Source organism: Alnus glutinosa, chromosome 7 (assembly GCF_958979055.1).
Source record: "Alnus glutinosa chromosome 7, dhAlnGlut1.1, whole genome shotgun sequence".
NCBI lineage: Eukaryota > Viridiplantae > Streptophyta > Magnoliopsida > Fagales > Betulaceae > Alnus > Alnus glutinosa.
Genome location: NC_084892.1, coordinates 20,778,296 through 20,850,384, shown reverse-complemented (window position 1 = coordinate 20,850,384; position 72,089 = coordinate 20,778,296). Strand labels below are relative to the sequence as shown.

The 72,089-nt window shown below is 37.1% G+C and overlaps 2 protein-coding genes and 1 pseudogene across 2 annotated transcripts in view; 1 reads left to right on the top strand and 2 right to left on the bottom strand.

Annotated features, from left to right (window-relative positions):
• The window catches only part of LOC133872407 (ABC transporter B family member 1), a 7,011-nt gene extending 2,334 nt beyond the window's left edge, over positions 1-4,677 (bottom strand). Inside the window, exons 1-9 of the mRNA XM_062309914.1 lie at positions 3,766-4,677; positions 3,632-3,686; positions 3,357-3,532; positions 3,073-3,273; positions 2,671-2,930; positions 2,264-2,580; positions 1,894-2,117; positions 428-801; positions 1-277 (exon numbers count right to left, since the gene is read on the bottom strand). The exon at positions 1-277 is cut by the window's left edge and continues 438 nt beyond it. Of these exons, the coding sequence (XP_062165898.1) occupies positions 1-277; positions 428-801; positions 1,894-2,117; positions 2,264-2,580; positions 2,671-2,930; positions 3,073-3,273; positions 3,357-3,532; positions 3,632-3,686; positions 3,766-4,233 (2,352 nt within the window). The 5' untranslated portion in view covers positions 4,234-4,677. The remainder of the gene's footprint in view (positions 278-427; positions 802-1,893; positions 2,118-2,263; positions 2,581-2,670; positions 2,931-3,072; positions 3,274-3,356; positions 3,533-3,631; positions 3,687-3,765) is intronic.
• Positions 4,678-47,111: 42,434 nt separating this feature from the next.
• Positions 47,112-70,697, bottom strand: LOC133873312 (probable CoA ligase CCL7; annotated as a pseudogene).
• LOC133874048 (uncharacterized) lies at positions 48,318-49,864 on the top strand. The gene is made up of 2 exons (XM_062311881.1): positions 48,318-49,251; positions 49,348-49,864. Exons 1-2 carry the CDS (start codon positions 48,330-48,332, stop codon positions 49,611-49,613), a joined length of 1,188 nt encoding a protein of 395 aa, XP_062167865.1. The 5' UTR covers positions 48,318-48,329; the 3' UTR covers positions 49,614-49,864.
• Positions 70,698-72,089: the final 1,392 nt, after the last annotated feature.

Sequence of the window (72,089 nt, the reverse complement as noted above, 5' to 3'; positions counted from 1 at the left end):
GAAGAAGGCACTAAGTGAACCACAAACAACAGAACCAATAGAGCCAACTAAAGCATACACCCATTCTGGAGAATTCATTTTGGCAAGGCGCCAGAAGGAACTGGCTTGTTCCTTGAAGGCAAGCTTTTCCATTCGGTAGCTGGGGTGTGAGGCATCTAGGGAGAGACTAAAGTCAGATGTAGAGAAGTCAGATAGTCGACGTGAGTATGGTGACCGGCCATAGGAAGAATTTCGGGCAATTATTGGTGAGCTTACGGAGTTCCTGGCGCTAGAAGGTCTGCAAAGGGAAAACCATGTCAAGGAGAAAATTCTTTGCTCAGAAATATCTTCATACCAGCATTTAAGGAACAATAAAAATACCCATTAAAACAAAACTTTTCATGTAGAAATATGGATTTTGAATACGATCAAACTTGATGGAAGGTACCTTGCACTACTCTTTCTGGCATTGTTGAGAGCAGTTTCATGGGCCATCTCCTGCATTCGAATGAGCTTGGCATAGACACCATTTTCTCCTTTGGCAATAAGCTCATCATGAGTTCCAATTTCAGAGACACTACCCTGCTGGAGCACAGCTACAAGGTCAGCCTTGCGAATGGTGGAGAGGCGATGGGCAATGACAAGGGTTGTTCGCCCAATCATGAACCGGTCAAGGGCTTCTTGCACCAGCTTTTCCGACTCAGAGTCCAATGCACTTGTTGCCTCATCTAAGAGCAGGATAGCTGGGTTTTTCAGCATTGCCCTAGCTATAGCTATTCTCTGTTTCTGGCCTCCTGAGAGCTGCAATCCTCTCTCCCCTACCTGTCATTTTTTCAGATTCTTAATTCTTGTTTGATTATTATACTGCTATTATGTTTACTTGTCCTTCCCCGGATGTCAAGATTCTCCTCTGTTTCCAAGCAAAATAGCACAAAGAATAAAACCTTGGATTGAGATTTTAAGTTTCCTTATCTTTGTACAACGTCATATTAACTGAATGAAGCATAATGTAAACCGTTTTTAGAGTGGAAGTTGTTACCGTAGTAATTTATTACAATTGTGAACTCTTCAGGAGAACTAGTTGTCCAGCCATGTTGCGAACTTCATGTAGCAAGTTAATTGTCCAATTAAACAATTGATCTTTATTATCTTTTGCATGATTTGAGCTCTCTCCCTTACACACACGGATTTGGATTAGGGACTGTAAAAAAAGAACTACAGGAGATCTCTTGTTGTTTTTTCAACGGTCTAGATTTAATTTCATTCTTTCTCACTTTTTCATGAAAAACTTGGAATTAAATCTGAACCGTTGAAAAAACTACAAAAGATCTCCTGTAGTTCTTTTTACAACACCTAAGCCAAATCTCCCTCATACACACACATACACAATTAGGATCCTGTGGTCTAGTCAATCCTCTCTTATATCTACTTTATTTTTGCACATGCATTGTTGACCAAAGCATGTTACCCCATCAGATGCATGCATGACCAGACACTTCCTACATTGACTTTCAAGAAATGAAATGAAATAAAATATATCGGTTTTGTTTGTTGACCAAATGGACCACAGCAGCTTTCATATAATAAAACCAGCTTCACCCCACGCCTCACCTCTCTCAACTGTCATCAAGAGACTACGGCAATTTGTACATGATGGTACTCACCAACTATAGTTAATACGCTTAAATAATAAAGAAGCATACCATTTTTTTCTTTTATTTCATATTCAGAGACTTAAAGTCTCAGACTATCAGAACAAGTTAATCATTTATTTCAGATCTACCCAACAAACAATGTTAATTATCTGATATAACTACGATACAGCAGATGGTTGCGAAATGGCCACCATGTAATCTGCAGTCTGGTGTAAATTTTCAAACAATAAATATACATTTATAACCTAAATTAACTAACCTGAGTCTCGAAGCTATCGGGAAGCTTGATTATGAATGAATGCGCATTGGCAACTCTTGCAGCCTCTTCTATCTCAACTTGGTCTGCATCAGGCCTACCCAACAGTATGTTTTCCTTAATGGTGGTAGCAAACAGAGCAGGCTCTTGGCTCACAAGGCCTATTTGCTGCCTCAGCCATCTCAGTTTTAGAGTCTTTATGTCATGCCCATCCAGCAGAACTTGACCTGCGCAGGTTTATTGAATGATAGATACCTCTTATCTACTTGCACGATTCTCCACAAACATACATATTCACATGAACTAAATGAACTCAGCTGCGAAAATAACCTATATTTGTCACAACACATGAAATTAACGAAGTTAGATGTACCTGAGGTGGGATCATAGAATCTCTCAATGAGGGACACCACAGTGCTCTTACCAGAGCCACTGCTGCCAACCAAAGCTATGGTCTTGCCTGCTGGGACGTTCAGGGAGAAATTGTTAAGGATCCGAACCTCAGGCCGAGATGGGTAGGAGAAATCTACATTTTTCAGCTCCACCAGTCCGGTAACTGACTCTAGCTCCAAACCGGATTCGTTGTTTCTGTCTATACCCGGTTTGTGATCAATTATACGAAAGATTTTGGCAGCAGCAACTTTGGCCTTCGCAAATGCACCCATGCTTGGCGCAGACTGCCCCAAAGCCCTGCCAATAAAAGCAAAATTTAGCGAACAAGATTGAATTGAAAAAAAAAAAAATTGTTAAAAAGTATGACATATGTAATATAGTACTTACAATCCACCAATCATAACTGCGAACATGGTGGCAATGGCAAGTCCTCCATTGGTGTAGTTGTGCCTAACGAGATAACCGCCATACCAGAGAAGAAGGGCATAACAGCAGAAAACAACAAAATAAGTTGCGCCCAGTCCCAATCCCTTCGCAAATCCACTCTTGTAACCGTTCTTCTGCGCGACCTTTAGTGCGGACGAGTAGCGTTGTAATGCTGCGGATTCCCCAACGAATGCAAAAACAACCCGAATTTGAACTATTGTCTGTAATTTTACTCGAAATCAGCATCGCCCAGATGCAAAAAAACAGTTAAGATTCCCATCAAAGCAAGTTTTTATCAGTCACTAACAAGATGAAACCCAGAGAAGACCCACAAACAATGAACAAATGCCTTGGTGTGTTTACCTGTTCTACAATGTTCCCTGCTTGTGAGAGAGCTTCCTGGCTCTTGCCAGAGAGCTTGGCTAATGTGGTGGTGTGGATAGCACCAATTACAGCTATGAGAGGAACCACAGCAAGAGTGACAAGACCCAGTTGCCACACAGCAGTGAAACCGACCACAAATCCAGACACAAATGTTGCCATATAGTGGATGAAATTACCCAACTGCACAAACAGAGAAACCAAAAGCAGGTGTTATCCAAAAGCCTAATCCGAGAAATTAAATTTTAAGTAGCTTCTTGCTTCACCTTCTCGCTAATGGCGTCTTGGACCATCACTGCATCGGAGTTAATGGCGAAAACGACGTCGGAGGTCCGAACCTCAGTGTCAAAGAACTGAATGTCCTGGTTCAAAGCCGCCTCTAAGTACTTGATCCTCATCTTCGTCGATTGCCGCTCCCCGGTCCACATCCAACACGATATCTCTGCAACCAAATTCAAGCTCTCTCAATTACATAAACAAAAAAAGAAAAAGAAAAATCAAAATACAGAAAACTCAAGGGACTGCAGCAGAGAATTCTCACCTGCCCAAGAAGATGCCCATATTGCAGCACCCACCACAAGAAAGTAAAATGCATACTGCAAAATTCGAGCTTTCAATCATATACTCATAGCGTGTGATTATGACCGAGTTTAATTACGTGAATCATGGCTTTACCTTAAGAACTTCCTGCATCATCTTGTCCATATTGTTGGCATTGGACCCAAAAGAATTGACGAGATCGGCGAAGAACCGTAGAAAGATTGGCAGCGAGCAGCCATGGACAATTGCTCCGACAGACCCAATTGCCATCAGAACATAATCCAACCCATCGGCGAACCTGAAAAGGTCTCCAAACCCAACAGCGGGAATGGCCTCAGGCTTCTCTCCACTACTACTAGCCCCACCACCAGAATCCTTCTTTGGCTCAGAGCTCTCCATTCCTTTTGTCTCTTGAGCCGCTGCTGCTGCTGCTGCTTGTTCTGGTACTCGCTGCTCTGTTTCTGATGATGTTGGTGTTGGTGTTGGTGTTGTTGGGTTGGTTTTAAAAGGGTCAGAAGGAGCAGGGGGCACGAGCTCAAGGCCTTGCATTTCGGACCATCTCCACTGCTCAATCGTCTTTATCTCCTGAGAATCTTGTGACATTTGCAAAATTCCCTTGATAGCTTTATGAAACAAACCCACTCCCTCCCAAAACTCTCTCTCTCTCTCTCTTTCTCTCTCTCTCTTTCCCTCTCACTCTAACTGGCTTTTCATGTTCCTCCTGCTAGCTTTTCCTTCTTTTTTCTATTTTTACCTCTTTGCTAAATAGTTCCTTTCTTTTTTCCCCTTTTTTGTTTTTTTGTTTCCTCTATTTTTCCGTTCTTGTTGGTGGTGTTGGTGCAGTGATTCTTGAACATTATCTGCAAGAAAAGAACACAACCGCTTGTCCGGGTTTTTAAGGTTTGGTGGGTGGCTTTTCTTCAGTTTGCTTCTTCTGTAAAAAAACATGGAAAGTGACAAATGGTTAGATGAGCAGTAGTAGACCCTAGAGAGAGAGAGAGAGAGAGAAACACAGCGAAATTTCCCCCCCCGACAAGGACACTGTGTGAAAACTTGAAGATGGGTTTTTGACTGAAACAGTTTCAAAGTGGAAAACCCAATTGGCCAATTGCATTTCTTTTTCATTTCTTATTTCTAATTACCACCGTCCCTTTCCTTTGGCTTCTCACACAAGTTAAATCGTAAAAGCTTGTACAGGAAAATTTCTCCATCTCCACAAAAGGTTCAAACTTCAGTCTCTGCACCCTTCTGTCTGTCTCCTTTAAATCCGGCGTTTCTGATTCACTACTGTAAATGTAAAACCACCAAGTTTGAAAACATTTATTGATCCAAATTCAATAACTGTAGTACTGTACAGGTAGTTTGAATGTTTGACTTTATATAGTTAAGTATAAAAACTGGGATAGTTTTGTCAGCAGAGTAGCGTGGCTTGTCCCTTTGATGTAAAATAATATATAATAAAGCTAGCTTTGATTTCCCACCGTTATAGAGAACAACAGCTAAGGCGTAGTATCAAACTTCCACTAATTTTTGTCCCAGCCCGTTTAGCACAATATGTAGGTATTATATTATATATATAAACTAATAGTATTATATGATATTAAATAGCATCACTACCAGTATAATATGCCACCGAAACTATTCAAAAATCCAAAGTCGGATTCCACGAAATTATCAGGAAATCGTGGACAGATCTGGGATTCCCCCAAAATTTGATTCTTTAAAGAAAATGACAGTCAGTTTTGGATTTGTTTAAGTGCAACCATCTTCAGTGGTATTCATATTGGGAGTCAGAGTACTATTCTGTTAAAAATTCAAGCTAAATTATAAGATTAGTTTCTGTTTCAAACTTTCAGAGAAAAGAAAAAAAAAAGGCTGCTTTGCTTGCTTTAATCACGCTTTTTAGAGTTTAATAAACTGGGTGAGTCAGCTTCCCTTTTTAAACCTAAAATACAGGAGAGTGAATGGGATCAAAATTCCTTGAAGTTTGAGTATTATATTATTTTGAGGGGGATTGTGTTAATAAATGATAAATGTTGCACCTCATGGAAATGAGTAATTCTATACTTTGCACCCATTTTATCACACTCACTTTACACCGTTAACATGTCATAAGCTGAACAGAGGTAGAAAATTTTGATTTTTAAGTGTTCGTTCAACTCATGCTATGTCAGCGGTATGGAGTGTGATAAAATATGAGTGAAGAATATATTTATTCTATGCAAATTAATTTTTTTTTTTTTTTATCCGTGAGAAAAATCATGAAAACTTTTTAAGGAAATAAAAAAAGGAATAGAAAAAGGAAAGGAAAATTGTCCCAAAAGTCCATGAATTTTTCCTTTGACATAAGGGCCCGAGTTTCTAATTTTGACAATTGAAGTTTTGAGTTTTGCTAGTGACAAATAGGTTCCTCCACTAAATTTTCCATCAAGTCTTTAAGAAAAACTTACCACTTATTGTATTATACACACCATATAAATGAAAATGTGACAATTGTATCCAGATACATGTGAGCCTGTCACATAAGTAATAACATAAAAAATAAGGGGGAGGGGGTTCAGATCTACCCCATCGCCACCCTCCACCCGATAAAGGGAAGCAGTGGAGGGTTGCTCTTTTTTAGCATAGGGATAGTGGGGGTGGCTCCATCCTCTCCCACCTCACAAAGGGGGCCATAGGGGTGGAGATCCACCCCACAAAATCGATAGGTTAACTCCACCCTTACCCACCTTTGTAGGGGCAAAGATCCACCCCACTTCTGAGAGGGCGATGGGAGTGGCTTCTCATTTGCCCACCCCACAAAGCTGTGCAGATGTAGAAAGCCACCCTCGCAAAGGTGTGCAGGGGTGAAGCCACCCTCATTGCCACCTCTATATGGGTGGCTCTCCATTCCCGTACTCGCAAAGGTGGGTGGAGATGAAGCCACCCTATAACACCTTACATTAAGATTAATACTAAGGACGCCTTAATTATTGCCTAAGTATGTTGAATTGGTCCTAACTCTCAAAAAGGGGAAAAAAATGGAAATTTTTGGACATTTGAAGTATTTCCTGCGTGTAACGATTGAATGTTCTTATAGAATGATCGAACGGTGCACTGAGACACAAAACGTTCTAACGTTCTCATGGAACGATCGAAAGGTGCAGCTTAGTATAGAACGATCGATCGTTGCTTTTCGAATGGTGGTAGTCTCCATGCAAATAAAATTTGGTCATTTCAGCATAAGCTCGAGGATGAGTGATTATTTTAGGGTTAGGTCGAACCCTAGACCCCCCCTTCCCCCATTTCGCCCTTTAGCAGTTTACCAAACCCTAGAGAGAGAGAGAGAGATAGAGAGAGGAAGGATCTTTATAGGGTTTTAGGTTCCTATCTTCAAGGGAGGTAAACCCCACACCCTAAGCTTGGTTTAATTCATGATTTGTACTTGTTTAACCTCTTTTTAGTTTCTGAGTACTGTGTACTTTCATGTGGGTGTGTGTGGGCGCTTGTTGCTATAGAGTCTTAGTATGATTTGCCATGGCTTGACTAAGATTCTATGGTTAGAAAATCGAGTTTTTGGATAGCATGAACTACTTCATTTTCCTTACTTTTTAAGAGTAGATCTCCTACTATTTTAAGATATTGATACGTAGATTCTTGTGTTTTTGAAGAAAATTTTTTATTTTTATTAAAAAGATTTAGACTTTGGTGTTTGAGTTATGTTTTGAAGACTAACTTGTACTAAGGATAGTGTACTGAAGTTTGCTTAGGCCTTAGGATGTGCTAGATAGGCTAAAGGTGTGATCTTTTTGGAGTTTTAGGGGTTTTGTCTACATAACGATTGAACGGTTTTGAGCACTGATCGAATGGTGTGATGAACGACCAAACGGTTAGGCTGGCAAAATATCTTGAAGTCAAGATTTTAGATTTTCAGTTGAGTTTTGGTCTAGATGTGAGACTAATGGTAGGACCTTTTGCAAGAGATAGTGTTGGAGAATTTGAGGATGTGTACCAAGGAGACCCATACGAACAAAGTGAGTAAAACTCACATGGAAACCTTTTTAACATGTATACTTTACATATCAAACTTCCATGCTTTATACTCACATGAATGCTTTGTATAAATGATGCAAACTCTACTTTTGTGTAAGTAGAATATTTGAAAAAAGGAATGATTCATGGCGTGAGTTTGTAAATGCATGCATTAAAAGAAAATGATTACTTGCGCATAACATGGCTACCATGAAAAATATGGGTGAAGAATATGATGCATGTGCATACTTGTTAATGAGCTTGACCCTATAGTCCATGTTTGGTTTAATGTTAATTGCCTTGGATTCAATGGCTGGAAGTGACGGATGCAACCATGCACAAATGGTGGTCACACCATGCGGCATTGCTAATTGTGTGGATCACCCAAGGTTGGACTCGGTCGGATGACTAGTAGTGTTTTGCTGAATGGATCACCCAATCCTTTTACAGTGAGGTTTTGTTGTTATCATAAGTACACATGTGGATTTAGGATCTTTTGTATTCGAAGGTGATATGACTATTAGATTTCGGTTGTAATATTTTGAGATCAAGATTTGGTGACCGGTCTTTGACTGAGATACTTGATACTATCTTTATTTCGCTAAATTATGCTATGATGCTTTAGTATTTTGCTCTGACTGTTATTGTGATGTGAATTAGTTGTTTCACTATCTTGTGGGGTAAATATATATTTTCTTTCCTCTGGTTTGCCCTCTAATAAGGGGGTCCTAGCAACTCTTCGACTTATTTCTTTAATAAATAAGCTCAATGTAGTAATAATGAAATTCTGAATCAATTACCAATTAGTTAATTTCGGAGGTGTTACATTGCCTTCTCTGTGAGGGTGGAAAGCAAAGATGTGTAGGGGTGGAGCTCTTCACCCCATGGTCCCTCTGCGGGGGGTGAAGCCACCCTAAGGTGGAGTGGATCTCAACTTTTTTTATTTATTTATTTTTTTTTCTAGTGTAACTGTTTACATTGCAGGTTGTCATGTATTTGGATACACGTATCATGTTTTCATTAATTTGACGTGAACAATACGATTGGTGGTAAGTTTTTCGCTAAAAATAATCTAACAGATAAACATGTTTATCACTCGAACAAAACTCAAAATTTTAATTATTAAAATTAAAAACTTCATTCCTTCTATGCCATAGGGTCAAAACTAGAAAACTTTAGAGACAATTTAAAAAAAATAAAGGTTATACAAAAGATGAGTACATTAAGGAGCACCACAGAAAACCATCACCTAAAATGGTGGGGTAGGGTGACATGAAAATCCCTGCTGAGTCCATGCCCATGACAGGTTAATCACAAAACAGGATATCCCCATAAATTATTGCCCATCCAAGGACCCTAACAAGAGGTATGTACTATTTGCCCCAATATATATAGGATGAAGATTTGTTGCAGTTTTAGAGCCGACTACAAAACAGGATGAAGGAAAGTGGAAGATACTATTGGGTACTCTTTCACACTTTGTCACTTCCACAAATAATATTTGAAAATTTCCTATGTCGAGAGTTCATTGACCAAAAAAAAAAAAGGGCTTAACTACATAGGCATGGTCGTGATCATCTCCATCAATCAAAGTTTTAAAAGAAATGTTAAGGGTACTAAATCTTTCAAGAGATGGATACCAAGATGATGTAAAGCTTATTCATTGGATATGATCAAAACAATTATAAAAAGAAATGTTACGGGTACTAATGAATAAACTTCACATTATCTTGGTACTTATCTCTTGGTAAAATATTTGTCACCTCTAGCATTTCTCAAGTTTTAAACCATCCAATAGGATCTTTAGCTAGATAAATAGGTGGTCCCATTTATTAGAGGCCCCTTTGGGCCCCGCAAGGCCCACTCAAGTCCAATATCACCCCTTGAGCTCAAGAAGGTCTATCCATCCTCACGCTTGGCTATGCCTAGCGGCTCATTCCTCTATTGGGGGATGCCAACCGATAGTCCTCAAACCGACACATGCCCAATAGAAATGTAGTGAGGGACCGTAGAAGGAAGGATATCTCCCCTTTTATGGTATTGTCTATTTGAACTCGACTCAGTAAGGAAATGAGCTATCGACGCATCTTTTGAATGAAAGCAATTAATATTTAAATGCCAAATTTCATATTAGTCCCTTGATCTTCGACTCTTCCCATACGAAATTTCACTTACCATAGCATTGATAGTCCCACAAATGAAGAAGATGATCCCTATTATGAGGTATCCACACTTCTTGCCCCAACTTTGTTTTCCATTGGATCCTCTTTAAATATTCTATTGACTTAAGCATCAAAATATTTATCCACAGATAGCTCTTATGAATTACCTTTATCTATTTTTTGTCTACAAGATTTTATACTAATAACACATTTTTCCCCCCCTAATTGATAACAGGAAACGTTTAAAAGGGGTACTAATAACACTTCTTGATAACTCCATTTACGTTATTATTATTATTATTTTTTTTAGGGGGGGTCTAGGGAGGTGCACTTATCAATTAGGAATTAGGACACAATTGAACACCGAAAAATATTTGGATTGAGATCTCAAATTGGGCAGAGGATAAATGAGACTCACTTGTTTCGATAGGTGGCTGAGCAGTTCAAAATTTATTTAGATTGTGAATCCCAATCCAAAACATTCAGCATATTATATAATTTTTACTACAATTCTCTTATAAATTCGCGTGTTGGTTCACATCTATGAAAATGAGTGTCATTTGATCGCTACGCAATAGTCCACATTTAGATTCGGCTTAAATGCTGTAAAAAAAAAAAAAAAAAAATTGTGTCATATGTAATAATTTTTTTACAGCACCAAAGTCAAATATTTTACATTTTAGTGGTTGACGTAATAGGTGTCATAGGACCGTTACGTTAGTTTGTAAATGTAGTTAGTGTCCTATAAGCTATAATATTAGAAAGGGGATGTCCATTTCCATTGATCTATTCCTGTCCAATGTGGGGGGTTAAGTTTGTCTAAAAAATACCAAATGAAATGAAAAATATACTCAAGTGTGCACTCAAATACTTGTCTCAAAACTAGACCATGTGACACTCATTTATTATGGCATCCCCTTGTCTTTTTTGTGGTTATGTGTGCATTATTTTAGTAAGATTATGTGCTGATCTTAATTTATACGTTATTATGATTGTGGGTCGTAGCCAAACCTTTTCTTTTTCTTCTTTTTTGAGCCAGTTCTGCAACTCCAAGGTGGGCTGCCTTGGCATCCTAAGAGTTTGACAATTGTCAAAACAGATGGGGCCTTTTCCCTTTTGCATTTACATTTTATATTCTCAATATTATGATTACTTTAGTTTCTTTCTTAGGTTTTATTACCTTACCTTAATGCAATTTCTGTGGAAAACGACAATTACTTTTTTCTATGAGAGAGAGGGGTGACTCAACGCCTCCCCCCACTGGATAATTCATTTTTTTTTTAAAAGAAAAAAAAGAAAAAGAAAAATTGTAATGTGTTAATAACCTTTTGTACCCATGAAGATTTTTTTTTTTTTTTTTTTTTTTTTTTTTTTTTTTTTAATTTCTACTTGGAGTGTTTATTTAAATTTCCATTTGATAATGGTATTTATACTTAATTATCTACTTGTAGTGTTTTTTAAAATTTCTAATAATGATCCATAGTCGTATAAGATAAAAATTATGTGAATATATCAAAATTTTTAAAGCATATAATGTGAGCTAGTTATTCGATCGATATGTTTTATTTAAATGCCATTGTAGGCTTTTAACATAGGAATACATATTAGGTGTGTTTAGATTTAATTTTAAAACTTTTATAAGAAAATAGAGAGTTTGAAATTAAATTTGGCTGGTTAAAAAAATTACTGTATATATACATAGATTGTAGCTTTTTACAACACCTAAACCAAATCTCTACCTATTGATTGGCTGGCCTGCAACAAAAAATAATAAAAAAAACCTCTCCATCTGACTAGTAACTTGCGCTAAGAAATTAGCTAGTTGCTACCGTGTTTAGCAAATTTTCTTAGCATTGTAGCTCAATAATACTTAAAAAAAGTCAAATGTAAATTCTTTTAGAAAATGAATAGTTAAAATAGAAGAAATTACGGAATGAACGGTTTGAACTCTATATTGAACCCACATGGCATATTTTATGAAGAACTAATGATATCTAACTATTATCTATAAAAAAAAAAAAAAAAAAAAAAAAAAAAAAAAAAAAAGAGAAAAAAAGATTACTAAATAAATTTGTTAATACACGACTATAATCAATTGGTTAGGCAGAGAACAATCCTCATGGTTTTGGCAAAAGAAAGGGAGAAATGGTTGGTTAACTATGAATCAAGTGTTGAAGTGAAGAGAATGAGGTCCTTTATCTTTTTCGCTTTATTCCTTCGAAATTAGAGAAAGACGTTAAAGGTAATGATTTAATAGAGTAATGATGCAGCCGATATGGTTTTCTCGTCTCCTTCCCTTGTTCAACCTCACTCGCTCGTTAAAAAAATACATAATAAGAGAATAGAAAACAAATCAAACCAACGGTGGGAAAAGGGAAAAAGTCATTTTCCCTTATAATTTTAACTGTTTTATATTTTCATGTAGGCCCATTAGTCCAAAAAGTAGGCCCGACCCCAACTTAGGACCCGAGCTCACCAAGAAAGCATGCACATAGGAACACTTTCCTTAATCATGCCACTGCTTATGAGTTGTCGGCTCATTCTTCAACAAGCAAGTAGTCAGAGTCCCACGCTCCTCTCATTGTTTGGGAGCTTACAGTTTCATGTTCTATTTCGCTCCCTGATGGGGGTTCTTTTCACCATTCCCTCACGGTACTACTTCACTATCAGTCACCCATGAGTACACTTAGCCTTGCAAGGTGGTCATTGTTGATTCACATGGCGTTAAAAGTCAACATGCATCGTGATGCTAATGCAACTCACAATGTTCAACCATAACCAAACTCGAAAGCTGATGAAAGCATCACGGGAAATTATACCAAGAAGACATGTCGGCAGTCATACTGCTGAGAGGTTGATGGACAAGCAAGCATTCGTTTCGACGAAATATAGGCCAGGTTTGATGAAGTTATTAAGAAGGTCAGCTGGCTCTCCCATCAAAATTTTGGGTTCCCCAAACTGACATGTATGACAGAAATAAGGACTCCGTGGACCACATTGAAATGTATCAGGCCCACATAACCCTGAAAAGTGTAATGCCCCAAAAATCATACCTTTAAATAATAATAAGGGGTAATTACCTTTTCCACCCATCAACTACCAGTCATTGTCAACATGCCTCCATGAACTGACACTTCGACCAAAAAAGAGTATCAAACTACCATCTTTGTATACTTTGGCCCATTCCGTCAGTGAATTCCGTTAACTTGGATGGAATATGCCATTTTTTAGCATTAATTTTGGTTTAAAGACCAAAATGCCCTCTACAGTAATTAATAAAAAAATATTAAAATTAATATATATATATATATATATATATATATATATATATATATATATATATATATATATATATATATATATTTTAAAAAAAAAAACCGAAGGGGGTGGCGCGCGAACCACCCCAAGAAGTGGCTCGCGGCCACCCCAAAACCTAGGGTGGCCGCGCGGCCACCCAAGGTCTTTTCTAGGGTGGCCACACAGCCACCCAGCTTCCGGGGTGGCTCCCAGCTAGCGGTGTGCAAAACCCACAATACCCGCACCGACCCGCAGCACCCGCCCCGCCCCGCCACACAGAGGACTGGGTTTTCAGGTTTTTTTCGGGTTAGGGTCTTAATTTGAGAAATATGTGCGGGGCGGGTCGGGTTGCGGGTTTAATTTTTTAAAAAAACGGGATCCTCGACCCGCCCCACACTAAGGAAAAAAGAAAAAAAGAAGAAGAAGAAAACCTAAATCTAATCAGCCCTAGCGTCCTTCTCCCTTCACTTTTCTTTTTTCCTTCACTGCGCCGCACACACTGCACTACACAGTGCACACACAACCCTCTCTAGCTCTCAACGCCTCTTTATTTTGGGTCTTTTCTTCACTCTTCAATTCTTCCCCTCTTCTTTCTGCCACACTCTTTTCTCTTCTTCAGTTCTTCCCCTCTCTTCTTTCTTTCTAGTTTTTTCCCCTCTCTTTTTCCCCTCACCAGACTCTTCCCTTTAGGTATTTGACTTATCCTCTAGTATGGTACTTGTTTTTAGGAACTGGGGAAGGCGTCTTCCGTGCGCAACTTGATGGTGATGACGCTAAAATAGCGGACGCCTATGAAAGTTATGGAACAAAGCAGCCACCCCTCACTTTTTTCTTCATTTCTCTTTAAGCCCACCCCATCAGATCTACTTTGAATTTGCAAAACCCGCACCCACAAAAACCACACCGCGCCCCCCCGCAACCCTACGGATACAGTGAGCAAATTTGCGGTTGCGGGTGAGATTTTCTACCCCCGCATGGTTGCGGGGTGGGGGAAAAATGGCGGAAATCCGCCCCGCCCTGCCCTGTGCACACCCCTACTCGCGGCCACCGTAGCTGTTTCTAGGATGGCCAGAGCCACCTTTAGGGGTGGCTCGCGGGCCACCCACGACCTCTGGGGTGGTCGTACAACCACTCTAGAGATAAGCTGGGGTGGCCACGCGGCCACCCCTGATTTTGGGGAGGCCGCGTGGCCACCCCTAGTTCCGGGGTAGCCGCGAGCCACCCCAGAGGTGGCCAGAGCCACCTCTTTTTCCTTTAGTTTTATTTATTATTATTATTATTATTTTGTTTAAAATGAGGGCATTTAGGTCATTTCTGAAATTGAGTTATGGCATTTAAGTCTTTTCATGAATTAGACTGACGGAAAAATGGGCCAAAGTATGTAAAGATGGTAGTTTGATGCTCTTTTTTGGTCGAAGTGTTAGTTCATGGGGGTATGTTGACAATGACTAGTAGTTGATAGGGGAAATGGTAATTACCCCTAATAATAAATATAATTTCTATAATAGTGGTTAGCACATAACCAGTAACCAAAACCCATTTTTTTACATAATATTCTTGCCTCATTAATCTACTAAAATTACATTAAAAATAAATAAATAATAAATAAAATAAACCCTGATTGAATGTTCGACCCATCCTTGGAACATTCGATGTGGACACCCATTCTATGTGTGTTCAGAACAATACACTGAACGTTCGAAGCATCTCCTAAACATTCAATGTGGACCCCTTTTCCCTTTTCAGAATAGTATACCGAATGTTTGATCTCGTACACTGAACGTTCGATGTTACATGAAAAGCAACTTTGGCCTATTATCCATATCATTCAGTCTTATCCCCTTAACCCTCGCTTATTTGAACCACCCTTACGCCCCTTAGATGATTCCACACCCCATGCATCATTACTATCTTATTTCTTGAGTGAGAGAAAGCTTTTAGAGAGAGAATATGTGATTTTGGTGGTTCTTAACTTCATTCGAAGTAAATCCTGAACTTTAAACTCTTTTTTATGTTGTTAGTATCCTAACCATGTGTTATTATGAGTCTTAAAAGTATCATGGCATGTTCATAATTCATTTTTCTTAAAAAAATGAATATTTTCTATGAAACTAGGAGCTTATACTTATTTTTCATAAATCTTCAAGTTGTCATGATTTAACATGTTGTATTTAAACTATTTTGAGCATTGGTTATAAAGGACAATGCTCTGATTTTGAGTTTGGAGTTTTTCATGCATTCTGGTACCTCCCGAACGTTCGCTGAAATTGATTGAACATTCGACATTCAATTGGTCCAACGCTCGACCTCAATACCGAACGTTCAACAGTGGCCTAAAAGGGGTAATTAAGGCTTTAATGATGGGTTATAGTGCTAAGGTCGTATTTGAGGTAAGTAAATACTTATAAAGTTGGTCCGTCATATATTAGTAGCCCGAACGAGTCTAACCTTGGGTGGCCCGCACTACTAGTAAAGCGGTAACCATGTGCCCCATTTATAAATGGTGCACTGGTCACAAAAACAACCATTGGATCCAAGGCACATCATAACATAAAAAGTAACATCTATGACCATAGGGTCAACCCTTTATAGTAAGCCCATAACCGTCCTACCGCATGCACTAGTGTATCATATCATACGATGTAATTAATATGGTTAATTTATATCAAATAAGTAATACTTGTATCAAACAGTTGTAAGGATATTGTAAGATTAATAGGCTTATGACATAATATTAAGGAAAATAAGGCATGCTTAGTCTGCTGACATGTTGCATGTTAAAGTGAGACTAGTTTGTAAGTATTTACTTATGAAAATTCGAACCTAAGCACGAAATACCTTAAACTATTATTAAAACCCCAAATTAGTGATTTTGGGTACATTCGAACGATCGATCTTTAGCATCGATTGTTCGATCCACAGGTATCGAACATTCTTCCACAGACTATGGAACGCTCGAATGGTACCAAAATGCATGAAAGACTTATATCTTCTACCCAAGATGTAATCAACCTTAACTATGATTCTAAAACAACCTAATAAAAACATGTTAGCACATATCAACGTGATCGATCATAAAATCTAAGAGTAATTTTGCAACTTCTTTGAAAACCAATTTCTTTAAAAGGAACAATTTTCTAAACTCATCATGGCATGCTAAGAACTTGCAAAAACATGATAATTCATAAGTACAAGATAATAGTAACATTAAAACGAGCTTAGGACCAAGGCTTACCTCAATGAGGTAAAGTAACCTCAAAATTTCTCCTTCTGTCTCTCTCTCTCTCTCTCTGGACCAAGGCTTACCTCAATGAGGTAAAGTAACCTCAAAATTTCTCCTCCTCTCTTTCTCTCTCTCAAGAAATGTGGTGCGTAGGCTGTGCATTGGGAGGAATGGTGCATGAAAAACGTAAGGGAGGGGGCTGTATTTATAGGGGAAGGAAAGTGGATAAGATTGGGTGAGTAGGATTTTGTCTTTCAAATACATTCGAACGTTCGTGGAAACGACATGTTGAACCTTAGTCAAAAGCATCAAACATTCCTAAAGAGAATAAGGAAAAGGGCTGCGTTAGCTAAGGCAACTATTGAACGTTTTGGTGAGGGTTATTGAACGTTCGTGCTAGGGTTTCTTTGAACGTTCAAAGGAAGATATCGAATGTTCGAGGTGAATTTAAAATAATAAATTTTAAGAGAATAAATATTTTGTTGAAAATTTAGTGAGAGTAATTGGGTTAATTCTCATTCATTTTAATTTTATAAATATTGGTATTTAATTTATGTGGGGCACTACACTTGTAGCTACTAAATTAATTAACTTGTATTTAACTGGAAGTACCACCTATAACAACATATATTAGATTAAAATATAGTGGAATGCGGAAAAAGATCTAAATTGTAAACTAATACCTCAATGGTATCTTTTACACAAATTACAAACGAGAGCCTTTTTTTTAAAAAAAAAAAAAAAAAAAAAAAATCTAATTACAAAATAAGCTTGCAAGGATACAAAAAACTTGAAAATACAATAAACACTGCCTTTACGAGGCCTTGCTTCACGACACAAGCCCTTAGGAAAGAACTCTAATATGCACCCTAGCACTAGTACCTGTTAAACTATATAACAAAATAAATGTTTTATAGGTGGATAAAGAAGTAATTGTGTAAGTCCACGACGTCATAAGTAAATCACCACGAAACTTAGCTCATGCAATGAGCCTAATTTAGTTAAAAAATATAAAAATAAAAAGAATGTACATTTTCAGAATAATCATTTTGAAAATTTGTTATCTCTACAATCATGCCAACGAGAAAAACAATACATTTATAAAATCATTAAAGCACAATAACGTAGACAACATATTGCAGTTAAAACAAAAAACATACCAATAAGAAGTACAATATAATATAATATCCATAAATATTAACCAATCTATTAGGTTTTGATTAGCTACATTCTGGTTGACAAAATCACTTGTATGTATAGATGCTTTTATCAGGGATTCCACTATTCAGAGTGATGTCAGAAGATTATGCACTGCTTACAAGTCAGAAGATTTTGGTTCCTTACCAGCCGTCCGAACGATGTGTCATCCCGTCCGGACGCCCATCTGTCCATCGTTCCATCCGTCCGGACGATGTGCCACACCGTCCGGACGACGTAGACTTCCATCCGGACCCTTCACTGTATCAAGAAGTTTCTGTTCCAGCTTGCATCCGTCCGAACGTCCTAGCAGCCCGTCCGGACGCCTCTCACTATTCGATCAAGCTTCAGATTCTTTCCAAGTTCATTTATGGGAAGATTGATGCAACCGTCCGGACGATGTGGATTCCCGTCTGGACGCGCTTCTCCTTAAGGCAAGAATCGCAATTCAAATTCAACCGTTCAGACTCCAGTTTGCCATCGTCCAGACGCGCGTGCATCTGGTATGGAAATTGCGGATTCGACTTCAATCGTCCAAACGCCTGTCTTTCATGGTCCGGACACGCGCAGAGTAAATATGGAAATTGCGTGTTGAACTTCAACCATCCGGACGGCCATCCCACTTGGTCCGGACGTGCTAAAGCCTTATATGGAAATTACTTGCAGCGGACATGTGGCCGTCCGGACGCGGCTCTCAAACAAGAAAGATTTTTAGCGAAAATCTCAAAAATTCTGGTCGCACAGTTGTCCGTCCGAACAGCGTCCGTACATATTATTGCAGTCGCCCATTTGAACCCTTAAGCCTATAAATAGAGGCCCCTGGGCATTGAAAACTGCAAGAATTCGGTATTGAATTCCTTCAGAGCTTAGAGAGTTATTTTGTAAGATTATTGGAGCTGATCTGTCTCTCAAGCCATTGCAAGTGTGTTGTTGCGCTACAACTGAAGTTTATCTTAGGGGACGGCCCTAAGATAAAGGATTCCATTGAAGACCCCTTCAGGTAGGAGGCCTGGTTGGGAAGCATTCGTATTGGGTTACACGTTAGAGAGCAATGTACGACCACTGCATCAGAGGTATGTGAGTGTTACTGCTTTGTATCTAGCTTTGTCTTCTGAATAGTGGATATCCTGGGTTTGGCTGCCCCGGAGTGGTTTTTCTCTTAATTGAGTTTCCACTTCGTCAACAAAAATCTTTGTGTCTTTTATTTTCCGCATTGTTATTTTTGTTGTATACTATTGCACACACTTGCCTTTTTATTTAGAAGTCAATTTTCACAATACATAACCATCTTCAGTATAACTTATATGTACCCTTAACCCTCTTATGGTGGGTTTTGCACGTCCCATAGGATATTTGGTACCATCCTGGTACTTCGACGAGGTGCATAGCAAGCCACAGCTAGTGGTCCAACCGGGTCTGACCCTGAGTGTTCCACACCACTAGCAATGATGCAGGTCATGACTGTCATTTGTACATGGTTGCACATGTCGCTTATGATCTGGCCAACGGATCCAATGGCAATAACATAAATATAAAGTATGGGCGATAGGTCAAGTCCATGTACACGCATGACAACCATTTGTACATGGTGTTACACAACAATATTTTCAATTGAGAACATAATTTATTTTATGAGTAACGTTGAATATCAATGCAGTTGTAAAACATCATTATAAAGAGATAGGCTCACCACATAATTTTATAAAAGGCATGAGTAGAAGAATGTGCAGTTTATAACAAAATAATCATGTTAAATGACAGCATTTTTAACAAAACCTTCAATTGCTTTCTCATTAACAATGTCATTATCATGAAACTATATAAAAATTGCAAGGCTCAACTCACTATTAAAACCATACATGACTTATGTGAGTGAAAAAAGTTTACCATAATGCATTTTAATCAAATCAAAATGTTGTATGTAATAATCAATTAGTATTGTTGGTATTACTATTGTTGCTAAATATCATTTGTCTTTGCGTTCTTGATCCATTCCTGACATTCATCAGCATTACGTCACATTTATACATTAGGATCTATCCTCTTTCAGAACCCTAAGACCCTATCGGACGTCCCAACTATTGTGTCTTTCCTAGTTAAAGCCCTTTCTTTTCACATTTGAGCAGTCTTATCTAGGCAGTTTGCGTACGCAACAAAAAAAAGGGATTTCAAGACCAAGCTCGTCTAGGCGTGGTCTCAACGCTCTACTGACCGGGTCTTTCGAGCCTTGACTCATTCAAATCTATAAAGTCCCCAAATCTAGGTAATTGTATTTACTTAATTTGGAAAGTTATTGGTGATTTCGACAGATCAATTAACTGATAACTGACTAGTAGAATACCCATAAACTTATCAAAGTAAAAGGCATGCAGAAAGCGGAAATCATGATCTGAGACTCTTACCATTAAACCTTTAAGACATAATCATATATCATCAATTATAGACACAAAGCCTCCAAACATACATTACTATAACAATTAACTACCAATTTCCCAACTTAACAATATGAGTCATTCAATCGATATCTTCATCCTAGTGAATTTTTCGCTCAACTGCCTCGCAATCTGCCAAGCAGTCAACACCGTGGTATTTGAAGGGGAGAAAAGTAACTGCGCAAGTCCACTAATTAGTAAATAAATTATTACAAAACTGGTTATGCAACAAGCCTTAGGTAGCAGTTCAAATTTCGGAATTATAAACATGGGTTTTTACAAAAATGATGTGTGATGCCTTCGTTATTACGCCTAATAGAAGGTTGTTTATTCTAAAGAATTGATGATACATAATTTCGGTAACATACACTAATATTTTAATGTAGAGAAAATATGTTATACATATATATGTAAATAAGGTCATAGCTATTTTTCATATGGTCTACCCAAGATATTAAACCCTTCCCGGAAGGGTTGGCGCTGTCCCAAGGGATGTGTAATACAACACTGATGCCCTGAATATTGTACGTATATCGTCATATACTAGCAGCCCAACCGAGTCCGACCTCGAGTGGTCTGCACTACTAGAAAAGCCGTAACTGTGACCCTCATTCAAGCATGGTGTGCCAGTCACAAAACAATTATTGGATCCAATGCTCATCATAACATAATCATAAATCTTTGTGACTTTAGGGTCAAGCCCATATAGTAAGCCCATGGCTTTCCTACCGCACATATCAGTGTACCATGTCATACAATGCAAATATTGTTCATTTATCATCATCATAAAATAAGTAAATAATCATCTCAAAGCAGTTATACAAGTAATAAGCTCATGATATATCATTATGAAGGGTAAATCATGCTCAGTTCGCTAATATGTCTTGTTAAGATGAGACCAGTTTTTTAAGTATTTACTTACATCAAACATTCATCCACGGTCTTGGACATCTCGAATTTCAGCTATTACGAAATATACCATAATATTAAACATAGTACCACGAGAGTCCTAACCATGCACGTAAAATCCTAAATACAACCTTAGCATTCTAACTTGTTATTAAAACTATAATTAAACATTTTTTTGCCACTATCGAACGTTTGGTATCAGGCTCAAGAATTTGATCAGCAAAGGTTGAATGTTTGGTCAAATGCAGTGAACGTTTGAAGGGTACCAAAAACTCAAATCTCTTACACATACCATTTTCCATCTGATCTACCAAATTGAAGGATTTTGGAAAATAAGGGTAAGTTCCCAACTTTTTAAAAGACTATTTCTTTTTAAGAGAGATAAATTATGAACACATCATGATATGTTTAAAGCTCATTAAAAACATGATAAATCTCATGAACATAAAACTAACAATATGAAAGTGAGTTTAAGGTTACAAGTTTACCTTAATGAAGATTGGACAACACGAAGATCACCTCTTTATCTTTCTAGGATCTCTCTCTCTCTCTCTCTCTCTCTCTCTCTCTCTCAAGAAATGAGGTGACGAGGATGCATGGAAGAGTAGGGGAGTTTGAAGGGCATAGAGGTGACTTAAATAGACGTGAATTTGAAAGGGATAAGGCTGAATGATATGGATAGTAGGTTAAATTGCTTTTCAGGCATGGTCGAACATTCCGTGTGCTACTTCAAATGTTTGGTGTACTGTTTTTGAACAGAAAAAAGGGTCCTCATCTAACGTTCTAGAGATGCTTCGAACATTCGAGTAGGGGTCCATATTGAACGTTTGAGAGACTCATCGAACATTCAGGCAGGGGTTTAAAATTTATTTATTTATTAGTTAAATATTTTTGATGTTTTTAGGAAAATTATTTTAGGGCATTTAATAGAATAAATCAGCAGTATGAGTATATAATGGTTATTTACTTCTTATTATTATTTTTGGGGTATTACAGAATGTCGTTGGAGTAGTAGTCTTGCTGAGGCACTTGGCTATTACTTTGTCTAAACAGGGTTCAAGCAGTTTACTGACCAAGGCCTTCAGATCTTATTCTTCTTCAGAAGTTGCTAGGATCGTCCGAACGACAAGGTGCAAACAACACCCTCATGTGAAAAAAAAATCCCTTCAATCCACTTTCTAATATTCCTAAAACTTCCTTTCACTCCACACAACTCCAAATAATTTAAGCATTCATACCCCAAATATGAACTTTTACGTAAACAAAATCACTTTTTTGAAGAAAAACCTAGTTCTCCCTATTTTTCCTTATCTTCTTTAAACACCTCATTCAATAGCATCACAACTATTCCTACTCTCCATCCATGCATTATGACACTACAAATTTAATGTCTAAAACCTATAAATTTCAAGGAAAATCGAAATGGAGGAAGTAAAAGTATAAGAATATATACCTTTGAATCTTTTCCATAAGATTCATTCTCTTTAATCTTTTCTTACCATTTCTCTCTTTTTAAAAATCTGAGGACGAAATTCAAGAACCCATTCAACTCTCTTCTCACATTTTGAAAGGAAGAAGTTTTGCCTTCAGTTTAAACTGTTTAGATAGATAGACTTGTGTCCACTTGCAATAAAATTCAAACGAGTTATGGCTCCCGTTTTGTCAAGATTGGGTTGGAGGCATTAAAAATAGGTCATGCCAGCTTCACGTGTTCCACTCGAGTTCTGACATGTGGAGATACTTACTCATTCGAACACAATATCCTTCTGTCCGAATGGAACTGGTTAGTTCGCATTAAATACCCCATCAAATAGGTCAAATCCACACGTAAGCAAATCCTGGTCGTTGATGTCATCCTCATCTGCCGACAGTATCCCCCATCCTCAAGTGGTCAATGCATACCCATTTTAACACATGGCTTCCTATTTCGTTCGAACGGGACTATCTTCAGTTCAGATGAGGTGTTCTATTTTCCCAAAGTTTTCTAAGCCTTTAACTTATAATTAACCCGACACCCTCGAGTTTAACCATGCTTATCCGATTACTTCTTGTGAAGTATCTTTATTATGTTTTCGTTAAGTTTTAAATTTATGATATTATTTATTTTCTTCATGAGTGTTACAGTACATGCTCGTGCGCAATTCCATTCCCTGCTTAAATGTAGGGTTTTTCAAATCATGTGCTACAATAGATTCCAATTAGATCTCATGCACTTGCAAACGCTGTGTGTGCCCCTCTGCACATGTTTTGCATGTGCCAAACATGCATTCATCGAATTCTCGGGTGATTTGATTTGATCCACGACCCAAGTCAACCTAGTCAATGGCCCATAGTTAGTCAGCCCACTTTTCATGGCTTATTAGTCAACCCAATTCTAGTGGCCCATTCTAGGCCTAGTTATCCAACCATTGTGCTGATGTTGGCCTCCATGCCAATGCTGAACAAAGTTTTGATGCCTCTAACCACCACGTTGATGTCCCTAATTACTGTGCCATAGTCACCGACCATTGTTCTAATCACCTCCAACCATTGTATTCGACTGCGTTTAGCCACCTTATAAGGCCACCTCTGGCCTCCATCTCCAGATTCCCTTTCCTAGCCACCGTTTCTAGCCGCATCTCCGACCACCATCTTTGACCACTGTCCTTTTTGTCCACAAGCATGGTCATTGGTAACTATCTGCCACCACCACCATTTGTAACTGTTACCAATTTTGATACGACATTCGGACCCGACACGAACCTAGTTCGAAATTAAAGAGTTAGGGTTGAGGAGTCTAATTCGCTTAATTAAATGGGTTGAGTTAGAGTTTACCTATATAGTCTTATACTCATGCTTCGATATGACCCAAACCTGACATAATGACAGGCAATTTTTTACATGACACACGAACCGAGGGGTTTGACCCGTTTGATTAAATGGGTCGTGTTAGGGTTGACCTATATAGTCTTATACTCATCACTCGACTTTACTTGAACCCGACATGCGAACACGAATTGCCACTCTTACCTGCAATAACCATTTTCTGCGATATTTTATGCTGCCTCAAATAGTCAAATGTGGCTATATTTGAAATACATGATGTACTGTTGCTCCTTTGCTAAATTTATTATTCACAAGCTTTCTTTTTGTTTTTTTGGAAACGAAAAAATGTGAACACATGCAACTAATAGAAACATTGTTGCTGTTACTCATATTGCCGAATATTTAATATGTTTTGGAAGTTACATTAAAGGCTTCTAAATCATTGTTCTAAACATTAATTAATTGAACTTTATTTTTTCATACACTTTTAAGAATCAATTTCAAGTTGGAATAACCTAAAGGAAACTCACTGTACAACTTGATATATTCCTTATCAATCATATTCATGGTTCGAGAAATTTTTAGGAGCTAGCCCTTTTGGTCTTAAAAAAAAAAAAAAAAAAAAAAAAAAAAAAAAAAAAAAAAAATTGAATATTTGACCATTTATTTTTCTTTTACTAGAGAATATTATAATTGCACTCATAAATTAAAATGGCAGTTTTGCACATTTTATCTTGCACAACAGAACAATTGATGACACTTGCACTTAAATTGATTTATATTAAACAAAGCTTGATTAAGATGCCTAATACATGTGTCCTGGACATTTTATATTGTCTCAAAATCAGCTACATAAAGTAGGCGGAAGAGGAAACTAGTTGAGGGAATATGAATTTCTCCTTCATAAAAATAACAACAAAAAAGTAATTTAGTTGGTGTAGGTTTGCTAGTATTGCTACCGTTAACGAAACTTGTTTTAGAAAAAGGAGGACTTTCTAGCAAATAATTCCCAGTAGGATTCCCACTACACAAATGAAGTATTAATTGGTAATGAAATTGTCCTTGGAATAATATCTATTTTAAAGAAGGTAGTGAGCAACTTCCACAAATAATAAACCCAAAAAATATAAGTACGATTATATTGCATTACTAGTTACACGGTTGCCCTTTGTTCGCTCGCTCTGTGTGTGTGTGTGCGCGCACGTGTGCGTGCGCATGCGCGTACGCGTGCGTGTGTGTGTGTGTGTGTGTGTGTGTGTGCGTGTGCGTGTGTGCGTGTGTGTGCGTGCGTGTGTGTATGTATATATGTCATATATATACATGCATATATATATATATCTAGATATATATCACTTCAGCAAATCCTGACAAACTAAAGAAAATGAGTTGGTTATAATGTTTGCATTATTGAATGTGGGGACTGGTAGAGCATAGAAGTGTCAATGTCTTTTATATATATTGTGATGGAGATATTTTATTTTCTCTATTTTCTTTCCCACCTTCTTGAGTTAGGCCATGGTGAGCTTCCTTTGGACAACTCATGCAACCTCGAATATTTCATTGCTTGCTTGCCCTTTTTTGATTGCTAGCTTGCTTCTTTATCCTTTGAAAGGATTCCATACCAGTTATTAGCTATTGTTTGCTTCTTTGTGGTGAATGGAAAACACTAAGATAATTAATAGTATATATTATACTATTCTATTACCTATTTTCATCTGATTTCTTCTTTACAAGAAAGGAAAGAAAAATGAAAATGGTAAAAATTAATGGAAACTCAAAGTGTTGGTGTTTCCGAAAGTAATATATATATGTCATTGACAAACATTCTTAACATTTCTAAACTTACTCTTTAAATAACAAGTATGCACCTTAGAAATTTAGGTAGATTTTTTATTTTTTTTGATAACCGGGACATATTCGGAGCTTCGCCCCAATTAGATTCTCGGAACACTGTGCAGAGTGCTCCCTTTACATAGGTCGAGTAAAGCTTGAACTTTTGCCTACGGATGTGGCCCAAATAAATTGTTTGTTCTCAAGGGAAATCGAATCTTAAACCTATGTTTCATGATTTACCAAGGTCAAGTGACTTATCACTCGAGCCAAATCCGTAAAGTTACCTTGGGTAGATTTAGAATGGTGAAATATGTTTTACAAATAAAATTTTTTGATCTCCTTTTGAGAAATAAATTCTTGTTCTAATTTTAATTGAAAACAATCCAAACACAGAGTTGAAGAAGGTTCTACCTAACTCGTTTATTTTCCTGCAATGGGTGCTTATTTTCCTCAACTACTAAAGCGTTCTATTTATGACATGAAAGGGGTACGTTTTCAACCTTGACGTTCAACCCTACTTTTTCTACAGTATCCCTCCCCTGATTACAACAATATGTGATGTTTATCTACTCCCATAGGCTAACAATGTCTATTGGTAGAATCTTGTTCATAAGATAATATACTTTGTACTGTTTTCGATTTGACATTAGTTTACATTATTGATGACTGTATTTATTTATAGAAATGTTACCATTGAATCATTGGATTGAAGGTGTTCTATAGTTTATCAAAAGTTTCCATAGTTCTGTTTGGTAAAATTGTAACAATGTGGGTTTGATTTAAATATTTCTGCTCATATTTGAAGTTGTGCAGTGTATGTTTTTATAACGTAAATTGTTACAAAAGTCAGCTACCATAAACATTATTTTTTCTTATTTATATATTAGAGCATTGATAATAGATTCTCTATATTTTAAGTTCGGTTTTTTATTTTAGCTAATAACTTTTTAAGTGCACTCTCTATCCTTTATCTTTTTCTATATCATCCTTATTTTAGCTATGAATAAAGAAAGAGGGAAGGAGAGAGAGAAAATCATAAAAGAAAAATTATGTATTCATCTACAGCACTTCCCTGCATTTGGATAAGTACTATAGATAAAATGAAAAATGCATTTTGTTTAGAGAACCGGATGGAGATGATTTTTCGGATTTGGTTAACCAGTTTACATAGAAATTCAAAATCATTGAGCCATTGTGGATGCTCTGATAATCCTAATGCTCTCAACTCTTTGATCATTGTTATTTGAAATGTTTACCATTGTTGGACGTTATAATATACTTATCTTCTTTACTAGATGAGTCCTTATCACTAGGAGAGCTAATATGCCCCCTAAGTTTAGGTGGCATAGACAAATTTGACATTGGTCTTGAGTGTAGTAAACCTGTGAGTGACAATTGGTCCGGTGAGCATATCAGCAAGTTGGTTCTTATCAAAAATGTAACGCACCTTGAGATCCCGTAAAGCCACATTTTCACATACAAAGTGAAAATCAATGGAAACATGTTTGGTGCGTGAGTGGAAGACTGAGTTGACATAGAGGTATGTGGCTTTGATATTGTTATACCAAAGTATTTATGTATGTGGAAGAGACACTCCTAGTTCGCCAAGAAGATGTTGCAACCAAGTAACTTTAGCCGTGGCATCAACAATTGCTTTTAATTAAGCTTCTGTGCTGGACTTGGCAACAATGCGTTGTTTCTTTCAGCCATAAGAAATCAAGTTTCGTCGTAGAAAAATACAATAATCACATGTGGATTGTTAATCATCGGGGCATCTTGCCCAATCAGCATCGGAGAATGCGTGAAGAGAGTTGTCCTAGTTGGGTTTTAGCAATAGCCCATGAGCCAAAGTGTTCTTGATATAACGAAGGATTACTTAACTGCTGACCAGTGGGTGGTGGTCGGTCTATGCATGTATTGACAAACTTTGTTGACAGAGAAAGAATGGTATGGTTTGGTGAGAAGAAGAAATTATAATGCTCCCATAGTGCTCCAATATTGTGCGGGATCTAGAAGTGCATGACCAATGAATTGAGGGAGAGAGAAAGAGAGCTTGTAACACCTTACTCAAACACGTGACAATTATTTTAAAATAAGTATCAGTTATTACAAAAACTTTCAAATATTTTAAACTATTTAACTGTAGAAATTCCTTTTAAACATATATTATAGCACCCATGTACAAGTTTTTCACAAAATGTATTAAAAAGATTTTAAAATTTTAGGGTTCAACGACCATCGATGGTTTGATGTTACCATCGATCAATCGACACACGTGGCACATTGATCAATCGACTTCAAAGTTAAACAATCGATGCTCAGATGTAAGGTTTTAGAAGAAAATTCTAGAACCGTGCGGCGTGGGAGGGCCCTATAGAAGAACTAAGGAAAAATCCTAGTTCATATTTTTGCCTATTTCAGTTACCCAAACCCTAGAGAGAGAAAGATAGGGGTTTTCTTGGAAAGGTTCTATCATTGTGGTAATAAGTTATCTCAAACTTAAGTTTTTATGAATGATTTTTTTTTTTTTTTTTTGTGTATTTTCGTATCTAATTCAATTATTTTCTTAATCATATGAGTTAAAGTTACTATTTATTAATTTAAGAAGTAGATACATACATGGAAACTATAGACTTTGGAGATTTTTTTTTTTTTTCCTTTCAAATGACAAATAGTATTAAAACGCACATCATTATCTCAGATGGTTAGGAAATGAGTCTTGATTATGATAATAAAAGCTAAATGCCTTTAATATTTTAGAGCAATGTATGGAGCTAGGATTGATGGAAACATTTGTGCTTGGTAGATGATGTCTATTAGGGTTTCTAAGATGACTAGGAGTCTTGCTTATACTTGAGATAAGGGTTTTGTAGTAGATTTTTAGTATTAATCAAAATAATAGAGCATCTATCGATTGATTCTCAAGGATCGAATGATTGATGTTGGTAGAAAGTGTAATTGCATGATAAGGGTTTTGATGTGGTCGTGAGAGTATCAATGATAATATAAACTACTTGCAATAAAACGAATCTTTGTAGGATAGGGTTTATGTGAGGATGTCAAACCTCAATGACTATATGTTGTTGTTAGGTTATTGAAATTAACTCTAATCTAATTTAGAAAAGAAGTTTGTTTTTTTGGTTTTATAATTGAAACTAAATAAAAACATAAAAGTAAATATAAGATAGTATGGAGAAGATATATGGAATTGATTTAACCACTAACTTCATAATAATGATAAATTGCATTTAACATAGGAATTTAATTTACATAAATGATATGACTCATGTGTGTTTGTCAAGCACCTAACAATGTCGTCAAGAAATTTTTTTTATTAAGAAGTAAGAATAGCTCATCTTCGCTTGATACAAATCGTCCATCTAACCACTAAGATCCGGTACGATCTGTCTTCTTTATGTATGAACTATCAAATCTTTTAATTAGCATTCACGTAATCAAATGATAAGCATAACTCATCGTTTGGTAAGGCATGAATTGTTCTACCTAATTTAAACTAACTAGGTGTAAAACAATTCATCCTTCCTAGGCATGACCTATCAAACCCTCTTGATTTTGTATCCATTAAAACCGTTGTAAAACCATCCTTCATCTAATTACAGAAAATACGAAGGTTGAGTTCAATAGAAATAAACAACTTTCTAAGACAAGATAAGAGGTTTATTAAAATTGAATGTTAACATTAAATCATAATCTTAAGATTAAACAACTATCATTCATGTTCATAGAATTTTCAAAGAAAAACACAATTACACCATAATTACATGGAAATGGCTACATCAATACCCTACAGATGAATTAGCCGCTCATGGAGTTGCTGCAAATCGTCTTTGTCAGAGAGAAATCCATCCCAAGAAGCTACTGGAACTTTGAAGAACTTTTCTCTCTAAAACTAGCCACTAATCCTATTGATTTCTATTCTCTATTGTGTCATGCCCTTAAAGGTTGAATTAGAGGTCTATTTATAGAGTACAAGAGCAACCCTTGTCCAATTCGTGGTCTTCTAGGACTTTTAGTCCAAGTAGGAGAAGGAAAATTCTTTCATTTTTTGATTTTGCCTTGCTGTCAACGACTGCGCTCGAGTTCAGGATGCGCTCGAGCCTATCCTGAGGTGCGCTCGAGCATAGGATGTGGATTGAGGTCTGTGCTCGAGCTTCCTAATGTGCGCTCGATCTTGATATTTTGGGTAATACGCTCAAGCTAAGTGTAAATTGCGCTCGAGCTCATTAAGCTGGGTGATGTGCTCGAGCCTTTTGCCTTCCAGAATGTTGGATTTTGCTTTTGCTGCTTTTGAAGCTTAAAAAAATCAAAGACGTACTTATCTTTTTCCTTTAGGTTCTGAGGATGTTGTTAACATAAAAACAATGCAAAATATCATATCATAACTAAACTAAAGGCCTAACATATGAGAGTTAAAGGGATTGAATATGCAATATTCAATGCTCATCAGGTTTCATGCCTAATATTAGAGTATAATTAGCAGTGGCGTGAAGTTAAGATATCCAAGATTGAGGATAAGCGTTAGAGGTAATTAAAACGAAATGGTTAAACTACTTTTAACATGTAAACGTGATATTTCTTTTTATAAATTGTGCAATATTTTATTCATGCTTTCTATTTAACAATTATTTTGTGAGTCTAATGTTTCCAATGGATGATTAATTACATTTAGAAGAATATTTATATGTTAAATGAGTTATGCACAAATGTGTTGTGTGGATGTCATGTACGTATAACGACCACATGGGTATAAAGACTTAAACCTATGGTATAGAGATTTATGTTTATTGTTTGTTCTTAGATCCAATGGTTTTAAAGGCGACCAATGCAACTTTGGTTGAGTGGTGCTCACAAGGACAACATCGTTAGTAATGTGGATCACCGGGGTTTAAATCACATTGGACCACTAGCGATGACGATATCTGTGCATTACCAGGGCACCGGTGTCATACTACAGGTTCCACGAGATAGTGCCAACCCCATAGAGTAGGGGTTAAAGGCTCGAATAAATTATATGGAGGAAAGTTATAGATTACGTGAATTATGTATAAGATTCCTATTAGAATGATTTCTGTATTAAAATAACTTGCGAATTGCCCTTGGAATTATGCAAGTCCCAATTTCAAAACAAATTCATTTTTTTTATTTATTTATTTACTTTTTTTTTTTTTTTTTCTTAATGTTTGAGTATTAACAGGGAAAATGCTTACTAATTTTGCAAAACTCATGACATTCTCATTTACCAGATTCAAAGGTTTATACTTTGTAAATTAAGGCTCATTTGATAACAAATTTCGTCATAATTTACTTACTAAGTCGTGAATTTACGCAGTTACTTTTCCACTTGGAAAACACCTCAGTGTTTTGCAAATAGCTGGTTTGAATGACAGTTGGGTTAAAGCATTTCATTGGGCCGAATATGCTGAGCGAAGGGTTGTATAGTCAAGTTTGCATAGCATAGATAGATAGTATTAAACATCGTAGTTAATATTTCTTTTAAAGCTTTGTGTTTGTGTTGATGATAGTAAATGATATTGTTAAAGATATTATAGTTTGAGCTTAAATCATTATTTTTCCATTTTCCACTATATTTTACTATGATAGTGTTTAAGGTAGTAAATTCATCTAATTACAAGTTAATTAGTGTGGAAGCATCACAAGTAACATTCTGAGTTAATTACCTTAATTAATTAATTTTGGGGCATTACAAAGCTAGTAGAGGACATAAGCAAGAATATGTTTTGAATGTCGATTTGGTGAAAAACAAGCCCCTAGACACACCAAATGATAGAATAAGACGTATAGTTTGGGGTGTCAACCTTGGACAATAAATTTTGCCATAGTCAATTCCTGGTTGTTGGTTAAATCATTTGGTGACGATTCTCTCCTAGTACCTTTTGATGGAACCATTGAGTTTTCTCTTCAATTTGAATACCCACTTGCAACCAATTATGTTTATTGCAAGAGTGAAGGGAAAAAGATGACATGTCTACTTGCGTAATAGGGCATTGAACTCTTTGTGCATAGCTTGGTGCCAAATGGGATCCTTTGATGCAGACCTAAAGCGTGTCGATTTTAGTGAGGCAGCATCAATGGCAAAGAGAAGTGCTCGTGGTGGATATGGAATGGTGCCATTTGTAGTGACTGGATGAGAAGTGTTGTTTAATGATCGAGTTTGCATATGATGAACTCGATAAGCTCTTGGTAGTGTGGATGGCAAGGCATCTCGAAGACCTGAAGAGGAAGAAACAATTGAGGAAGTTAAAGGTATGGTTGGAGAAGAATTGCCCACACGTTGAGTTTGTAAGGAATCCATTGTTGGACTCGTGATGTGGAGTACCATGCTATCAAGCTGAGAATTTGTTAGAGTTTGATACAAATTGAGTTGGGTGGCAGGTTTTTCTTATGCTCGGTTTATTTCGACGTAAAATGTTTTCCGTCGTAAAATACTTTCAACGAAATCATTTTTCAAAAAAAGATTTTTCAGCATTTGGTTCGTATGAAAAAATACCAACGGTGAAAAATCACTGGTGACGAGATTCCGTCATTGGCCGAAAGGATTCCGGATACTTTCACCGGATTCTAGCTACTGTTGCCAATGGCCAAATTCCGGCAACCTTGGCCAAGGTTGCCAGAATTTGGCAAAGAACAGCCAGATTCAAGCAAACTGGCCAGAATTTGGTCACCGGATTCCCCAACTGGCCAGATTCCAGCTTGTTTGCTGGAATCTAGTGGCGGTCGTTGGCACCGAAATCCTTGCGATCGGATACTAAAATTTAGGCTACCAACAAACTACAATGTCCGACGGTGGTGGATTCCCACAAACATGTCTGCAGGAATGAAGAGTTTAAATCTAAAAAACGATTTACGGTTGTTTACTATTTTTAAAACTGTAAATCGTTTTCTAAAAATTAAATAAGTTTTTACGGTCAAAATGAAAATAATTTTCGTTGACTATCATTTTCGGTTGCACCAAACACCGAAAAATACATAAAATATTTTCTAAAAAATATTTTATGCCCAAACAAACAGAGCATTATGCAAACAAGCAGAATTATAGCCTAAAACGCAAACATATGGAGTGGTTCGAATTTGTTGGGGTTAAACCTAGGGTCCAAAAGTTTTTTGGGGGAAAATATATCGTGGGCAAGTTGGGAAAGGGGAAATTTGGGGGATAGCCCCAATTAGGGTTAATTTTTTGTTTGGGTAAATTTTAATTTTATGTGGCGCTGACATGGATCTTAATAAACACTTGTCAGTGATGCATATTAAATCTTGCTAAATATGATAGATGATGTGACGCATATGACACTTGTCAGATTGTGAGAGGATTCGACGTGGCACGCCATTAAGCTATTCTTTAAAACAAAAACGAAATAACCAACTGCGTTTATAAATTATCCACATATTCTATTTGTGATACTTATAAATCAAGGTGGCAATTTAATCCCAGACGAACAAAATGTAATAAAAAAAATATTTAATCCTTAATTTTTAAAGCTAAAAACTCTTGTCCTTTTTTTGACAACCCCTAAAACTTAGGGATGTGAGACAATTTCTCAAAAAAGAAAAAAGAAAAAATTGCAATGATTAGACTCTGGGGTATGATAAATTTATATTTTTTAGAAAGAAACTCAAGTTTAATGCACAACAATAAGTTAGGTGAGGGGGAGGGACAAAATAATTTGGAATATGACAAAGCAGTCTAATTCCATGAATGGTGTGGTGGAGGCATGAATGGGGGTGTATTATGGATTGATGAAAGTTGACCTTTTGGGGCAAATGACAAAAAGTGTGTGTTGCGTGGGTTAATGATGAAAAATTATTTGTTCCATAGTGGGAGTTTCTTTGGTTTCCATGTGTGCATGTTAGTGATCATTTATATATATATATATGTGTCATCACTTTTGGACCCGTTTCCTTTTTGTCCCTTTCACTATTCTCTTTACTTTCTCTCTTTTTTTTTTTTCTTTTTTTTTTCTTTTTTTTTTTTCTCCTCAATTATTATTATTTTTATGTTTTTGCTTTTTATTTTCTATAAATTATGTGCACTTTTTCTTTTTGTTCAAAGCATCACACGCAACCCAATATTGATAGTACGGAATGAGATGGCCTTGCTTTTCTTTAGCGTGCAGGGTCAGGCTGCTGCTGCTCAGTGCTCAGCTGTGTCTCACAAGAAACGCATTCCATGTTCTTCCACGCATGAATGCTTTATACACCAGCAGTTTTTAGCTACTTTTTGCATGGATTTCAATTTTTTTTTTTTTTTTTTTTTCTTCTGTTTTTGAGCTGTATATATGGATTTCTAGAACTAGAAAAGAGAAAATGAAATGCTTATAAGATGTCTGCGTCGTATTTCTTAAGAAATTATTTGTTTTTATAAATTCAAATTAGTTGATATGCACTGGTTTGATTGTGTGTTGCATAAAACGAAACAAAATTACAATATCTTCCGAATTTCTATTTTAGTAAAAGAGGGTCGAGTTTAAAAACTAAGAGAAACCTCACTTAAACTCCAACGGAACTTTCATCACATTTGCAATTATTCCTATAAGCTTAAAAAAACTCTCAATTTAATATATTCTATCTTTTAATTTTTTAATTTTTTATTTTTTTTTTTCAATTTCACCGTAACAAAGATGTGTCAAATTTCCTAAATGCACCATTTTTTTTCGGAAAAAAAGGAAGAGGAAAATTGCAAAGATTTAGGTATTGGTCAGGATTTAACGATATTTGTAAAAATAACTCACGCTTGAATATTTGATTTTGGATTTTTTATATATAGTTTTTTTTTTTTAAAAAAAAAAAAAAAAAATTAGGATATTTTGAAAATTTTGGCAGAATTTAACAAAAAAAATTTAACGAATGGGTGACATTGCAAAAAATTGGAAGTTGGATATACTAAATTGAGAGTTTTGAAGTTTGAGGGATAATTGCAAAAGCGTCAATAATTGAGGGGAGTTAAGTGAAATTTCTTCTAAAAACTAATATAAGGTTTAGAGAGAAGAAGAGATAATTTATTGTCTTCTAAATCTGGCTTGCAATGTGGACCCTACTAGTCCGATGGTTCACACCAAACTATAACATAATACAAGTGTATACACCCAAACATTGCTTGCTTTAAAACAATAACTTAGTATGGTTCAGCCTTATAAATACTAATTTTATTATTATTATTATTTTCTCATCCGGGACTCTCGGTTCTCTTATTCCAAAGGTCTTTGAAATCTTCCATCTAAAACATTTTTCAAACCCGAAACTATTTCTTAAATCGAATCAAATATGTGCTTTTGGTCATAACATGTGTTATTTAGAAATTATATTTTATGAGTAATTCTAGAAGTCTCTTGTTTCACTCTTGTGCCCCTACAAAAATTAAGTGACTTTTAAAATCACAATTGGATTTGTGATTGATTACTATTGAATTTTGATCGAATAGTGATTTTAAAAGTCATTTTTTTAGGAATACAAAAATGACACGTATATAGGGGCGGAGCTAGCATTTAGGATTTGGTGATACGAGGGATTTCTAGAAATACTTCATTTTTAAATTTACCTTTAGATTAATGGGATCTATATTGTCCACTACAAATTTAATAGTAAATTTAAAACTTGATTATACGTAGATATAAAAAGAATGTATATGTATGATTTCTCCTCCTTCCTCTTGCGTTGACATGTATCATTTCTCCGCACCATTACCACGAGACTCTTGGATGAGATCGAAGTAGGCACATCATGTGATCAAAGAACAAGGGCTGGCCCGAGCCATATGATGGAAAACGATGCCAAAATGGTCACACGTTTTATGGATGTGATATATAATTATATATGTTAGTAATGTGATGCGTTAACAAGTCATGATCATCTGATGGTTATTGAAGTTTGATTAAACAAGCGACAGCTGAACCAAGAAGGCAGTGATTTGAAATGCTTGTTGAGTTGTTCTGTTTTCATTGCAAGTTCTGTAGGATGCATCAGATCTCCATACAGATTTTGTCTTTGATGCTCCTCCGCCCAAATCTTTTGCTATCTACTGAATTTGTCGTTGTGATTTGAGATGAATAATTTCTTTTAGGTGTCTTCGATCAGTCTGAGTGAAAAAGGTGATGCTTCTTCATGTCATGCTATGAACAATTTCCCTCTTCACCAATCAGATTCAGGGTCCCTCCAAGGAAACCTATAGATTTCCACCAGTAATTCTTCTTCTACAAAAGAAAATAATTAACAGCTGCCGCCTCTTCCACTAATTTATTGAGCCTCCGATTGTTTCGGTTTAAAATATTTTTCGTCAAAAAATCACAAGTATTTTTTATATTTTTATACAATTATATTAACCTATAAAAATTAATTTCTATTCACAACATAAAAATAATGATATAAAAAAAAAATTTGAAAAAAATAACCTAATAATTTGAGTTCTAGAAATGGTCTAACGGAAGCTCATCGATCGCTGATGGTGGCCCAATGGTAGTCTAGAGGTGGCTTAGTGGTGGTTTGGTGTTGCCCAAGGGTGGTCTGAGAGAAGCCCAGTGCTGAGTCGGCGGTGGCTCGGGAATGGTTTGGTGTTGCCCGGTGGTTGTCCTAGGGAAGCCCAGTGCTGGGCGGCGGTGGCCCAAGAGTAGTCTGACGGTGGTTTGATGATGGTCCGACTATGGCCCGAGGTGTCCGATGGTGGTCCGGTCATTTGAGAAAGAGAAACTAAAACTCAGAAAATGATATACAAAGTTTAAAAATAGAAATTATTTTCTAAAACTAAAGAAATTTTTTTAGCCAAATCAAAAATATTTTCAATTTGACTAAACATTTACTAAAAAATACTTTACTCTAAAACAAACGGAGCCAACATAGAAATGCAAACTAAAAGATATATATTTTCTTTTCCTTGGGTGACTGTTAAAATATTTTATATTAAAACTTTATTCTATGTTTTTGTGTAGGTTTACTCTCTTCTTTATTTGGCCTACAGTTTCTTGTTTACTATTCCTAACCTCTTTATAAATGGAAACTATTGTAACACAGTTAATAACACTTCAATATATTCAAGTTGTATCCCTAGCCGTCTAATCAAATTTTTTCTCCCTCCAACTTGGACTATTTTTCTTTAGTATTATATATCCCATCATACATTTTTAGAATTAATGACCAATTAGAAGCATATAACTCGATTTGGACACGATTTAACTTAATTAACAATTAATGAACAATGAAAGAGTGAATTATGAACATTGTGCAGAGCATTTGAAACAAAGTAGTAGAGTGGGCAGAGAAGTCAAGGCTAGGACCAAGGGAGAGTGAAATGAATGGACCCCAAGGACAAGTTAGTTAAAATGTCTAATTAACAATTGTCGGACCAAAGGTTTAAAAAGCTGAAAAGATTGGCTTCTGTGGTCGACAAAGTTTCCAAACGGCTCACCTGAATTAGAAGAAAAAAGAAAAAGGGTGCATGTGCTCAGTTGAATTATTGAGTTACATTGGTTAGAATGTCAAAATCTTTGGAGGAGATGGGGAAGTGTCAAAGCAAATTAAAGCACTTGGACCCCATTCCTATAGACTTTCTGATGAATTTACAGGTCTTGGCTACCTTTTTGTTAAGCTGGGATGAGAAGTTAACAAGAATAATAAATTTATAGGATTTTCGAAGAAGCCTGCCTTTGTTAAGGGTGTGTGTGTAACCTGAGATGAAAACTCTCAACTCTTCCAAAGACTTGTAATCAACTACATACATGTAAACAATAAACATAACCCGACATTGAACAAATAGTACTTAATCAACTAGACGTATCCGAAAGCAACAATACATTTGAAAGTATACTAATACTCCGTTTGTTTCGGCGTAAAATATTTTCAACATTTTACGGTATTTGATGGGGACGAAAATAATGATCAATGGAAATCATTTTCAATTTGACCGTAAAAGCTTATTTAATTTTTGAAACCGAAAATCGTTTTTCGAATTTAAACTCTTTATTCTTGCTCACACGTTAGTGAGAATTTGTCATCGCCGAACATTGGAATTTGTTGGTAGCCCAAGTCTACCGTCGAAAGTCTTGAATTTTGGTATCCGAATGCCAGAATCTAGTGGCACTCACCAGATTTTGACAATAACGTCGGCTGCCGTAATCCTACCGGTGATGGAAACCGGCAATTGCCGTCTGAATCCAGCAACGTCAGGCCGCCGTCATTGAATTTTGACCGAAATTTGACAAGAGAACGGCGAGAATCCGGCCAAATTGGCTAGATTCCTACTGATTTGGTCAGGATCTGGCCAGAGAACGGCCGGGTTTCTACCGTTCTAGTCAAAATCCAGCAGTAATAGCCGGAATCTGGTTTGCCAGATTCCATCAGTAGTTGCAAGATTCCGTTTTTCGTTGTTGATGTTTTTTTCGTACGAGCTTAACACCAAAAAATATTTTTGAAAAAATCAATTTTTTTTTTAAAAAATAATTTCGTCAAAAAAATTCTAAAACGAAAATTATTTTACGTCGAAACAAGGTTGCCCTTAAACTCTACCCGCCTTTAGTATTGCGTAGGTAACATTTTTCTTGCTTTAAAAGTAAGAATTTTGATGCAATCAGCCAATCACCAATATAATAAAAAACTAAAAACAAAAAGGAAAAAGAAAAAAGAAAAAAGAAAAAAGAATTTTGATGCAAACATAAATGCAGTGAGAATAGGCAGAAAATAATAGAGAGACAGCCTTTTCCACTTTTCGGCCTGAGCATCATCTGGGTTGGCTGCCTGCCAGCCAACATTTTTGTTGCGCATTGGGCTGTCAACAGTACTGAGCTCACTACCGTATAGGCCTGCCTGCCTGCGCTCTAGAAAGATGAATAATGATCACAAATTCAGAATCCCAAAGCCATGCGAAAAAGACATCGAATATAATGAGTAATGTTCAAGGTTTTATGAGCAGTTAAAGAAGGAGCTCGATCTTCTGAACTCTTACAATTCTTCTACTTCAGTTAAACAACCTTTTTATAAAAATTGAAAGATTCTATCTATGATTGTAATAGAGTTGAGTCCAATCCAGTATTAAGTGTTTAAGTTTGGTTAACCTATTCTTTTAACAAATTTGATCTTTGTTTATAAGCTGTTTGATTAATTTCATCATTCCTAATATGCATTTATACAATAGTTTATACAATTTTTTTTTTTTTTTAAAAAAATGCTAATTAAGTAATTATTATTTGATTTGTGTTAATTAGATAAACTGATTTTATTTGTGAACTTACAAAAATTGACTTCAGCAACCTTATATTTGTGATCTATCCCCCCCTTTAGCCAGTTTTTCAATCCATTAAGTTAAAGAATTTTGAAGGTTTTTATGTTCTCTTAATTTGGAATTAAATATTCCTTGTGTTTTAAAAAAATATGATTTTATTTCATTCTTAATAAATAATAATAATAATAATTAAAGACCGACCTTATGACTTGGGTTTGTCCTTATTTAGTCTAGATTTTCTTGTTCACCACTCCTTAACCTCTCTATAAATATCACTCATTATCATACAGTAAAAATCAAACTTCAAGATAGTCAAGATGTAACTCTAACGGTCTTCATCAGCCTTTTTCTGTCTTTGCTTTTGCTCTCTCTTTCACTACTTCATATATTCAAGATGTAACTCTAACAGTCTTCATCAGCCTTTTCTTCTCTATGCTTCCGCTCTCTCTTTCACTACTTCATATATACTAGGAAAAAGTACACATATCTCCCTGAAACTATCATTCAATTGTTAATGTCCCCCCTTCCCAAACTATCATTTATGTCAATGTTCCATCTAATGAAAAAAATACACTTCATAAAATTATTAAAATTAAAAAATATATATGTAAAATAATAAAAAGTTATACAAAAAAAAGGGTTTTTTTTTTTTTTTTTCCTTTTTTTTTTTTTTCATTTGTCTTTTTAAATTTAAATTTCGTTCTTTTTTCGTTTTTTTAACTTCTTTTTTTTTTTTTAATTATTATTAATTTTTTCGTTTTTTCTTTAATTTTGTTATTATTATTATTTTTTAGATATGGATATATATTATATTTGCTACAATCTTTAAACATCCATATGAATGAAATTGATGTTGGATACACTTGATTGGGATTGTGTCAATTTATGTTTGGGTTATGCATTAATGTTATAAAATTGTGTTGGTTTAATGGTGTTTTAATATTTCTAAATCTTAATGTACGTAATCAATTCAAATATGCATGGTTTCAAATAGTTAGAACCTCGTAGGTTTGGGTTGGGATTGTAAATTTGTATTTTGGTTTATTGGTTTTGTCACATAATTTCTAAAAGGAGAGTTTTTTAGGTTTTAGTGTTAGCTTATTCGGTTATCAAAATAACAAATGTAAGTCTTGTTAACACTTAGATATATGTCTTGGATTTTTAATCTGGAGTTGTTTTGTTGAAGTACTGAATTGGTGTCAGTAACTGCATCAGCAAAGGCGTTTTAACGTGATTAATCCATAAGCACTCCAGAGAAATTCATCAGCAACTAGTGTTGACAGCCGTCCTGATCGAGAGGTACAAGGAGCTTCGTCAGCAAGGGTGCCAGTAAGCCATCCTGATGTGGCTGGTTAAGAAGACTTACATGAGGACTTTAAGAGAGCTTTGCTAGCAATGTTGTCAGTAACACGTCCTAACGCCTTAGTAAATATACAATTGAGACACAAGAAACCCAAGAGACATTCTGATGGGTTTAGCTAGTAATGCGTCTTGACGCCGCTATGTGATTTGCATGAGTTCGAAGGTTTCAACATTTTTAAGGGTTTTTCAACCTAAATCTTTATAAGGATGATCATGATTGTTGGGAATTGAGTTCATTAGAGCCATTCATTGTGTGCCAAGAGATATCTTTGTTGTGATCGAGTTTCCATTGATTAATCTCTTGGAGTTGATTTGTTAAAACCACATCCTTCGCCATGAAGTCTAATAAGAGTTTTGGTTAAGGAGACCATATAAAAGTATTGTCCAGAGGTCCTGGGAGAACTATAACAATAGCAGCCAATAGAGTCATCTACAAAGGTTTTGTGATTATGGTCTTATTGTAAACTTCTCATTCTTTTATAGTGAAGCTAGTTTCCTTTAAAGAGTTGTTCAAAGAGTTTGACTTTGTCAACAAAAATTACTGTGTTGATGTGTGATTGCCTATTATCATTGTGGTAGTTTGATATTTGATGTTGCAAAATTTTAGTTTGATAATTATTGTTGCACATTAAATATTTAACCCCTCTAAGTGAGTGCTTGGGGTAAAACCCTATTTTTCAAGGACATCTAACATATTGGGGTTGTCAAGCTTAGGCTAGGGTGCACAACCACATGAGAAAGAGGTTGGACCCAAGAACTATAAGCGGTTATTTCAATGGGGAGAAATCAAAGGCATACAAGCGTTGTTGTCCTAATTATTCCTTGCGGATTATTGTGACTAAGAATGCTAAATTTTTTGAAAACGACCAAATGAGTGGGGGTACAAAGCCTTAAAAGATTTTTTTTTTTTTAGGAAGATCAAACTTTGTTTGTTGTGCAAATTTCAGATAAGTGGTCATTGATTCCTCCACCTATCATTTATAATGATTTGATTGAGGATGAGTTTGCTATAAATGTGTCATCTATAACTAAACTAGTTGTCATTGAGAATGTTGCTTAACCTCTACTCACAATGGGTCAAAAAGCGACAATAAGGAGGTAACCAAGGGTTATAAAACCATTCATTCCGTCAGATTATATTGTAAACCTTCGAGAGTCTAATTTTGAAATATGAGAGTGTGATGATCCAATCACTTTTTCACAAACCGTGAATAGTTTGAATTTCTCAAAATGGTATGATGCCATGAAGGATGAGATTGACTCAATGGATAAAAAAAAAAATGTTTAGAATTTAGTCAAACTACATTTTCGGGCTACAACAGTTAGTTGTAAATAGTTTTTAAGACCAAAAGATACTCTAAGGGTAAGGTAAAACAACATCAGACCAGACTTCCTACCAAAGGAATTATTAAAAAATAAGGCATTGTTTACAACGAGAACTTTTTTAATGTATTCAGGAAGGCTTCTTTGAGGATAATTATGGCTTTTGGTGGCTCATTTTGACTTGGAGCTTCACAAAACGGATGTGAGAATAACTTTTCTTAATGATGATTTAGAGGGGGGAAATGTACATTAAACAACCTGAAGGTTTTGTTTCCAAAGGTCAGAGTTATCTAGTTTGCAAGATAAATAAATCTATGTATATGCTTAAGCAATCATCCTGCCAATGGTATTTTAAATTCAAGAATGTGATTTTTTCATACAGTTTCGTAAAAATTGTTGTTGATTGTATATACCTTAAATTCAGTGGGAGTCAATTCATTTTTCTAGTCTTATATGTAAATGATATCTTGCTTTCTAATAGTGATTTGATATTGCCTAGCAAGCAAGCATTATCTTTCCAATAATTTTGACCCGAAGGATAGAGGTGAAGCATCATATGCCATTGGCATAGAGGTTCACAATGATATATCTAAAGGAAAACTTTATCTATCTCAAAGGGCTTACATAAAGAAAATGCACAACGATATGGTATGGAAAGCTTCAAAACTAGCCTTGCGCCTAATGATAAGGGTAATAAGTTGAGTAAATCTCAATCTCTAAAAAATGAGCTTGAAAGGAATAAATGAAATCATATCCTTATGCTTCATTGGTTGGGACTTTGATGTATGTTCAAATTTGTACTAGACCAAGCGTATGTTGATAAGAGTCTTCCTCCAATCCTAGTACTTGGATTAGTTCAAGCTGATCTCCATCTCATTAGTGAGGAGATATTATCTTTATCTTTCCAGTTGGTTTATCTTAAGAGTTGTTAAGTTAGTAGAAGTATTATTGCTTATATTTATCGTAGTTATTTATCAGTAGTAGTTATGTTTATCGGTTGATGGGTTGTTCACACCCAGTAGGAGTGTTCTTCTATTTATAGAGTTAAGAGGTTATGATGTGGAAGAAAAGATTTGATCAACACCTTGTGTGTAAAAGTGGTTCCTATCTTACGTGGAATATCATTAATATCATCTTTCCATTCAATTTCTACATTCATCCATGCTTTTCATACTTCCATCACAAATTACTTATCATATGTAGTTGGAGTATTAGGGAGATTTCAGAGTGACCTCGATTAGGATCATTGAAGAGCTGTGAAAAGGTGCTTACATACCTTCAAGGAACTCAAGATTATATACTTGCATACTACAGATCCGACCTTTTAGAAATAGTTGGATATACAGATTTTAATTTTACAAGATGTCTGTATAGTAGAAAATTAACATTGGGTTGTGTTATTCTACTTGTTGGTGGTGCAGTCTCTTGGAAAAGTACGAAATAAAAGCAACTACTTTTACTATTCTACTATGGAGGCAGAATTAGTGGGGCATGGTATGAGGCTGTTATACATACGGTTTGGTTGAGAAAAACTTTATTATGGGACTAAAGGTTATGGACTCTATTTCAAGGCCCATAAAGATGTTCTATGATAAAGAAACAACAATTTCCTCGATAAATAATGAAAAGGTATCTAATAGAAATAAGCATACAAATGTGAAATATCTTGTCATGAAAGAGATATGTGATGAACATTAGGTTTCAATTTAACACATTAGTAGTGTGCTTATATATGGTTACATACCCTTTTGCCAAGGCTTTATCTCTGGGATCGTATAAAGATCATATAGGTCATATGGGTTTATTAAGATTACTTTTAATTGATGTATTATTTGTACCCATTTTGAGACATCTTTTGATGGTTGTTATATCACTTTTTTTTTTTTTTTTCTTTTTTCCTTCTTATTATATGTGGATGGTATGAAGATTTATTTTATAGCAAAAATTTTGATCAACCAGTTAATTTTATGAGAAATCCATTCATAACTAAGAAATAACCCATAAACATTTGATTAATAGAGTTGGAGAGATTGTGATCATGGGGAGGGTTTATGCCATTCATAGGTATATCTCTGCCATGGTTCATATTATCATTCTTAGGAAATCAAATGTAAAGTTTGGCTCAAAATTATATCAAGGTAGCTTTGATAAAATGCACGCATATATGATTATATTTTAAATTTACCAAGTCAAAGTTTTTCACCATTATTATTATATACGTAATATAAAATATTTCTTCTCCTTGTCAATATGGTCAAAGTGGGAGAATGTTAGAACCTAATATTTAATTGGACCATATGTAGGCCACATTTGTCAAGAATACACTTGGGCTTGGGTTAAAAAGTCCAGAATATTTAAAGTCAAAATTAAGCGGGCCTAAATGGGTGTTCAATGAAATGATGTCTTTAATGGGAAGTGACATTTCATGATAAGTTATAACCCTCTCTCTAGAGAAAATAATATAATATATATATATATATATATAAAAGTTGTAAAAAGGGCCTTGAAAATGTGGAAAGAATTAAGCAAAGTTAGAATGGGCAAGAGTCAAGAATCCACAGATGATGCTAGAAACATATTGGGCGTTCGGTTGGTATGAAAATGATTTACATATGTTATATAAAAGTAAAAGAAATGAGAAAAATGAAATGCTCGTAAAGTGTCTTACAAAATCATTTTTTAAAAAAAATTATTTACCCCCACTAGAAATAGTATGCAAAGGGTTACAACAAATATTGCTCTAGGATACAATGTAGCTCAGAATTATCTATTTATTTAATTGCGTTTTACACAAACGAAAATAAACCAGAATACTTATAGATTTTCTATTATACGAAGAGACAAAGACTCTAAATTTAAGTATAGAAACTTTCAGAAAAAACAAAAAAAAAAAACAAAATAACAAAACAAAAAAAGAAAAGAGAACAGAAGATTAATTATCACTCATCCATCTAAACCCATTTTGAGTTCCCCATGTAAAGAAAACGTATAAAAACTCATAGCCCGTAGAGAATAAGGATCCACGACAAATTACCTGTCGAATTGTTAGTAATTTAGACAGGTAATGTGAGAGAGCTTATATGGCTTGTAGAAAATAAGGATTCACGGTAATTATCTGTTCGAATTATTAGTAATTTGGATAGGTAATGTGAGAAAGCTTATATGAAACTCAATTGACCGGATTTGCAACCAAGCAATCTAAAACTTATTTGGACAAGTTAGTTGTCGCATATAAAATCTCTTATATTATCTGTTCAAATTGCTATCAATTCAGACAAATCATTGTTGTAAATTTCAATTCACCGGTGGGGATCACAAAGGGAGGATGGAATAGATGCAGTGAGAGTAAAAGAACCTCGGTATCTTATATCTTTGGATCGGACTTTCTGTATGGCACCACCCGTAGAGGGGCATAGTAACTGGTCAAAATTTCAAGCAAAATTTCAGGAAATGTCAGAGCCTGGCCTATTCAGCAAGCTAGTGAATACAATGCATGCAATTTATTGAGGAAACTATTATGCAAGCATCATAAGTAGAAGCAGAAACAGAAGCCGAAAATGAAAGAGAGGTCCTAAATGACTCCCTTTCGGTTACTGGACAGATGGTAGAATTTGAACCAGAGCATTCACTCTATGATGGCAATCCTTTATCACCATGCAATGCACACCTAAGTATAGGGTTGGCAATTTTTTATACAATTCGCAGTGACAAAGCTAAGATTTTAGTTCAGAGGGGTCAAGATTGAAAAATTAAGTTAAATAATAATTAATTGAAAATATTTCTAGCGTTAATTTATTTAGTTGGTATCCACGAATCTTCATATTTTGAAACCGTTGCACGATTTCTTCATTACTGATAATTTTGAACATATCATTATCTATATACGTAACCAAATAATCATTCATCGATCTCCTATTAAAAAAAAAAAGGCTACTTTTTTGGTATGTTCTAGGCAATCTTTTCACTATACACCTATCATGCTTTCAACAAAAATACCTAAATAATTTATTTGAATTGTTGAACAACTTGAAGAAGAAAAATTTGGCTAATTGAAAAAAATACTAAAAAAGAATGACAATTTCATGGCCCTGGTGGTATAAAAGTTGAATTTGTTTCGGACTTTAAAGGAAGAGTAATAACAGAAGGAAGACCATGTCTTTCTTTTGTCTTCTTAAAATTGTAGTGATTTTTAAAATCATTATTGAATATTTTGTGATAGATGATTATTGAATTTTGATGCAATGGTAGTTTTAAAAGGCATATCAATTTTGAAAGGACACAAAAAAGACATCAATCTTCCTTCTAGCATTCCTCTTAGAGAAATTTCAATTTATAAATTGTAACTCAATATTTTAAATAAATACTTGAGTTTTGTTTTTGGGTGCCATCTCATTTATCAATTATCACCATAGATTTCACATATTAATAAACAGAATATAATGTTTAAGTTAACAACAAATTTGCTAAATATGGAGAAAAAAAATATTTAGGTCTCCCAAGAAGGCAAGAACCATATATAAGTTATTTTCTAAAGATAATTACATGCATTTGAAAATATAATTTTCTTATTTTGCCTTTAATTTTGTTCGAAAATTAGGGATACCTTTCCGGCATCTTCCTGCTTTCAGCTAGCCTTTCCTTCTTAAAATTCTTCAAAGCTTTGGCATAAAATAATTGCCATATTTTCCTATTCACAAAATAATATATTAAATTATAAAAAATAATTTATGACAAAGCGGTGGATTTCTTGGTAGTTGGAATAAGTTTTTGCTGGTCGGACTTGAGGCGCGTAGGCTATTAACGCGTTAAGAAGAAAAAAACAAAAACAAACTTTGCAGGCTTTTTAAAACAGAGCGTTTGCAAGTAAAGTAAAAAATGAGCGTTTTAAACAACTAACAATAAAAATGAAACAGAGTGTTTTGAAGATATATTAAAAGGTCATCTTCTACCTTTCATCTAATCTAAAAGCCTGAAACTTATTTGAAAAAAAAAAAAAAATTTAAGATATTGCTGGCTAAAATCTGAACCGTTTGCCCCTTATGTCTTATGACTGATTAGTGGGTGGGGGCAATTTGCTTCTATGAGTGGTTGATGGTGGGCAACCAAAGTATCTAGGCAATTTTTCACTGAAAGTAGGAGAAAATTTTGGGAGGTGAGGGGGGGCATACTCGACCCTTGGTTCCGCCTCTGACAACCCGTAAACTTGACACGAAATTAAAAAGTTAGGGTTGATGAGTTTGACCCGTTTAATTAAATTGGTCGAGTTAAGGTTGACCTATATAGTCTTATACTTATATTTTGACACGACCTGAATCCCGACACGCTATATAATGACAAACAATTTTTGATATGACCAACGAACCCAATACAAAATTATAGGGTTAGAGTTGAAGAGTTTGACACATTTAATTAAATGGGTCGGGTTAGAATTGACCTATATAGTCTTATATATACACATACCTCGATACGACTTGAAATCAACACGTACGTAAACAAAAACTGCCAAGACTGAGTATAGTACATATTAACTTCCAAAATATCACATGCAATCTAAAAGAGGGAACACACAACTATGCCATAATGGCTTTATAGAAGCAGCCATAATGGCTTTATAGAAGCATGAAGCATACAATCCAAATATCAACAGATTATTTGGTAAATGATCAAACTTGCAGGAACATTCATTAATTTGGCAAAGCCAATGACCAAACAAGCAATTTCTCAATGAATGATCTTCCTGACTCGATGATTGCATTTCCCTGGACAGGAATACTGCCATAACTACAATTGATAGAACCCAAAATGATACTGCATCCTTGAGTTCTACAAGATCAAATTAACCATAGAAAGATGCATTGACTTATCTGCTTGGCACTAAATTCCTGGACATCTTCTTCTGTTAGCAAGCTGTTTGGCGAGCGAACAACATAAGCAATTGGGACCTCACTAGCTTTAGTGTTGGGGAATCTACAAGTCGAAATTAACATAGAACTTTCATGCAGTGATTCAAAGATAAGGCAATAGATGGAGCTGTATGTATAACTGCTCATAAAGCATGGGAAAAAGTATGAAATACAACTCAAATGATTCTCCTACTTACGGTATCAGAACAGCATCTAATTTTTCTTTATGAGTGTTGGGGATAAATCCCACTCAACCCGATCCAAAGAGGAGATTCAAAAGTCTAATAAGGTCCAAACAGATAAGAATAATGATAAGATAAGAATAATGATCATATCAGAGGTCTAAGAAGATATCAGATCAGAAGTCTAAAAAGATATCAGATCAGAAGTCTAAGAAGATATCAGATTGGAAGTCTAAGAAGATATCCAATTAGAAGTCTAGTAAAGGATTGAAGTCCAATTAGAACTCGGACAGCAGTTCTAGATCAACAAGGAGCAGGAGTCCTAATCCAGATTTGACTCCACCTCTATGCCTATAAATAGGCCCATACCCCAGGTATAAACTAAGACTCAATTTTATGCACAAAACATTATTTTCTCACAGAAGCTAACTTAGGCATCGGAGCGGGACCCCCGGAAGGGTCCCTAGGTTTTGTTGTTTTGCAGAGTTATTGAGAAGCGTGAAGAACATCAAAAGAACGTGCAGATTCACATCATACCGGAAACTGTACCAACAGTTTGGCGCCGTCTGTGGGAAACGATTATTCGTTCCTCATTAAAAAAAAAAGATCCAGCATGGTGATGAACACACGTTCCGGAAGCCAGACCAATCGACAGCCCGTGGCCCCACAGGAACCGGCTATTCAGAATAATTTGCAGCCTCCACCGAACCCTCCCCCGGGGGGTGGAGATCAAGATCGCATAGCAGCGTTGGAAGCCCAGATTGAAGACTTAAATGCAGAATTGTTAAGCATGAGGACGAGACAGCCCAATCCCGAGATGAACAGGGATGAGCGTGAGGAAGAAGATCACAATAGCAACATTAATCCTCGGAGGGAGGATGACCGTCAAGGAAATCTGAGCAGAATTATTGCCGAGCTGGAGAGAAGGTGCACGGACATGGAGATGGAAAGAAAGGACAAAGGCAGATCCGTAATGGTGGACAAGCTCCTAATGGGTACAGACTCACCCTTCACCAGACGGGTGGCAGACTATCAGCTTCCCGATAAGTTTAAGGTACCCCAAATTCTAAGTTATGCAGGAGACAGAGATCCCTTGGATCACCTAGAGAATTTCAAAGCTCATCTAGACCTTCACGGGACACCCGATGAAGTAGCATGTCGGGCCTTCCCTCTTACTCTTTCGGGGAATGCCCGAGACTGGTTCAGGAAGCTGCCCCCGAATTCCGTTGATCAGTTCAAGGAATTGTCCAAGATATTCCTAACGGAGTTCTTGGCTTTCCGGACAAGGAAGAAGCCTTCGGGATATTTGCTATCATTGCACCAGCAAGGCAATGAGAGTCTTAAGGAGTTTATGGCTCGGTTCAACCGAGAGAAGGCTACGGTCGAAGATCCGACCGAGGATATGATTTTTGCTGCCATTTATCAGGGAATTTCACCCGAGGAGCCTTTGATGAAGAAGTTGATCCGGAAGCAACCGAGTACCTTGCAGGGCCTCATGGATAAGGTAGAAGAATTCATCAATCAGGAAGAGACGCTGAAGTCTATGGCCAGTTCTAGACTACCCCGAGAGACAGCCCCAGAAAAGAAAAGGAAAGAACTCAAGAAAGCTGATTGGGAAGAGCAGAGGCAGGTAAAGAAGTTCAAAGATTACAACTTTACACCTCTCAATGCCGAGATATCAGAAGTCCTCATGGAGATCAAGAGAGATCCGGCGTTTCGGGAACCACAAAAGATACCAGGTGATCCTCCTTATAAGAATGCAGGGAAGTATTGTGATTTCCATAAACAAGCAGGTCATTACACCGAGGGGTGCGTAACCCTAAGGTTGTTAATAGAAGAATTCATAAAGAATGGCAAGCTAGTTCGGTTCTTGGGAGAGCGACGGAACCATCCAGGAAATAACAGGCCTCGGAATCATCAGGACTATCAGCCCCGAGATCAACAGCCACGGGATTATTATCCCCGAGACCGTCCTCAGCTAGACGAAAGGCCTCAAGAGAATGCTCCCCGAGATGACATAGAAAGAAGAGAGGACCGAAGAAGCAGAAGCCCACAGCATAGAGAGCCGAGGCAACAACAGTATCTGCCCGTGATCCCATAAAAAGGACTCTCGGGAATTTCAGGCTTGCTTTTATTTTTTAGTATTTATATTTGCAAAGAACTAGAATTTTATTTTTAATTCAGACTAGACAGAAAATTCCCCAGATTTTGGGAATAAGTATTTTCAGAATAAATGAATAAAGCTGACTTAAGCATCGGAGTGTTCCCGGTCTAAGGACCAGGAACCCGTTGATGTTGTTTCTTTTGCAGGCAAAAACTTCTCGGATCAGTCCTTGCCGAGAAGGAGCCTCTCGGATCAGTCCTAGCCGAGAGCAAGAAAAACTTCTCGGATCAGTCCTTGCCGAGAAGGAGCCTCTCGGATCAGTCCTAGCCGAGAGCAAGAACAACTTCTCGGATCAGTCCTTGCCGAGAAGGAGCCTCTCGGATCAGTCCTAGCCGAGAGCAAGAACAACTTCTCGGATCAGTCCTAGCCGAGAGCAAGAACAACTTCTCGGATCAGTCCTTGCCGAGAAGGAGCCTCTCGGATCAGTCCTAGCCGAGAGCAAGAACAACTTCTCGGATCAGTCCTTGCCGAGAAGGAGCCTCTCGGATCAGTCCTAGCCGAGAGTCCCGGATCAGTCCTAGCCGAGAGCAAGAAGAAACTTCTCGGGGGGTCGGATTTAACCCTCGGGTTTTGCAGATTTTTCAAGATACAGGGAGAAAACCCTAAGGAAAAACAAGAAGGTAATTGGGGGGTAAGATTTAACCCTCGGGTTTTGCAGGTTAGCAGGTTTTCAGAAGGAGACAAAGATCGGGTTTCTTTAGACATGGAATTCCCATTATTCAAGCAAGCTTTGGATAAGGGAATTGGGGGGTAACTGTTGGGGATAAATCCCACTCAACCCGATCCAAAGAGGAGATTCAAAAGTCTAATAAGGTCCAAACAGATAAGAATAATGATAAGATAAGAATAATGATCATATCAGAGGTCTAAGAAGATATCAGATCAGAAGTCTAAAAAGATATCAGATCAGAAGTCTAAGAAGATATCAGATTGGAAGTCTAAGAAGATATCCAATTAGAAGTCTAGTAAAGGATTGAAGTCCAATTAGAACTCGGACAGCAGTTCTAGATCAACAAGGAGCAGGAGTCCTAATCCAGATTTGACTCCACCTCTATGCCTATAAATAGGCCCATACCCCAGGTATAAACTAAGACTCAATTTTATGCACAAAACATTATTTTCTCACAGAAGCTAACTTAGGCATCGGAGCGGGACCCCCGGAAGGGTCCCTAGGTTTTGTTGTTTTGCAGAGTTATTGAGAAGCGTGAAGAACATCAAAAGAACGTGCAGATTCACATCATACCGGAAACTGTACCAACAATGAGAAAGCAGCAGCCCTTCAAGCTCTGCAGGTGCCACCTAAAAAACAGTCATGCTCATGAGTGAGACTTGATTCCTCCACAGAAGTAGATTTAACAGGATCAAAATCAACAAAGTTTTGCCATGATTTCAATGGAATCCCAACACTGGAAAGATATTATACATGATAGTTTAACATATAGAATCACATAATAATCTAAAGAGATGAAAGCGAGAAAGAAAGACATAGAAAATAAGGTGGTTCGACTTATGGCATGCGTCACTTCAACTTCTACATTAATAACGAAAAATTTAATTTACACAAACCATCTTGTAATTCTTATCTCAATATGACTAGTAGTAGAGAGAGTGGCATTGAGGATGGTTCATAGTAATATAAAAGAAACAAGAATCTTTATTTTCTCCACAGTAAATGGTTAGCGAGGCTATATTCATCTGCATAATATAACAATTAACAAATGTGAAGTAACCTGAAAACCATAACACTTGATGAGCTTTTTAATTCGATCTACAACAAATAACTGGCCATCTTCATTGAAATATCCATGATCTCCTGTGTACCCATCCTTGTCCATCTATAGTTAGCTTTGTGGCTTCTGGATTGTTAACATAACCTGAAAGGATTTTTAGACTCTACATGAGGCATACTAGCAATAAGACAAGGAAGAATAAACTCAATGATATAAGATTATTTTCAAGATTAAGGATGTTATCTTGTTGTTTCTCCCCCATCTGCTTTCCTTAGTGGTTTATTTATTTACCTTTTTGGATGGGCAATATTGACCTTTTACAGTTTTACTAGAGTTCAGCGGAAAAAGATATATCAAAAAAAAAAATTTAGGAACTACAGAATTCATGAAAGCAAAATAAAATCTGTATGGAAAATAACTGAACTTTTGGACAGTAAGACGAATATGAATCTGCCTATTAGACAAATATTGCATATTACTTATACAATAAGTTTTGTGATAGAAATACAACAATTCTGTCATCAGAATACAATATTGCCTGAATGTAGTGTGGAGGTTGCAAATTTTGAATGCTACTTTAAACAAGAAATTTTGTAACAACAGAAAATAAAAGGTGTTAAAAAATTTGCTGAAATTTTTTTATTTTATAGAATTACAAAAGCAATTTATTACTATTGAAATGACAGTTTTTGACTATTGAAAAAGCGGTTAAATACTTTTAAAAAAATATGATTGTTAAAACAGCAGTTTTTTACGGTTAAAAAAAATGACTATTGAAAAAAACAGTTATTTATGAAAATATTCGAATGAAAATATGTTTGTTAGAATATCAGTTATACACATCAGAAAAAATCCACACGTAAATAATAAGCTTGTGCAAGTGTGTGACGATGCGTAAGTGTGTCAAAGCGACTATGCGACATATGTGCGTCTACCCAAAATCCATTACAGAATAAGAATAAGATAAATGCCTATACACATAAATCTCATAGCTTTTCAATATGGGACAAAATGTAAAACAAAAAATTGAGGGAAAATTAAAATTTTGAAATTGGAGAAAAACTTTAATTTTCGTAAAATAATTTTCAGCAAGATAGAGCTCAAGCCCTAGGAATCAATACTTCAAACAGGGTCTGGTACATCTCCAAATTAAACTACCACAAGAACTGGAGTCAACAGCAGTTGAATGGAGTTATCATTCATCAGACATTTAAAACAGAGACACCAGACAGTGATTCTAAGACTCTGCCTGCTGGGCTTTCTAAAAATTATCTCATCCATAGCTTATGTATGTCTTCACAATAACAAAATAATGGTACTAATGGTGTTTTCATTTTTGGGCTAGCTTGGAGTTAAACCATCTGCATTTGCTTAATTCAATGATGTAGGAAAGTTGAATTTTTTAATCCTTCTTTTCATTCTCAGTAGCCACTGATATATAAGCTACAAAAAACGTTGAATTAATTCAAAGGAGCAAAAAGAATACAGTATGAATGAATCCGAGGAACATAATTGTGGTTGATTGCCCCGAAGAAAAAAAGAAAAAAAAAAAAAAAGAGAGCCTGTGGTTGATAATATTCAAGACCAACCTAATCTAGCAAATTAGAAGTAATAAGATGAAAGATTAACTTGCAACCCCTCAGTGAACCATTCAACAAGTGTGTTTAATTAATGCTATTGTATCTTGGAAGACACTTTGAAGCTACATATTAAATCACTGCTCAAAAGCTAAAATTTATAGGGATGTGTGAATTAATGCTATTGTGTGTTGGAAATGATTTAAAATGAATGTATTAAAAGTCATTAAATGAAAAGTCTTGTATGAAAAAAAAGAAGAGAAAGCGTAGTTAGGCATTTATAAGACTCAACACACTTTAAGCATTTAAAGTAACGTTTGAGTGTATGCACTTATGTGAATACTCTAGTACGGTGTAAAGCACTAAACGCATGGATGCGGGCTTGTGGCAGTGGGCTGTATGGTGCTAATGGCGCCTTGATGGTCATGATCATTTAATCTGGTGGTTTGATCTAGAACATAGGATGCTTCTTTGACAGATCTAATGGTTGGATTTATTGAATCATCACTAAATTAAACTGTAAGGTCAAATCACCTTTGACCTAACGGTTGATTTTAAATAATAAATTATTTAATAATAACCATCGATGGTTATTTGATCTGATGGTCAGAATTAAATGTCTGTTAAAATAGCATTTTTTGACTGTTACTTTAGCAGTTATGGATGGTTGGATTACCAATTAATAAATAACTGTCATTCAACAAAATACAGAAGTAATTGTTGTCCAGTTATTAAAAAGATAACAATTTTTCTTTCATCTTCTATTCGTTTTCCTGATACCTTCTGCACTTAAATTTTGAGTTTCTGTCTCTTGTTATAATAGAAAATTTGAGAATATTCTGGTTTATTTTTCGTTTGTGCAAAACGTAATTAAACAAACAAATGATTATGAGCTCCATTGTATCCTGAAGAAATATTTGTTGTAACCCTTTGCATACCATTTATGGTGGGGGCAAATATTCTTAAGGAAAACGACATTGTAATGTACCTAAGGAGCATTTCGTTTTTCTGATTTCTTTTACTTTAATTTTAGCTAACATTAAGAAATGAGGCCTACCATGTAAAATATTTAGTTGAAATAAGATTTGAATGATTGAAACAATATTCAAACTCAAAACCTTTATTTTGATACTATATTAAATCATCACTTATCCTATTTAACCTTAAGCTTATAGGAAATGATTGATTTAAGCATTTAATTAATATTACAACACTACTTTAATTCATGCATTTAACTATTTAAACACTAGGAAGTTGTCTAATAAGTGGCATAGCCTTCTTGACTTCTTGATGCAACAATAAGCAATAAATAAAAGAAATGTCAGCATGGAATTATTTTTTGGGTTTGAATGCCCAAATGTTTTACCTTTGAAGAACTGATGTAGTCGTGAGTGTACCAATAATAAAATAAACTACTCGCAATAGAACGAATTTTTGTAGGATAGGGTCTATGTGAGGGTGTCGAACCTCAAGGAATGTGGGTTGTTGTATAGTTATTGAAATTAACTCTAATCTAATTCAAAAAAGATATTTGGTTTTGGTGTTTTAATTGAAACTAAATAAAAATGTAAAAGTAAGATAGTATGGAGAAGTTATAGGAAATTGACTTCACCACTAACTTCATGATAATGGTAAATTGCATTTAACATGAGAATTTTACTTACATGAATGATATGACTTATGTGTGTTTGTCAAGCATCTAACGATGTCGTACAAAAATTTCTTTTATTAGGAAATAAGAATAGCCTATCTTCGGTTGGTACGGATCATCCACCTAACCACTAAGATGCAGTACGATCCGTCTTCCTTAGGTATGAATTATCAAATCTCTTAATTAACATAAATGTAATCAATGGATAAACATAACTCATCTTTCGGCAAAGCATGAATTGTTCTACCTAAATTAAACTAATTAGGGTGTAGAGCAATTCATTATTCCTAGGCATAACCTATCAAACCCTCTTGATTTAGTGTCCATTAAAACCGTTGTAAAATCATCCTTCATACAATCACAGAAAATATGAAGGTTGAGTTCTAAGACAAGATACAAGGTTTATTAAAATTAAATATAAACATTAAAGCATATCTTAAGATTAAACAACAATCATTCATGTTCATAGAATTCTCAAAGAAAAACACAATTACACCATAATTACTTAGAAATGGCTATATCAATACCCTATGGATGATTTAGCCGCTCATGGAGATGCTGAAAATTGCTTTTGTTGAGAAGAATTCCAATGCAAGAAGTTGCTGAAACTTTGAAGCACTTTTCTCTTAAAACTAGACACTAATCCTATTGATTTATATTCTCTCTTGTGGCATACCCTTAAAGCACGAATTGGAGATCTATTTATAAAGTACAAAAGAACCCTAACCCAATTAGTGGTCTTCTAGAACTTCTAATCCAAGTAGAAGGAAAACTCTTTCCATTTCTGATTTTGCCTTGCTATCAACTTTAGCCATGCGACTGCGTTCAATCTAATTTAGAACTGCGCTCGAGCTCAGGTTGTGCTTGGGCCTATCTTGAAGTGCACTCAAGCCTAATGATGTGGGTAATGCACTCGAGCTCAGTGTAAACTGCGCTCTAGCTCATTTAGCTGGGTGCAGCGCTCGAGCCTAGGTAAGCTGTACTCGAGCCCTTTGCCTTGCAAAATGTTGGATTTTGCTTTTGCTGCTTTATAAGCTTAAAAACAAAAGAAGTACTTGTGTTTTCCCTTTAGGTCCTGAGAATGTTGTTAACATAAAAACAATGCAAAGCATCATATCATAACTAAACTAAGGGCATAACATATGCGAATTAAATGGCTTAAATATGCAATATTCAATACTCATCAAGAACCCTTCACAGGAAAAAGAAAAAGAAAAAAAAGAGTTGTGTTTTTTAATGGACCAATCCCCGCATCGTTCGAGCTTTTGGATGATGATGTCAGGCACTGTCCTAGTTGATCCCGACTCGACATTAGAAGTATATTGATTTTTAACCAATAACTCCCGAGTTTTGAGGTAAAGGAGATACAACAAGAGAGGAAGGAGACAAATATTCCAATCGAGCTGCCAAATCAATACGGCAATTCGTAAATCAGCAATTGGTAAACCAGCAAAATAGACACACCCACAAATCATTCTTTTATTCAATCAATCTCATGTAGAAGAGCACATACTGGAAACTCAAATGTCAAAACTCGTTCTAAAACTTCATTTTCCGAAATATTTCTTGTTTTGGCATGGGCAAGGGTAATTAAAAGGAACGATCTATACGCAGGTTTAAATAAAAATAAAAAGTGGATGATGTGATGGAAAAAGTAACAATATTTTTAGTATGACTTTTTAGAAAAATTAGAATGGTTTGCCAAATGTTGCCTAAATAAGTCTATATGCCTCGAAAACTTTAGCAAGATACCAAAAACAACTTGACAACAATACCAACAGTATGAGCCTAATTTTTAAATTGAGTAAAGTCCAATTATCCCCCTTAAACTACAACTCAATTGACAATGTCTCCCCCAAACTACCAAAATTTGTCAATTGTTCCCCAAATGATGAAAATACCCTTAATAAAATATAAAAATCTAAAAATTCATAATAAAAATAAACTTTTCGTTTAAAAAAATAATAATTAATTTTTTTTAAAGAAATTAAAATTTTTTGTTTTAAAAAAAAAATCTTTTTTTTTAAATAAAATTTTTCGTTTTATTAAAAAATAAATAAATAAATTTTTCGGTTTTTCAAAAAATAATTATTTCTTTTTTTTTTTTTCGAATTTATAGAGGTATTTTTGTTTTATTGTAAAAAAAAAAAAATTAAAGTCATTTTTGTCTTTTTTATGGCTTTGGGGGAACATTGATAATTTTTTGGTAGTTTGGAGATGATATTGTCTCAATTGAAAGTTTTGGAGAGACATTTTCAATTGGGTGGTAGTTTGAGGGAGATATGGATATTTTTCCCTTTTTAATTTTATAATTATTTTCAACGGTTATCTCAAGGAAGATTCTCATATTAACGTCCCCCACCACCTTATTATAGTCAAGTGCATAAATATTTTGAAATCTTTAACAATAATGTGCAACTGAGAAATTATTTAGAAAGTTGTGACACTAACATGATTAAAACATTTTTCTTTAAAAAAAAAAAAAAAAAAAAACCTCAAAATAATTCAGTTTTTAAATATTTTTTTGAAAAGAAAAAAATTAAACATTTGATGACCAACGGCCAGGACATTTAGGTTTTTTTTTTTTTTTTTTTTTTTTATTTAAAAAAAAAAAAAAAAAATCTTCAAGGCAAATTTGTATTTTTTGTAAATTATACAGAGTATAAGAGACGTTTACCCATTAGACGTTTGATTTTATGCAAAACCCTAACCGTCAAGGTGAAATTAAAAGAGGCTGATTATTGAGAACTCGATAATTGTAAATTTTGATAATTCGACATTATGCTTGCAAAACCCTTCAAAACAGTTCCAGGTTAAGTGAAGTTCCTCCGAAAAGGTTTATCTCCCTCAAATCTATCACAACTTCATTGTATTATATTCAATATATTGTGTAATACCCAGGGACACGGGCCATGTATAGACCAAGGGGACAATTGCCCCGTTAGTCTTTAAATTTTCTTTTATTTTTCTTTATTAAGTTAAATATATATGTAATTTTAGGCTCAATAACTAACATTTGCCCCTACTAAAAATAATTCGTTCCTACTTTGGCACCTCTAGATGAAATTCTGGTTCGTTCCTGATGATACCTAAATGAACTCTTTTAGTAACATAGAACACACAAAGCCAAGGAGTTGTAAATTCCATGACTAAACGATAGCAATGGAAGAATAACATCAATTATTTGAGTAATTTTAACTTGAGGGATATTCTTTGCAAACTGCTCCATCACATCTTTCACCAAAGGCGTCGCACTTGAACCAATCCGCTTCAACGACGACAAGTCGTACTAACGCACTATGCTTCGCTGACAAAATCATCACTGGTGGAACAACGGACACATGAGTCACCCTGTACTTCTCCACCGCCCCCAGGACCTTCTCAAGTTCAACCCTCCCCATCAAAACCACCGTGTTCCCTTTTTGAAGCTACGAATACGCGATCATCAAAACTGTCGTACCAGTCCTGATCGGTTGTCGTGATCATCGACATTGTGATGAAGTTCTTATGTGTTAGAATCACTCCCGTCCTGGTGGTACCGGATGATTACAGAAGAACAGCTATATCACTCTGTGTAACGCCCCGCCTTTACAAAAAAATACAAAAAAAAAAAAAAAAAAAAACGTAAGTGAAAATTTCGATTTCCACTTGACATTACGACATCATCAAAGTTAAAAATTGGCAGCGGCGAAAATATGTTTTTTTCTTAACAACTGAGAACATAACACTTCAGAACTGATTGAATTACCTTATTATATAAAAAATACGAAACATGTGTTCTAATATCATAAATACACACAAAACAACAACTTATGTGCCACATGTTAGAACAGATTCTGGTATGGTAATTGATGAACGGAAGAGGCTATCTCCAATATCCTCCAAAAGAGAAGACTTAGTCGGGGGGAATCCGACAATCCCACTCCGATGCTTTTGTCAGTATTATCTCAAGTGTATATTATTCTTAATCACATCGAGCAATTTTCATCCTCTTACCTGTCTAGTTGTGAGGTATTTATATATGGAATGTTGAGGGTGGTCCAGTTTTCCCATTGGACCACATGCCAGATCTTGAGCGTTTTTTGGCTACCTAGATCGTGGGATTGTCGTACATACTCCACGTTCGTTGCCAAGTCGGTCTTTAACAAGCTTGAGATTGTGGAGTCGTGGTTCGTGCTCCACGATCTAGAACCGCTTCTCAATTGGCTCTAGACTGTGGGGGCACCTTCCGTAATAATAGTTACCATGTGATTGTGGGATATCCTTCATGGTCACCATAAGGTCGGGTGTTAACCATCCTAGATTTGTATGCAGAGTCGGCAAATTACTGACTTTGGACACGACAACTTCGGCAATTTGCTATTGGTCTTAATGGGCCAAGATGCTGGCCCATTGGGCAGAATTAGTTTTATTTCGTAACAGTTACCCCCCAATTCCTTTTGCATGAAGTAGTCTCAGTGAAAGGAATTTCCTTGCGCAATTCTGCTAGGCTTGAATGTGAAATATGCTGACTCGCTTTGTTGGGAAAACACCAGGAAATTTTGCTATGCAAAATTTTGAAATTCAAATTTTTTTGAATTTAAGCGCCCTTGGAAACGGAAGCGTCCAAAATGATGACTTTGGTTATGATGAGATTCGGAATTTGTTGTCAGATCGGTTCATATTCTCACACAGCGCGGACATTATTAGGTTGATTCGAGCTTCTCATGTCGCGTGTAATCACGCTCGTTAGAATTTTGGCCGTGGAAGCTAATTCACGCGCTGAGACGCGTGTGTGGCTCGTCTTCCAAGACCAGTTGTACGCCCAACGGTTACAAAACTTTTAACTCGGCGCATTCAATGAACGTCTTTTCAGCTTCCTCATCATTCACTATTATGTAAAAAACCTCTGAGTTTTCCTGCGAGGATTCCCTTTTTCGGCCAATCTTTTTCTGTTTCCCGATCCTCTTCAAACAGCTGACCAATCTCCTTTAAACTGTTGACCGATTTCCTTCAAACTTTTGACTGATCTCCTTCAGACTTTTAACTGATCTCCTTCAAAATTTTGATCGATCTCCTTCAAACTTTTGATCAATTTTTATGGCTTCTGATTCTGATTCTGATGGTGCTCCCGTCGGTGGCGGCCCGAATCTCATTCCTCATGAGAATAGGTTTAGGTCTCTGATTCCGACTTCTGAGGAAGGTCGCCTCCACCAAAGCTATAATATCCCGGACTCCATGACTCTCCAATTTCAGGAGCCCGGTCAACTTTCCATCGCAGGCGGTGACGTGGCAATCACCAAGCGAATGCTGATGGCCAGATTTCGATTCCCTTTCATAGGGATAGCTAGGGAACTGCTAGTGCAGTTGGGGGTGGCTCCATCTCAGGTAAAACCGAACTGATGGAGATACCTGTTTGCTTCTTTCATCCTTTGGAGGATCAAGCTTCAGAAGAGGATGTCTGTAGCCGAGTTCCTCACAATTTACCGAGCTGGCTTCCGAAGAGATGGTACAGTAGAGTTTACCGTTCGCAAGAAACCGTCCTTCATCCACCTGGCTTGGAGATATTCTAACAACAAATAATGGAAGGAGCAAATCTTCATAGTCTCCGGCCAGTGGGAGAGAGCCGAGTCCTCAAGGTCCTCGGACCAAAGGGTACCCCGGGACTGGGCCCGTATGAGAGTTAGGGCTGCGAAAGCCCCTGAGCTAACTGATGAGCAGGTTGATAATGTCGACGCCATGCTTGCCTTTACGAAGGCTACGCCAACTGAAGAGGCGTCAGTGGTGCTGGACTTCGACCACCTCGTGACAAATGAGAATATGAGAAATATTCTTGGTTACGACATCCCTATTTCCGATCTTCTTTTCTTGAAGGTGAGGAAGGGTAAATCCCAAAAACCAAAGGAAGATCCCGTGCCTGCTACCCAGAAGAGTAAGGAAAAGGTTCCCGAGGGACCGAAGAAGTCTAAGGAGCATGATAAGGCTCCAAAAACTGTCAAGAAGCTTCTTGCTGACGCCCAACGGATCGGTGCCCAGTAGGAAGCTAAAGCCAAGAAAGCGGCCGAGAAAAAAGTCGTCGAGAAGAAAACTGCCGACCTGAAGGCTGCCAAGAAGTCGGCGGGAAAATCAAAGGCTTCTCAAGAAAGGCCTTAGTTGGGCAAAGAGCCTGAGGGGGAGCTTGTTAAGAAAAAACTAAGGATTGAGGAGGCACGGTCGTATCTCAAATCAATTGGTTCGGCGGTTAAGGGTTTTCCCATTCGCGCTGAACCCTTGTCGATGATCACCTCCTAACACTCACTTCGGAATGCTGAGGAGGAGGTTGCGCCTCATCATCCATCACCAGGCGGAGCACCAATGCTCCGTGATGAGGATGTGCTCAGTGCGCAACCTGCGAGCCAGGATGTGACTCTTACGTCCATGGCTGGAGAAGAAGTGGCTCAGACCGCCCTTCCTGAAAGTGGTTCTACCTTACCCGAGTTGCTGACTGCACAGGTAGAAACCGAGGTCGAGACTCGTCAGATATCGCAGCCAAAAGTGGCCGCTGAAGTTGGTGATGATGCGGGATCCATCCGGGCCGAAGCTGATAGCGCGGCCGTCAGGGTAAGTAACGGGCCCTCAGTTTATCATGTGGTCGAGGAAGCAGAGCCAAGTTGTAGCAAGCCCTTTGTCGGCCTTAGGACCGATTAGGCCGGGCCAACGATAGGGTCTACTTACGATTCCATCGGGTTTTTTAAGCCAGCCTGGGAATACGAATTTGACGAGGCCTCACTGGAAGAGCGCTTTTCTGGGCCGATTATGGATGCAATACGGACTCTTACCCCGACCGATTACTTAGGGCAAAGTACCGCTGGGTGCATTCTTACTGAGGATATGATTGCTGCATTGGTCCGACTTCAGACCATGGTGAGTTTATTTTGATCTCTTTCTACTTTTTTTTTTTTTTTTTTTTTTTTTTTTTTTTTTTAACCTTTTCCTTTCTTCGCATCAATTGGTGGATACCTTTGCTCTGTTTTTCCAACACAGGAGTTTCCACCAGGCCAGGTTCCGGTCATAGTCTGACTTCAGCAACGTATTTCCTAGCTTGAGCTCTAATTGGCTCGGAGACAATCTCTTGAATCGAAGGTGGCCAGGCTGAATAAGCTTCTTGCTGAGCGAGAGTCAGAATTGGCCAGACATGATGAGTTAGTTGTTGACGCCGAGCTCAGGAGAAATGCGGCCGAGGAAACCAGCCGAGGATTATCCGCCTAGCTGGATGCGAGGACCCGCGAGATGTTCGCACTTAAGACTCACACTGATAATGTCGAGGCGAAGTATTCGGCTACATCATGCAGTAATACAACTCTGCAGGCTGATCTGAGCGCTACAATAGCACAAAGGAAAGTCGCCGAACAAGCTCGCGGAATGCCGAAGAAGCTCAAAAAGCCGCTGAGGAGAAGATAAAAGAGATTGAATCGGGTTCACAAGTAGCTTAGGCAGATTTACAAGAGGCGAAATCCAAATGTCATGAGCTTCGGAAGAAGTCCAAGCACTATAAATCGAAGGCCACTTGCTACAAAGCAGGGCAGATCGGTTTCATAGTCAGATTTTGGCATTTACCAAGGTTCAACATCAAACCTGGGTTAACGGATTTAGGCATTTACCAAGGTTCAAGATCAAACCCTTAAAGAATTTGTGCTTAACCCTTCGACGCCTTCTCCAAATTTTGCCGAGCTGAACTATACCGACTTTATGAATGTTCCCGAGCAAGCTATCTTAGAGCTGAGAGGAATAGGCCGAGACTTGATTCCCGATGTCCCAAATTGGGTTGGTGAAGACGCCGAACCTGTTGGTGAGGTTACTGAGCCAGCGGATTTAAACGCTTCGACTGAGGCCGTTGATATTGAAGCTTCTGCAGCTCAAGTTTCCAGAGAACCGAATACCGAGAAACCTTAGTTAGTTTTTTTTTTTTTAGCTTCGGCGTTTTTGTAAGACTTTGCATTTTTTTCTTTTTTATATACATGACATTCGGCATTTTTGCACAAAATTTATGTTGGTGTTGTACCTTTCGGTACCCTTTTTTTTTTGGTTATATATGTGGTACTAGTACCGTCTAAGTTTTACACTTAGTCAATTTTGGCTAAGTATAGATTTTGGTATATCTAGTACCGTCTAAGTTTTCCACTTAGAATTTTTCCGAGTTGAACCCCCTCAACGTGGCTCAAGTCTCAGAATTTTTCCGACTTGGACCCCCTCAACGTGATTCAAGTCTGGGCTGGAATCCCCTCAACGTGATTTGAGTCATATAATTTTTCCAACTTGAACCCCCTCAACGTGATTCAAGTCTAGGCTTGAATCTCCTCAACGTGATTTGAGTCATATAATTTTTCCGACTTGAACCCCCTCAACGTGATTCAAGTCTGGGCTTGAATCCCCTCAACGTGATTCGAGTCATATAATTTTTCCAACTTGAATCCCCTCAACGTGATTCAAGTCTCGGCTCGAATCCCCTCAACGTGATTCGAGTCATATAATTTTTCCGACTTAAACCCCCTCAACGTGATTCCAGTCTCGGCTCGAATCCCCTCAACGTGATTCGAGTCATATAATTTGCGAATGTTGTCTATGGATTTAATATGCTGTCTGAATCTGCATTTCATTGATAAACGATAAAGTTTAAAAACAAGCAGATTACATGTAATATTCTCGAAGATGCTCGGCATTCCATGGTCTTTGCAGCTTCTTCCCATTTGTATTTTCAAGATGGTATGCTCCCTTTAGGTTGATTTTGATAACTCGGAATGGTCTTTCCCAGACTGGCCCCAATTTCAATTCTGTAGGGTCTTTAGCTGCCGAAGTTATCCTCCGAAGCACCCAATCACCGGAATTGAACGATCGGGGCTTTACTTTTTTGTTATAATACCGAGCTGCATTTGCTTTATAAGCAGAAGTTTTGACTCTTGCTTCTTATTGTTTTTCTTCCAGAAGATCAAGGTGCAGCTTTAATCCTTCACTTTTGAATCCGTGATTATAATGCTGGATGTGAAAACTCAGGGAACCTATTTCGACTGGGATCACTGCTTCGCCTCCGAATGCTAGTGAGTAGGGAGTTTCGGACGTTGCCGAGCTGGTTGTTGTTCGGTAAGACCACATGACTTCCGACAAATATTCCACCCATCCTCCCTTACGCTTCAGGAGTTTTTTCATTAATATCTTCACCAGAGTTTTTTTTATTGCTTCGACCTGCCCATTTGACTGAGGGTGATATATCGATGAGAAAAATTCGGATTTTGAGCTCAGCGCACCAGTCCTGGAATGGTTTGCAATCAAATTGCGTTCCATTGTCAGTTACTAAGGCGTGAGGTATCCCAAATCTACATATGATCACCTTCCAGAGGAAATTTTTGATTGCCCCAGTTGTGATAGTCATTAAAGGACCCGCTTCTGCCATTTGGTGAAGTAATCTACTGCGACCACGGTAAGGAAATCTAGCCGAGTTCTGCTGGGGGGTTTGTTTGTAACTTCGCAAACCTTTGGCACTTATCACACCTTCAGACCATCTCCATTGATTCTTGATTCATTGTTGGCCAATAGTAGCCAGCTCGTACAGCCTTGTGTGCTAATATTCTTCCTCCCAAGTGACTGCCGTAGACTTCCTTACGAATTTCCTTCAATACATACTCGGCCTCAGTCGTTGAGAGGCATTTCAGGAGTGGGAGTGTATAGCCTCGGCGATATAGGATTTCACCGATGAGAGTATACCGTGCTGACTACATCCGGATCTTTCGAGCTTCTTTTTTATCATTCGGCAGTTGCCCGTTCTTCAGATATTCAACCACATTCCTTGCCCATTCTGGAATTTCGTACTTATCATCGATCTGCATCACCGATCCAGGGTCATCCACAGAAGGCTTGTCCAGAATTATTACCCGATGTTTCAAGGCCGAAATCTTTTTGTCTGTTGCTGACCCTAGCCGAGCTAGTGCATCGGCTCGTTCGTTTTCAGTTCTCAGGATCTTTGTGACCACCACTCGTTCGAAGCGGTCCCAGAAACCCAAAACCTTGGCAAGGTATTTTATCATTTTTTTTCTCCTTTTGCCTCAGATCCACCCTGGATGTGGCCGACACGCTCCGGACTTCGAGGTTTTTTGCTCCGAGATGTTTTGCTAGGCTGAGACCTGCTATTACTGCTTCGTACTCTACCTCATTGTTTGTGGTTGGAAAGTCTAAGTTCAATGCCACCGCAATTTCATCCTTATCCGGTGTTATCAGAGCTACCCCGGCTCCACTCCGAGACTTCATGGATGACCCATCAACATACGTTATCCACGCTTCTTTTTCAGGTGTTTCCTGACTTTCGGGTTGATTACTGAATTCTGCAATAATGTCTGCCAGAATTTGAGCCTTGATGGTGGTTCTCGGATGGAACTCTAGGTCAAATTCTCCGAGTTCCACGGCCAAATTTACCAACCTACCTGAAAGGTCGGGCTTTTGCAATACTTTCTTCAAAGGATACTCTGTGAGCACCCTTATAGCATGTGCTTGGAAGTATGGTCTCAACCTCCGAGCTGAAGTGATGAAGGCGAAGGTCAACTTCTCAATCCGGGGATACCTTCCTTCGGCTCCATGTAATGCCCTGTTGGTGAAATATACTGATTTTTGCAATCCGAACTCTTCTCGAACTAAGACCGAGCTGACAGCTGATGGCGGCACTGCTAGGTATAGGTAGAGAATTTCTCCTTCTTCCAGCGAGCTCAGGAGTGGTGGGTTGGCTAGGTATTCTTTTAACTGGCCAAAAGCCTCTTCGCACTCGTCGTTCCAAAGAAACGTCTTCCGAAGTATCTTGAAGAAAGTCAAGCATTTATCCGTTGATCGGGAGATGAACCGGTTTAAGGCTGTAATTCTCCCGGTCAATTGCTGTAATTGTTTAGTTGTTCGAGGAGCTTGCATTTCCAGCATAACTCAGATTATTTATGGATTTGCCTCGATTCCTCTACTCGAGACCATGAACCCCAGGAATTTTCTCGATGAGACACTAAAGGCACATTTCGCGGGGTTTAACTTCATTTGATATCTCCTTAGTGTGTTAAAAGTTTCTTCGAGATCAGCCAAATGGCTGATCGCTTTCTGGCTCTTCACCAAGATGTCATCCACATATACTTCTACATTCCACCCGATCTGGTCCCTGAACATTCTGTTGACTAACCTTTGGCAGGTTGCACCGGCATTCTTCAGACCGAAAGGCATCATATTGTAGCAATATAACCCTCGGTCAGTAATGAAGGAAGTTTTCTCTTCATCGAGCTCGCTCATGTGGATCTAATTATACCCCGAGAAGGCATCCATAAAACTTAGGAGCTCATGCCCCGAGGTGGAGTCGATTAGGGGGAGACGGAAACTATATTTTGGGCACGCCCTGTTGAGGTCGGTGAAATCCACGCACATTCTCCATTTCCCGCTTGACTTTTTCACTAAGACAACATTGGCCAGCCATTGAGGGTAGTCCACCTCTCGAATGAAACCGGCTTTCAATAGTCTCTCCACTTCTTCATGTATGGCTTGGTTTCTTTATGGAGCAAAGCTTCTTCTTTTCTGCTTGACGGGTCGGTAGTTTGGGTCAACATTTAGCCTGTGCGAAATTACCGAAGGATCAATTCCTGGCATATCGTCATGGCACCAGGCGAACACGTCAGTATTACTTTGAAGGAAAGCTACCAAGGATTCTTTGATCTCCGGAGATAACAGAGACTCAACCCTTACTCTTCTCTCTTTACCCCATACTTCAAATTCTTTCATCTCCTCAGTTGGTTCTCCCGGCTGTAATTGCTATTGCTCGTCTTTCTCCCTGCAATTACCTCGTGAAGGGGTTCCTTTCATCGTTATGTTGTAGCACTGGCATGCCACTCCCTGCTCTCCCCTTACTTCCCCAACCCCTCTCTCGGTCGGGAATTTGATCTTCAAATGTGATGTGGAAGTAATTGCCTTCAGATCGTTGAGAGCTGTCCTTCCAAGGATCGCATTGTAGGCCGAGGGTCTATCGATCAACAGAAACTTAACCATGATAGTTTTGTGACCGGATAATCTCTGGATGTTAGAGGGAGTTCGATCGAACCGACCAACTGGACTTGCTCCCCGGAAAACCCCACCAAAGGGCAGGTAGCCGAGATCACTTTTTTTGGGCTAATCTCCATGTGTTGAAAGGCCGACCAATATAGGATATCGGTCGAGCTCCCGTTATTGATGAACATTCGGTGGATTCGGTGGTTAGCTACCTGCAGCTTGACCACGATCGCATTGGTTTGAGGAAGTGAAACTCCCGCATAATCTTCATTTGAAAACCCCACCACCATGGACTCCCTTCGGTGGGATTTGTGGGGTCTTTCTATAGTCATCACCTCATGATGTTTCTGGTACTGAGCGTAGGCTTTTCTATCTGCGCTCGTTTCTCCTCCTCCGCCAAATCCTCCGAATATGGTTCGGATGATGGCGATAACCGGTTCATTACGTGGGCCACGACCCCGTGTGCCTCTGTTGTTGCTTTTGCTTCTATTTCGTCGAGGTTCTTCTCGACGGGGTTCCTCCCTTCTTTTGTCTCGATGATTTTCTTGGTGCTTCTGAGGGGAGCGATCTCTGTGTCTCGGCTCTTGGTCTTGATGCCTCCGAGACTCCTGATTCTGCCGAGGCTGGCCTTGGTTATCTGCTATAAAACGGAGTAGTTTCCCATTTTTGATGAACTTCTCGATCAAGATTCTGAGGTTTGTGCATTCCTCGGTGATATGGCCTCGTGCATTATGGAAAGCACAAAATTTGTTTCTGTTTTCTTCTCGTACTGCAAGTCCTTCTTGATTTTCGTCAACACCTCGTTAATGGGAGAATTCAAAGGAGTCCACTCATCTATGGAAAACTGGTAATACTTCGCAGGCTCTTTTTTGGTGTCGGTCCGTTTTTCTTCCTTCTGGGCTTTTTCTTTCTTCTCGAGGTTGCTTGACTCCTCGATCTTTTGTTTCTGAGATTCCCTCAGAGCCAAGAGGATTTCTTCTTGGTTTACGTATTTCTCAATCACATCCGTGAGATCAGCCAGATTCTCAGGATGATTGAGAGCAATCTCGGACATGAGGGGCCTTTCCACCTGTAATCCTTGGTAAAAAGCATCATAAACCATCTCCTCAGTTGGGTTATCAACCGTGAGCTTCGCTTGGTTAAACTGGATCATATAATCCTTTAGAGACTCGTCCCCCTTTTGGCGCATCGCCATCAATTGCCCGGACGGCTTCTTCCGTTTGCACCTAACCAGGAATTGGGTTATAAATTTTTGTCCGAGATCTTCAAAACTCGTGATGGAACTCGGTGGGAGTTTTCGGAACCAGTCTTGGGCAGAACCGAACAAGGTGAGTGGGAAGGCTTGGCAGGCTAGTTCCTGCGGAGTCCCCTGCAGATCCATGTGCGTTTTGTAGTTGTCCAGGTGCTCGGTGGGATCCTCAACCTCGGTATAAGTTTGGATAGCCGGAACTTTGAATTTTTCCAGCAGTTGGACTGTCGTGATACACTCAGTGAATGGGGAAGACCTGTTCAAGAGACTGTCTACTCGAGAAATTTTCCCCTTGCCCTTTTGCTGGATTTCAAGCTGCAATTGGTTATACTTTTCTTCATACTTCTCATCGAGCGTGGCAATGGCTTCAATGAGTCTTCTTTCTTCATAACGGTGATTCATCATCCATTCACTAGGAGGAGGGTTCACGACTCCTTCAGCTCGCCGAGATCGGTTTTCAGGTTGAGTTCTTTCCGTGAGCCTTCTGCTCTCCCTGTCTTCTTCCTCTTGGGTGTTTCTTTCTCCTTCTTCATGTCCTCCAGGTACTTCAGGAACTCGTTCCTCCGCCAACCGCCTTTGCAGACGGATGTTCTACTGAGTTAGGACCTCCATGTCCCTAGACATTTGAGCTATTCGATCCTCCATCTCAGTCGTATGTTGATGAGATGTACCCCCAACCTCGTTACGGGGGTTATTAGCTCCTGAAGTTGTGGCTCTTGTTCGTACCATTTCAGATATATTTTTGCATAGTAAACGACGCACACTTGCCAGTCGTTCCCACAGACGGCGCCAATCTGTTAGAACAGATTCTGGTATGGTAGTTGATGAACGGAAGAGGCTATCTCCAATATCCTGCAAAAGAGAAGACTTAGTCGGGGGGAATCCGACAATCCCACTCCAATGCTTTTGTCAGTATTATCTCAAGTGTATATTACTCTTAATCACAACGAGCAATTTTCATCCTCTTACCTGTATATTTGTGAGGTTATTATATATGGAATGTTGAGGGTGGTACGGTTTTTCCATTGGACCACGTGCCAGATCCAGATCGTTTGTTGGCTACTTGGATCGTGGGATTGTCGTGCATACTCCACATTCGTTGCCAAGTCGGTCTTTAACATGCTTGAGATCATGGAGTCGTGGTTCGTGCTCCACGATCTAGAACCGCTTCTCAATTGGCTCTAGACCGTGGGGGCACCTTCTGTAATAATAGTTACCATGTGATCGTGTGATATCCTTCATGGTCACCATAAGGTTGGTTTTTAACCGTCCTAGATTTGTATGAAGATTCGGCAAATTACCAACTCCGGACACGACAGCTTCGACAATTTGCTATTGGTCTTAATGGGCCAAGATGCTGGCCTATTGGGTAGAATCGGTTTTATTCCGTAACACCACATGCAACATTTAATAATAAATAACCATTGTTTTATCCAACCTATTAAATATTACATATCAACACTCAAATAAAAATTAACATAATAATTCTAGATGTTCCATCCTTCATCCGAACCTACATAAACTTGCATGTGAAAAACAATGAAGGGAAAAAGGGAAAAAGCATGCGTGAATGAGGGCTTCACTTTGGCTATATGTTTTCTTCCACATGTGTAGGTTGCTAGGCTAGTTCTACATGGGCTGAGTTGGGTTTTATATTATCTTATACCTTCATATAATATACTTTAAAATCTAATTAAATAAAGACTAGCTTTCTAACTTACTAAATATGAAGTTACTAACTAGATAATTAATATTCTTGTTTAATTGTTTTAGCCTTCATAATATTTAAGGGACGGACTAGGTTTATGTGTTGACTAAAAATCATTAATGGATAATGATGATTTTTATAAAAATTAGTGACCCATTAATTAATAATGTTGGATGTCAATTTTCGTCCAAATCAGAGGTAGTATATTTTGCAGGTGTTTTCGTGTCCTTAACGAAGTCCAAAAATTATGAAATTTGGAGGGTAAATAGATGATTTTGAATAGAGTTTTCTAAATTTCAAATCAACTAAAACGGAGTTCGTTTGACCCCACTTTTGTCATTCCAAAGTTTAAGGTTTGTTTGAACTTTTATCAAATTAAAACTATAAACGCTTCTTAATTAATGAATATTTATTTTCATAAATATTCATATTTATTCTTTTACCTTATTATTAGGTCTTAAATTCTATTTTAAGACATTATATTTTATGTCTTAAAATCTGTGGCGTTATACTCTGTGTGACATTCTTCATCAATAACTCACAAACTCTGTTTGATTTTATCAATTCAGAGTAGTACCAAATTTTCAAATTTGACATTATCTCCACGTTATAACTATTGGATTTTGAGGAAATCATTATGGAAGGTAAATTGATTTTTTTATTTTTATTTTTGTGCCAGAGTTCAGGAATGGTGATGACAAGCTTGGGGTTATAGTCTAAGACTTGCTTGGCGAGTTCAGAAAAGGTGTAAGAAGGATTACAGATTGAAACAATGGTACCAAGGGCGAACATGGCGAGGAAGCATACCGGGAAGTAGATTGAGTTGGGGCGATAATAAGGACGACGTAATGTTTGCCAATGTTGAGCCACAGCAAGGAGTGCGCTAGCTTGGAGGCTTGGAGTTTGAGCTGGTGGAAGGTTAGGGTTTAGTCGCTATCGGCGTCAATGAGAGTAAGGGTGTGAGGAAAATAGGAGGTGCTTTGGAAGGGGATGAAGGTGAGGGAGAGGTTGGGGTTGGGGTTGGCGGGGAGGTAGATGAGGGGTCGTGGAGATGAGTATGTTTGGGTCTTGGGATTGAAGGATTTTGCCATGGCCATGGGTGTTTGGGGAGTGAGAAAGAGTGGGAAATGTGGGAGCGTTTTGTTTCTTGAGAAAGTTGGGAATTGAAGATGGACGAAAGAGTCTCGGTGTGACAACAATGGGTGATCCAAGTCGCTCGCCGTTGCTTTCCCCCACAAAAAAGGAAAAAAGAAAATTAAGAGGGAAAATTATGGATACCCTCCGAAAACTACTTCCTTATTATCAATGTCATTTTTAAACTACTAATTGCTTAACTATCTCTCCTAAATTACTAAAAAATGTCAATGTTCCTCCAATATCAAATTAAAAATAATAATAATAATAATAAATATTAAAAAGAAAAAAAATTAAAAAAAAAAAAAAAAAACCAGTTTTTCAAAAAAAAAATAATTTTGTTTATTTAAAAAAAAATTATAATTTTTGTTAATTTTTTGGTTTTTTATTTTTTTTATTTTTAACAAAAAAAAAAAATCGATTTTTTGTCTTGTTAAAAAACTTTTAAGGCCATTTTTGTCTTTTTGTTAGTTTTTGAGAGACATTAACATTTTTTTTTTTTTTTTGTAATTTAGGGGCACATTAACACAATTGATAGTTTGGAGAGATACTAATATATTGAGTGGTAGTTTGAGGGGATTATATGTACTTTTTTCTAAATTAAGAACGAAATGTGGGTGTGGCATTGATTGGCTTGACATTTTGGTTGATTTGAAAATAAGATTATTCAAAAAAAAAAAAAATCACTTATATGATTAATGTTATATGAAAGTGGATATAAATTGTAGCAAACAAAGATAGGATGATCTGATTGAGTGGGAGGAAAAGTTTTTGAAAAGTAAGATATTAAAATTTGTTTTGTGTAAACACAGTATGAGTAGTTGTTCTGTTTTGGTAAGAGGCTTTTTATTTCTGATTTGTAGGGTTGTTGTAATAGTTTTAGTACAACTTAGGTGGAAGATAGATACTAGAAGGGTAGATTAGGGTTTTATAATTAAAAGCCCAACTAACAATAGCATAAAATTGCAGATGACATAACCAACTATTTCGAAGAATCTAACGCCTTCAAAATTAAATAATTAAAATATTTAATTTGGAGTGTTACTCTTTGTGCCTACATACAATTAATTGGTAATTAATTGAACTAAATACACAACCATAACCCACCATAGTATACTATAGCAAAAAGTGAAAACAAATGATCTAAGAAAAATTTAGGGAAAATTACAGTTTAGCCCCCCAAATTACCACCCGTTTTGCGGATAGCCCCCTAAACTGCCAACACTTTGACACCGGCCCCCCAAACTGTCATTGACTCAGAAAATAGCCATTATGTTAGCTCTTCCCGTCAAAATGGATGGAAAATACATCACGTGCACGACACATGATATTTTAGGACTCAAACCACC

Excerpts from the sequence above, each read along its gene's own strand:
- LOC133874048 (XM_062311881.1), top strand. The coding sequence starts at position 48,330 with ATGAACAGGGATGAGCGTGAGGAAGAAGATCACAATAGCAACATTAAT. Across the intron at positions 49,252-49,347 it reads GGAACCACAAAAGATACCAG|AAGAATTCATAAAGAATGGC; the intron begins GTGATCCTCCTT and ends GGTTGTTAATAG.